Source organism: Zingiber officinale, chromosome 1B, assembly GCF_018446385.1.
Source record: "Zingiber officinale cultivar Zhangliang chromosome 1B, Zo_v1.1, whole genome shotgun sequence".
Taxonomy (NCBI): Eukaryota; Viridiplantae; Streptophyta; class Magnoliopsida; order Zingiberales; family Zingiberaceae; genus Zingiber; species Zingiber officinale.
This window is the reverse complement of record NC_055986.1, coordinates 125990389-126061463: the sequence shown is the minus strand read 5'-3', so window position 1 is coordinate 126061463 and position 71075 is coordinate 125990389. Positions and strand designations below refer to the sequence as shown.

At 42.5% G+C, this 71075-nt stretch overlaps 5 protein-coding genes and 1 pseudogene across 8 annotated transcripts; all 6 read left to right on the top strand.

Moving 5' to 3' along the window:
- The first annotated feature begins 9398 nt into the window (after positions 1-9398).
- On the top strand, positions 9399-10163 carry LOC122041875 (uncharacterized protein K02A2.6-like). The gene is made up of 2 exons (XM_042601741.1): positions 9399-9809; positions 10017-10163. Exons 1-2 carry the CDS (start codon positions 9399-9401, stop codon positions 10161-10163), a joined length of 558 nt encoding a protein of 185 aa, XP_042457675.1.
- Positions 10164-33775: 23612 nt separating this feature from the next.
- On the top strand, positions 33776-34276 carry LOC122041872 (zinc finger protein GIS3-like). The gene has a single exon (XM_042601729.1). It carries the CDS (start codon positions 33776-33778, stop codon positions 34274-34276), a length of 501 nt encoding a protein of 166 aa, XP_042457663.1.
- Positions 34277-37204: 2928 nt separating this feature from the next.
- LOC121995257 lies at positions 37205-37357 on the top strand (annotated as a pseudogene).
- A 1722-nt stretch (positions 37358-39079) lies between these two features.
- On the top strand, positions 39080-41699 carry LOC121996373 (lipid phosphate phosphatase 2-like). The gene is made up of 8 exons (XM_042550366.1): positions 39080-39257; positions 39586-39807; positions 39886-39973; positions 40058-40167; positions 40263-40356; positions 40875-41063; positions 41163-41222; positions 41312-41699. The coding sequence occupies exons 2-8, from the start codon at positions 39592-39594 to the stop codon at positions 41458-41460; spliced, it is 906 nt and encodes a 301-aa protein (XP_042406300.1). The 5' UTR covers positions 39080-39257; positions 39586-39591; the 3' UTR covers positions 41461-41699.
- A 482-nt stretch (positions 41700-42181) lies between these two features.
- On the top strand, positions 42182-57594 carry LOC121977707 (acylamino-acid-releasing enzyme 1-like). 4 transcript variants are annotated; one of them, XR_006111021.1, is made up of 18 exons: positions 42182-42344; positions 42470-42639; positions 42734-43043; positions 43176-43397; positions 43475-43711; positions 43807-43878; positions 45011-45149; positions 46684-46835; positions 46916-46998; positions 47080-47201; positions 47299-47377; positions 47815-48022; positions 48748-48808; positions 48917-49039; positions 55884-55984; positions 56377-56445; positions 57158-57234; positions 57323-57594. XR_006111021.1 is itself a non-coding variant. In XM_042530153.1 (18 exons), exons 1-18 carry the CDS (start codon positions 42205-42207, stop codon positions 57384-57386), a joined length of 2526 nt encoding a protein of 841 aa, XP_042386087.1. In that variant the 5' UTR covers positions 42183-42204; the 3' UTR covers positions 57387-57594. The 4 variants fall into 4 exon arrangements, 3 of the variants coding, with proteins under 3 accessions (XP_042386087.1, XP_042386100.1, XP_042386095.1); XM_042530153.1 differs by having other exon boundaries at positions 42183-42344; positions 55787-55984; XM_042530166.1 differs by having other exon boundaries at positions 42204-42356; positions 55787-55984.
- Positions 57595-58278: 684 nt separating this feature from the next.
- On the top strand, positions 58279-59942 carry LOC121977733 (zinc finger protein WIP6-like). The gene is made up of 2 exons (XM_042530172.1): positions 58279-58986; positions 59189-59942. The coding sequence occupies exons 1-2, from the start codon at positions 58522-58524 to the stop codon at positions 59678-59680; spliced, it is 957 nt and encodes a 318-aa protein (XP_042386106.1). The 5' UTR covers positions 58279-58521; the 3' UTR covers positions 59681-59942.
- The last annotated feature ends 11133 nt before the right edge of the window (positions 59943-71075 follow it).

The window sequence follows — 71075 nt, the reverse complement described above, 5'->3', positions numbered from 1 at the left end:
GTTATTTTGTATTCTTGTTAGTAAAATTATCTTATGGTGATATTAATTGACACAACTTGTTTATTAAATTAGGTTGGTAGCGGTGACATTGGTAGCGGTATTGGTAATTATGTTGGTGGCAGTAGTCATGGGAAAAAAAATGGTAATGTTAACCAACCTCTAACTGTAGCTCAGGTAATTATTTTGTAATTTTTGTTTTCTAAATTACATATTTGTTATAAAATAGATATGGTAGAATTAATAATTTTGTATGGTTATACAGTCAAAAATGAAGGATGTGAGTCATGGAGATATCAGGGATAATGCTAAATGTAAGCTACTTCATTGGTGTGTTGATGGAGTTGTGGCAGAAGGTCGAATCGCATCTACAGATCCAAAAGCAAAAGTGCATCACGTTCTTCTTGGTGGATCATGCTGGAAAGTTTGGGTTGATAAAGTTTTTGTAGAGAAGGTGGATCTAATTAGACCGAATGATGAAATGCTTTTTCTCGAGGATGCAATAGGAAGTACAGTTGCTTGGTTAACAAAGTTTATAGTTGTGTATGACTGATATAGATTCTATTTAGTTTAAAGTCATACTCTATTTAGTTTATAGTTGTGTATGACTGATAGGAAGTACAGTTGCTTGGTTAACTGTTTTTTGGTATAATGAAATGACTTTTATTTATTGTGTGTGGATTGGATTTGTATTTAATTTATTGTGAAATGTTTATTGATTATTTTAGCATAATAAAATTATTTTTTTTATATTCATTAGACCATCCGCGGCGCGCAATGCACGCCGCGGAAAATAATATCCGCAGCGCGCAATGCACGCCTTGGAAATTACTATCCGCAGCGTGCATTGCATGCCGCGGATATTATTTTTCGCGGTGTGCATTGCGTGCTACGGAAATTACTATCCGCGGCGTGCATTGCGTGCCGTGGATATTATTGTTTTATTTCACAGAAATTACAATCCACAGCGCGCAATGCATGCTGCGGATAGTCTTTTCCGTGACGCGCAATGCGCGCTGCGGATAGTATTTTCTGTAGCGCGCAATGCGCGCCACGGATAGTATTTTCTGCAGCGCACATTGCGCGCCGCGAATAATATAGGACTTTCAACAGCTTTCAACTACGCAGCATGCAATGTGCGCTGCGGAAAGTGAATTTGCGCGCTGTGAAAAGTGATTTTTGTTGTAGTGTTAGAAGAAAAAGATTTAAATGTCTTTCTCATCTTCCTTACCATATATGCCTCTTGATCGCTATCCATTGAGGTACTTGATTCTTCGAAGTCGAAAGATGGTGGTGATGAAGATTTCTTCTTCTTTCCCTTTCCCTTGTTTGCCACAAGGGCTACTCCTCTTGATCTATGAGCTTCTCCATCTAATCCTTCAAATCTTGTTTCATGAAGCTCCATTGTTGAGAAGAGTTCATCTAGAGAGGATTTCTCTAGGTCCTTTGATATGTAGTATGAATCTACAATGGAGCTCCAAGTTGTGGTTCTTGGGAAAGCATTTAGGGCTTTCATCATCATGTCTCGATTTGAAAGTGTCTCACCTACACTTGTTAGTCCATTAATAATTTTTTTAATTCTAGAATGTTAAATTGATATCTTTTCTCCTTTCTCAAGCTTGATATTGTTGAGTTGAGTTTGAAGGAGGTCTCTTTTTGCCAATTTTGCTTCTGATGTCCCTTCATGAAGCTCCACTAGCTTTTCCCAGAAGTCCTTGCCACTTGTATAATTTCCCATTCTTGTTACTTCTTGTTGTGGAAGAACATGTAGTAGGTGATGCATTGCCTTGGAATTTGCTAGATGTTCTTCTTGTTGCCTTTTAGTCCATCTTGTTATGTCGATTGTCTCATTGTGTTCATCATTAGGCTCTTCAAAACCACTTCTCATGATTAGCATAATGTCAAAATCGGTATTGAAAAATACCTCCATTTTCTTCTTCCACCAAGAGAAGTCCCCTTCGAATTTGGGTGGATGAATGTTTGAGCCGGCCATTTTGATGATGTGCTCTTCTTGGCGATTAGTCCGTTGAAGAGCTTCCTTGCTCTGATACCACTTATAGGGGATTGGTGGCCGGCTAGAAGGGGGGTTGGATAGCTAGGTCACCCCCAATTTCGATTCTTCTCTACAAGGTTAGTTACGCAAGCGGAATACGAAAACTAAAACAATGTAAATAAACAAGTAAGAGCAAACGCTAACACAAATCCTTTACTTGGTTCGGAGATTGCTTGCTCCTACTCCACGGCGTGTCCTTAAGGTGGACGAACCTTTGATCCTTCGGTGGATCAATCCCCGACAATCTCCGGCTAGCTCTTACTCCTTCTCGGTGGAGCAAACCTCTCACAAGACTCTCTTCCTCTTACAAGATGAACTTAGGTTTAGGAGGAAGAGAATATGGCTTAGAAGCTTTAGACAAGGACTAGGAGTTATTCAATAAGCATGAGTAACCTCCTTCAAGCCCCAAAGCTTTCCTTAAATAAGAGGAGAGAGTTGATCATCATATCAACTCATCTCGACACCAGTCGACTGGTGTTACCGTTGGAGGTAGCCAACGGCTACTTTGCATCACCAATAGTATGCCAACGGTCATTTACCAGTCGACTGCTAAAACATGCAGTCGACTGATCCACACTGACCGAATGAACAGAACCATTCTATTCGCACCCAGTCGACTGCGCGGTCGACTGCACCAGTCGACTGCTAAAACATGCAGTCGACTGCTACAGTACTGCTACAGTACGCTGCAGTAACGCTATAGTAAAACCCTAAAACTAGGATTTTACTCCGAGTACAATTTCTCATGCACTCGTACTCTCACCCCTTACGACTCATTTGACGCTTCCTTTGCAGCTTTAACCTCTTGCCTTTAAGCATACTTCCTTTGGCTCTCGTCCCTCAGATGTATTCAAGCCCGCGACTCGTCCCCAATGTCATCCTTCGCGTATGCCTCGAAGTCGCTTCCCTCAGCCCTTATCCTCGCTACCTTGTCCACGGTCCCTCGGATGCTTCATCCTTCACCGGACCCGAAGCCATCAACCTAAGTCGCATGTGTATCCTGCAAACCTGCACAACTCAAATACACATATCAAATACAAGGATAAACCTAACTTAAACTCTTTGACACACACATCAAAACTATGATCGTACCGATCAAAACCTAGGTCGATTGCACCAACATATTTGGTTTGACCCTAACCTAAGGGATCATGCATATCTATCTAGGCATTATAAGACTTATGATCATTCACCTAGAATGTCATTTGGTATAATCCCACTTATTGGGATATTTACCATTCTTAATAAATGTCTTTTGTCCTTAATTGCAAGGAAACTAACATAATGCATGATATGTTATGACATACATCAAAAAGAAAGAATTTTCAAAAAAAAAATTCCTATAGCTACATGATGTATGTATGACATGACATAATATTTTTATATTTTTCATAATAATCATGAATGCAAAAATAAATATGATGTCATGACATATGATGAGCAAACAATCATGGCATTTTAGCATAAACAAAGTGTATCTAGATAATCTATCTAAGTATCCTTAATTCTTAGTGATCTGGTGGTAAGGATCGGGGGCCCACAGAGGAAGGGGACAATGACAGGGGAGAGTCAAAGGTCCGGCTGAGCAGGGAGGAAGTCTCATGGACGACCGGCCTGAGTAGACCCCGGGCCCGCACGAAGACAGCTCGACCTCAGGTTGAGCTTCCGACGCTCACAAGCTCTTTTATAGAGGAACCGCTATGCCGAGTAGCTAAGCTGCTCTGCCGAGCTGCAAAACAACTAGTTGGTACCCTATCCGAGTATGTGGTCGGACGGCCGTCTTGCCCGGTCCGAGGTGCGTGTATTCCCGGGCGCCCTGGAGGTCGAGCGATCAGCCCGTCCGGCCCAATTAGAGTCAAAGGGCTTAGAAGAGGACAAAAGGGATAGCTAGTGATATCATTCTCGAGACGTCTATCTCCGACAAGCAGCATGGTCGGCGGCCGGGCCGTACCAAGGATCGTACGGAGGAAGTTTCCGCTGCCATGGCAGATATATGCTCGGACAATTGCGGTATGACGTCAGACATGCTTTTTTGACACAACCATTCAGAGGTATGCTTTGAGGAACGTGCATGCCTTGGGAAGTGTGCACGCACCTCTCCGGGGTCCTATATAAAGACCCCCGGACTTCGACGACGGTATGGTTTTTTCTCCCATCTACTGTAGCCATAGTCGTTATTTTGTCTCTGCTTTATCTCGTCATTGCCTGACTTGAGCGTCGGAGGGTTGTCGCCGGGAACCCCTTCCCGACCCGGCTTTGTTGCAGGTTCACCGGAGGTCCACATCATCGCGGAGATCCACCGAAGGCAGTAGGGAGCGCCACGCCCCTAGCTTTCATCGACTCAGCGCACGGACAGGATCAAATTGCCGCCGTCTGTGGGAACGCACCTGAATCTGAGCCGAAAAGATAGAAGAAGCTGGACGCCAACTCATGGTAACGCTCTCTCCCGAGGAGCCCGAAGCACTCATCCAAGCGTGAGCCACAAAAATGGTCGAGCAATAGCAGAAGGCCAAAGCAGAGAGGATAGCGCAACAGGCCGCCTCGGTTTCTGGAGGCCGAGCGGCCATGGAGGACCGACCGAAACAATATTCTACCTGGGCTAGAACAAAGGGCAGACCGGCACACCAGGAGACGCGCCGACCGCCCCCATTCCATTTCATCGGGCACTGTTCCAGACTCCGTCAGAGCTGGCCCTAGCCAACCAGGGATCGTTCGATGAAGCGCCCGTGCGAGATGCCAGAAAGGGGAAAGCACCACGTGTAGAGTCATCCCTTGAGCGGGTCAATCGCCAGTTCTCCGAGGCGATCTTACAAGACCCTCTTCCGAAGCATTACGCTCCAATATCGATCACGGAGTATAATGGCGCAACCGATCCGGACGACCATCTCGGTAAGTTCGATAACGCTGCTACTCTTCATCAATACACTGACGGAGTTAAATGCAGAGTCTTCCTCACTACATTATCTGGTTCAGCTCAACACTGGTTCCGGAGGTTGCCGGACGGATCAATTAAGAGCTTCAGAGATTTTCGAACGGCATTCCTCCATCACTTTGCCAGTAGCCGACGCTATCCGAAGACTAGCGTTAGCCTCTTTTCTATAAAGCAAGGCCTGAAAGAAACTCTCCGAGCCTACATCCAGCGCTTCAACCAAGCAGCTATGGACATCCCTGCGGTCTCGTCTGAGACAATGATGCAAGCTTTTACACAAGGCTTAGTCGATGGGAACTTCTTTCACTCGCTCATCAGGAAGTCGCCTCGTGACTACGACCAAATGCTGAAAAAAGCAAGTGAGTACATTAACGTGGAGGAAGCACAAGCGGCCCGAAAGAAGGAAGCGTCGAGCGAGCCCCCAGCCCAAACTGAACGGAGAACACATATCAACTAGCAACCGCCAAAAGGGCCACGTGCCGAGGGGATGAGGCCACCTCAAGATTTCAGATCGCTCGCTGTTCAGCACATTGCGGCCGAGCGGCCTCGACAAAAAGGCAAGGTATGGATGCCCATGTTTTGCAAAATCCATCAATCAGCCACTCATAACACTCGGGGTTGCCGGAGTCTCCCCCCGGTCAGCCAACTTGAGCCGAGGATCTATCGGCGCCGATCACCTTCACTGGACAGGCGAGCTCATCATCAGCACGCCGAGCGGCGAATAATTAGGCGTTCACCCGAGTGGCACCACCATCAGCAACAACATCACCAGCCAAGGGCCAACCCTCGAGTCTCCCATGAGCAAGCCAGACTGTCCGCTCGGGAGGAAGAAAATAGAAGCAATACCGCTCGGGGGGAAATCAACATCATCGTTGGTGGGCCAACAAGTGGTGACTCCAACCGAGCCCGCAAGTCGTATGCCCGACGACTGGAAATACATGCTGTGGGATGCAGCCAAGAGAAGGCGAGCGGGCCGGTAATCAGCTTTGGTCCTGGCGACCTCGAGGGAGTCGAAGTATCTCACGATGATGCCCTCATCATCCGAGCGGTAATAGCAAACTATACTATTCATCACATCTTTATTGACACAGGGAGTTTGGTCAACATAATCTTCAAGAAGGCGTTCAACCAGCTCCAAATCGACAGGGCGGAGCTACTACCGATGACCATCCCCTTGTTCAGATTCACGGGTAACGAGGTTCAACCAGTCGGTCAGATGAAGTTGGCCATTTCGCTCGGGGAAGAACCACTCAGGAGAATGCGGACTGCTAACTTCATCATTATGGACGCTCTCTCGGCGTACAACGTCATTCTAGGCCGACCGGCTCTCAGCGAGTTCTGGGCGATCATCTCAACTTTCCATCAGAAGATCAAATTCCCCGTGGAAGACCAAGTGGGAGAAATTAGAGGCGATCAGCTGGCAGCACAGCGTTGCTATGTGGAGATGGTGCGGGCAGAGTCGAGGTCCGCTCGGAAGGCCCCCCGTATCAAGGTAAATGCTATAACCGAAAAGCCGCCTACTTTTGTTTATGAAGATAAGGAGGAGCTACAGATTCACCCGGCTCGATCGGAGGCCATGACGTTCATAGCCTCCGACTTGGAGGCAAGCCAGAAGGAGGAGCTAACCAGATGTCTCCAACGAAACCACGACGTCTTCGCGTGGTCGATGCACGAGCTGCCAGGAATCTCGCCAAGCATCGTGCAACACGAGCTACACGTCCGGCCGGACGCTCGCCCCGTCAAGCAAAGGAAGTGGGATTATAGTGCCGAGTAGAACGTCATCATACGGGTGGAAGTCGAGAAACTTCTGGAGGCCGGCCACATACACGAGGTACAGTTCCCGAGCTGGTTAGCAAATATGGTGCTAGTCTCCAAGCCCGGCAACAAATGGAGAGTCTGCATCGACTTCCGTGACCTGAATAAAGCGTGTCCGAAGGATTTTTACCCACTGCCCCGGATTGACCAAATGGTGGACTCAACCACCGGGTGCGAACTGATATGCATGTTGGATGCATATCAAGGTTATCACCAGGTACCGCTCGCACGGGAAGATCAAGAGAAAGTCAGTTTCATCACGGCGGATGACACTTACTGCTACAACGTGATGCCGTTTGGACTGAAGAACGCAGTGACTACGTACCAGCGACTCATGAACAAGGTGTTCCGGAAGCAGATCGGGAGAAACCTAGAGGTATATGTTGATGATATACTCATTAAATCATTCTGAGCGGCCAACCTCTGTGCAGATATAGAAGAAACTTTCCGGACATTACGGGCGTACGGGGTCAAACTGAACCCGCAAAAGTGTCTGTTCGTAGCAAAAAGTGGTCATTTCCTAGGCTACATAGTCACCGAGTGAGGCATTGAGGCCAACCCTAGCAAGGTCAAAGCGTTACAGGATATGTCACCGCCCAGAAACTTGAAGGAAGTCCAACGCCTTACGGGCCGCATAAAAGCGCTATCTCGGTTCATCTCCCGGACAGTCGATCGGAGCATGCCCTTCTTTAAGATCCTGCACCGGGCGACCAAATTCCAATGGGATGAGAAATGTGACCAAGCATTCGAAGAATTGAAGGCCTATCTAAATTCATTACCTGTATTAGCTAAGCCATCTGTCGGCGAGCCCCTCCGCATTTATCTGTGTTCAACCGAGCACGCGGTCGGTTCGGCGCTAGTCCGGCAGAACGGCGAAGAACAACCAGTGTATTTCCTTAGCCACATTTTAAAGGATGCTGAGTCTCGCTACACTGGTCTTGAGAAGCTTGCCTTCGCACTTGTTCTAGCCGCTCGAAGGCTCCGACCATATTTCCTAGGGCATACAATCATTGTGATGACAAATAGCCCCTTAAGCCGAGTTCTACTAAACCCCGAGGCGTCCGGGCGGCTGATCAAATGGACTACGGAGTTTAACGAGTTCGACATCCAGTATCAGCCCCAGACAGCAATCAACGCACAGTCGTTGGCAAACTTCATAACTGAGGTACAAAATCCCGAGCCCGAAGCCATCTGGAAGGTGTACATAGATGGATCGTCCACTTGGCAGGGAAGTGGAGTAGGCGTGCTGCTGGTTTCCCCCCACGGAGAACGAATACATCTATCCGTATGGCTGGACTATAAAGCAACCAACAATGAAGCGGAGTATGAGGCGCTTATAGCAGGTTTGCAGGTTGCTCGGCATGTGGGAGCTAGTAATGTTTTAATTCATTCAGACTCACAGTTGGCCGCTCAGCAACTTTCAGGAGCATTTGAAATAAGCAACGTCAGGCTCAAGCTTTATGCGGAAGCCATCGCCAAACTAAGGGCTGGTTTCCGAGAGGTGGTGATACAGAAGATCCCCCGCGCGGCCAATCAAGCTGCTCCGTGGGGGGAAACCAGCAACACGCCTACTCTAGGGACACTTGCTCGACTGACTGGCTACTCAATGGATCGTCCACTCGGCAGGGAAGTGGAGTATCAGCCCCGGACGACAATCAAGGCACAGTCGTTGGCAGACTTCATCACTGAGGTACAAAATCTCGAGCCCGAAGCCACCTGGAAGGTGTATGTAGATGGATCGTCCACTCGGCAGGGATGTGGGGTAGGGGTGTTGCTGGTCTCCCCCCATGGAGAACGAATGCACCTATCCGTACGGCTAGACTATAAAGCAACCAACAATGAAGCGGAGTATGAGGCCCTATAGCAGGTTTGCAGGCTGCTCGGCATGTGGGAGCTAGCAATTTTTTAATTCATTCAGACTCACAGTTGGCCGCTCAGCAACTTTCGGGAGCATTTGAGATAAGCAACATTAGGCTAAAGCTTTATGCGGAAGCCTTCATCAAACTAAGGGTCGGTTTCCAAGTGGTGGTGGTACAGAAGATCCCCCGCGTGGCTAATCAGGCTGCAAATGAACTGGCTAAGCTGGCCAGTTTGATATCACCAATCATCGTTGAGCAGCCAGTTAAGCAAGTGTCCCTGGTCGCCCACATTGATAGGATGGAGGAACTCACATTTCCAAATGACTAGCGAACGGCTATAACAGAGTTTCTGAAGTAAGGAGCAACGCCGTCCGATCAGTCGGAGGCACATCTGCTCAGAAGAAGAGTTGGTCAGTTCGTCCTCATTGGTGACCATCTCTACAAAAAAGTGTTCTCCAGGCCTCTGCTTAAATACGTCGGCCCGGAGGATGTGGACTATATTTTGCAAGAAGTACACCAAGACTCATGTGGCGGGCATCCGGGCGGTCGCTCGTTGGCAAGGAAGATTCTTTTGGCCGGCTATTTTTGGCCGACTTTACAGGAGGACGCCGCCCGGACAGTCGCCACATGCTTATCTTGCCAACAGTACCACAGTTTTTCACATCGTCCCACGGAAGAATTAAAAACTTCCACGGTGTCCTGCCCGTTCGATCAATGGGGCATGGACATTGTGGGATCATTTCCAATGGCGACCGGACAGCGAAAGTTTTTGTTAGTAGCAGTGGACTATTTTTTCAAGTGGATTGAAGCCGAGCCACTAGCTAAAATAACCGAGGAAATAGTCAAGAAGTTTATATGGCAGCATATCATTTGTCGGTTCGGCATCCCGCGACGGCTCATCTCCGATAATGGGAGGCAGTTCTCGGGTCAGCATCTCAAGGAATGGTGCGAGTGGTACGGCATACAGCAAGCCTTCACCTCTGTAGCATATCTCCAAAGTAACGGGCAAGCCGAAGTCACCAATCGGGAGATCTTACGAGTGCTCCGGGCTCAGCTTGACCATGAAGGTGGATGTTGGGTGGACGAGCTGAACGAGGTATTATGGGTGCTCCGAATGACGCCCAAGGATGGACCAGGAGCGACCCCCTTTCACCTGGTATGCGGGGGATAAGCCATCGTCCCGGTAGAAGTAAGGGTAGAATCCGACCGGATTAAAGTCTACGACGAGAACAATGCCGAGCGGAGGCATTTGGAGCTGGACTTGGTGGACGAGACGCGAGCCAAGGTCGTCGTTCGGTTGATGGCGTACCGACAGAGGATTAAGCAAAGCTACAACAGACAGGTCATTCCCAGATCTTTTCAGGTCGGCGACCTCGTCTGGAAGAAAGTCAAGACGGTCGGCGACGTGAGCAAGCTGGGAGCTCCTTGGGTTGGGTCGTTCAAGATTGTAGAAAAGCTCCGTTCGGGCGCTTATTACCTCGAGGATGAAGATGGGCGGAAGCTAAAGTGACCATGGAGCTCAAATCACCTCTAGCCGTACCGAGCTGGGTGAAAGGTGTGCCATTGTAACTCATAATGTTCAATCCTGCTGTATCCCTTGATCGCAGGAGTAAAATAAAAGGAAAACCAAGGAAACGAACAATTTATGCCGAACAAAGACCGTCGAGCGGCAATGTTAAATCCCAGAGTTGAACCGGCGACTATAAACACCCCGGCTTGAAGGTCGTCGAGCGGCGACGTTAAATCCCAGAGTCGAACCAGCGACTATAAACACCCCGGCTTGAAGACCGTCGAGCGACGACGTTAAATCCCAGAGTCGAACCGGCGACTATAAACACCCCGGCTTGAAGACCGTCGAGCGGCGACGTTAAATCCCAGAGTCGAACCGGCGACTATAAACCCCCCGGCCCGAAGACCGTCGAGCGGCTACGTTAAATCCCAGAGTCGAACCGGCGACTATAAACACCCCGGCTTGAAGACCGTCGAGCGGAGACGTTAAATCCCAGAGTCGAACCGACGACTATAAACACCTCGGCTTGAAGACCGTCGAGCGGCGACGTTAAATCCCAGAGTCGAACCGGTGACTATAAACACCCCGGATTGAAGACCGTCGAGCGGCGACGTTAAATCCCAGAGTCGAACCGGTGACTATAAACACCCCGGATTGAAGACTGTCGAGCCACGACGTTAAATCCCAGAGTCGAACTGGCGACTATAAACCCCCCGGCCCGAAGACCGTCAAGCGACGACGTTAAATCCCAGAGTCGAACCGACGACTATAAACACCCCGGCTTGAAGACCGTCGAGCGGCGACATTAAATCCCAGAGTCGAACCGGCGACTATAAACCCCCTGGCCCGAAGACCGTCGAGCGGCGATGTTAAATCCCAGAGTCGGACCAGCGACTATAAACCCCCCGGCCCGAAGACCGTTGAGTGGCGATGTTAAATTCCAGAGTCGAACCGGCGACTATAAACCCCCCGGCCCGAAGACCGTCGAGCGGCGACGTTAAATCCCAGAGTCGGACCGGCGACTATAAACCCCTCGGCCCGAAGACCATCGAGCGGTGACGTTAAATCCCAGAGTCGGACCGGCGACTATAAACCCCCCAGCCCGAAGACCGTCGAGCGGCGACGTTAAATCCCAGAGTCGGGCCGGCGACTATAAACCCCCCCCCAATCCGAAGACTACCGAATGCCGCTCGGAAAGAATGCGTTCGAAGAAGTAACATCAATAGAATTAGAGTTTTATATTGACTTGTCTAAAAATACACAGACAAGTAGGCTAAAAGTCAGATTAAAGTAGATAATATTAACTCGCGGAACGGCGAGCATACAGATGAAACTTCAAAACATAGACAAAGACAAGCTAAAGACGCTCCTCACTCCAGGACATCAAAGATGGGCTCGAGGATGGTTTCTAGCAGGCTGGCCAGATCTTTGGGAGGTCGTCTCCAGGAGATGGCCGGAGACGGCCCTTAGCCTTTAGATAGACAGTTGTCACCCGGATGGCTTCCTTAAAGGCCAGGACTAGCCGATCGCTAAACTTCTCGCCAAATTCGTCCGAGCGGAAATAGTTCTGCTTCATTACTGCGAAGCGGCCTGATTCGCCATCTTGGTATTCTTTAAGTGCAACTCGGGCAGCTTCAAGAGCGTCTTGGAGATCCTTTTTATCTCCTTGAAGTTTAGCTTCAGCAGCCGATCGGCTTTCTCGCTCAGTGGATAGTAGGTCGGCCAATTTTTGGACGTGCTGCTCCAGCGCTTGGGCCTACACATTCTTTGCTTCTAAATCAGTGATGGCCCTATTCTTTCTGTTGGTCGCCAGCTTAATCTCCTGGTCGTGAGATTTGACCTGAGCTTCAAGCCCAGCTACCCTGGTTTCTAGACCAGAAGACTTGTGCCGCTCGGCCGCAAGCAGTTTTTCTATCTTGTTTAGTTCTGACCGAAGCATGGCGTACGAAGGCCCCTGAGCAGGCGCCCCTCCAGAAATCTAGAGTTTTTTCAACTCCTCCAGCGCAGCCAAACGGTTGCTGACCGCGATGTTCTCCACCCAGTTCTGCGCTCAAATGAAATAATATCAAGAACCAAGTTAAATAGCCATATAGTAGGTTGAGGAGCATACTCCGGTAGCTTGCTGCAAGTGGTTGTCGCCGAGCTAACCAGGAGTCATCAAGGCAACTCGGGCCCTCGCATCCTCCCATATTTTAGCGAGCGGTCCACGGATAGTGATCTGATGCTCCGGGGCAACTCGCCGATCAGCCGCCAGAAGAAATTCTTCTGTGGGGAGATGGAGAATGGCCTTAACCACCTGACGACCGCTCGGATCCGACTGAGCTGAGGTTGAGCGGCCGGACGACTCGCCGAGCGGAGCGGAGGTTATACCAGAGCGCCTAAGCCGCAGATGAGCTCGTGGCTGGGAACTGACATGCTGCACTCCAAGGGAAGCCACAGGCAGATCAAGCTGGGAGGAAGTTCAGTCCGAAGAGATGGCCTTGACTGAAGCGGGGGTCGGGGTGATTGCTGCAGAGGGGGCGCCGACCTGTTTTGTCACTAGTTCCACAGATGTAGCTGAGTGGGTGTGAAGGTCCATCCGGCGCCGTTTGCGTATTACCAGTGGGGAGTCCTCGGCCGAGGGCCCCGTGTCTTCCGATGCCGGATGTCCGGCAGACGAGATAGCATCGCCGACCGTTTCAGTTGTAGGGATCCGAACGACCAACTCTCCAACTGCGGGTGGAGCTTCTTCGCTTTCACCCTCATGTGAGCCGACCGGTTCGATGCCCAGATCGGCCATCTCCTTAGCTATCGCCGCCTCTACCTTGGCAGCTTTCAACCTCATCCGATCAGTAGCCTTGGCACGCCACATGATGTCAGCTACATAAAAGAAGAATAAATCAGTTAGACCAAAAGGAAGGGGGGGCGAGAAAAACGCTTACCCATGCTGCTCGGAAGCTTGGTTCGGATCGGGCTCAATCCGAATATGTATAGCACACCCTCACAAAGCAACTTGTGGATGTTGAATCTCTGCCCGGCCAGCAGATTGGCTGCGTGGAGATAATCTGGTTGACTCTTGTATTTACCAAGGTCAGGTGGGCTCGGCACGGTGGTCTGCCATTTAGTTCGGAAAGATGGTCGCTCGGGAAAATGAATGTAGAAGTAGTTCTCTTTCCAATATTTGTTCGAGGTCGGCATCTTGTCGAAGAAAACAAGACCGATCCGCGATTGAAAGAGGAAGGTGCCCCACTCGGATTGTTTGGGATAGTAGAAATAGTGGAAATTTTTGGGGACTAAGGGAATGCCGTGCAGCCAAAAGAGGACAACTACCCCGCACAGTAACCTAAAGGAGTTAGGGACGAGTTGGCCGAGCGGGAGGCGGAAGTAGTTGCACACCTCAAGGATGAAGGGATGAATAGGAAAGCGTAGATCAGCCACAAACTGGTCTCAGAAAAAGCAAACAGTGCCGATCGGGGGGGGGGGGGGCATGTGGCCGATCGGAGGGGGTGGCTAGTATTAGTTCATGGTCAGAAGGAAGTTCGAAGGTTCGGGTGAGCCTCAGCGCATCCCTCTCGTCGAACTGGCTCTCTGTGGTGGTATACCAGAGGTCAGGGGCGAGGTCGGACTGGTGAGAGGAACTGGCCATTGGTGATAAAGGCTGAAGCAAGAGATGGCAAAGGTTAAGGAGAAGAATGGTCGGAACAGTGTCTAAGGGGGGCACGAATACGGCGAGAATGTAAAGAAAAAACGCAAAAGAACTGAAAGGAGAAGGGCGAGGGAGCCTTATAGAAGATATGACCGAAGGAGGAGACGAGGGGTCACCGGAGCGCAGAGAAACGAGTTCGCCGGAACACTAAACGAGATTAAGCGGAAGCCCTCGGATGCGCACACGCGATAACGCGAAGCGGCTGGGGAAGAGGAGATGTCTTTATAAACGTTGGGCTCGATCGACCGGAGTCGTCTGATCCAGGTCACGAGATCCGAGGAGTGGATCTGACCGTCGAATTCGAAAAGCCAAAGGTCACATCAGCCCTGACAACTCGAGCGAGCGATGACGGCTGTGTGACCACGTGGTGCCCGCTCATGGGTCGCATTTAATGAGCACCATTATGCGGGCATGGTTGCGTGCTCAACCTTAATGGCGTTGATTTGCACAAATCCCGAGGAGTTTCTAGGGATACCAGCATTGACCACTACCGGAGCGGCGTGACCACCACCGGCAAACAAAATTTGCCAATTGCTCACCGGTGACGTGCCGATCGGCATCACCCGTTTGCGTAGTCTCCGATCGGATAGACACTAACATCGGTAGCCGAGTGACAGGCACACCACCAAGCCAACGGTCCAGTCAGTCGGACTTACCGCCTCCTTCGACTAGACTTGAAGAGAATGCACGTGATCCGGTGGTAAGGATCGGGGGCCCACAGAGGAAGGGGGCAATGACAAGGGAGAGTCAAAGGTCCGGCTGAGCAGGGAGGAAGTGTCCTGGCCGACCGGCCTGAGTAGACCCCGGGCCCGCACGAAGACAACTCGACCTCGAGTTGAGCTTCCGACGCTCACAAGCTCCTTTATAGAGGAACCGCTATGCCGAGTAGCTAAGCTGCTCTGCCGAGCTGCAGAACAACTAGTTGGTACCCCATCCGAGTATGTGGCCGGACGGCCGTGTCGCCCGGTCCGAGGTGCGTGTATACCCGGGCGCCCTAGAGGCTGAGCGATCAGCCCGCCCGACCCAATTAGAGACAAAGGGCTTAGAAGAGGACAAAAGGGACAGCTAGTGATATCATTCTCGAGACGTCTGTGTTAGTTGCTACTCGGAAAACCTAATTGTTCCACTGTACAAAAATTTTTGTACAAAGGTCTGAACCTTTCCTAGCTACCATGTGTTCTTTTAAATTAAATTTGGATCGCCTGCGGAACTTAACACGTTTGATCCAAAGTTTAATTTACTTGTTCTTTTAGGTTTAGACTTGGATCTCCTGCGGAACTTAACACGTTCGATCCAAATCACCTAAGTTATTAATTTCATTAAATATTAATTTCCAGAATTGGCTTCCAGGACTGCATGGCGAGGCACATGACCTTCTTGGATATGGGAACAACCACCACAGCCTAGGCAAAGCCTTTTAAGGAAAGCTAATATTTAATTTCCTTAAATAACTTTAGGTCAACCGAAAATAACAATCAAATCACAAGGAAAAGAAAAACAAAAGAACACAACATCGAAAGCAAATTTGAAATACTAGAATCGCATGCCTCTTGTATTTGGTATTTTTACATGAAGATAAAACTAGTATGATGCGGAAATTAAATACTAGTATACCTTTTCTTTTGCAAGCAAAAACCTCTAGGTCTTCTACCGTATTCCTCTTCTAACCTCGGACGTTGTATGGGCAACGATCTTCCGAGATGAGAAACCACCAAAGCACCTTCTTCTCCTTTCTTCAAGTTTCAGCCAAGCACAATGCTTCCAAAAGATGAAGATCTTTTTCCACCAACCAAGCTCCAAGAGATGCAAGCTTTCTCTCCTTCTTCTCCAAGCTAAGATCCGGCCACCACTTGATCTCCTAGAGAAAGAGGAGGTTAGACCACAACAAGGAGAAGAGAGATCTTGAAGGGGCCGGCCACACCAAGGAAGAAAAGAGGGAGAAGAATAATAAAAGTTGTGTGTCATGAAGGCACCCCAAGCCCCTTTTTTATAATCCTTAGCTTTGGCAAATAAGGAAATTTAATTACAATAAAATTTCCTTAACTTTCCTTGACATGAATTAATTAAGAAAAATTAAACAAAATTTCCTATTCCTTCATGTCATGGCCGGCCACATCATTAAGAGCAAACAAGGCTATTTTAATCAACAATTAAAATTCCTTATTTGTCTTTGAAAATTTTAAAAAATAAAATTTCCCTTTAAAATCCCTTCATGGTTGATAAAAAGAAATTTCTATAATTTTAATTTTTCAACATGTGAATAATTTACAAAGAAGAAAAATAAAATATCTTTCCAATCTACAAATAAGGAAAGAGATCTAATCTCTTTCTTTAATCTTTTGTAAATCCTTTTAAAAGAGATATTTTAATTTTTAATCTCTCCAATAAATTATATCTTTCACATAAGAAAATTTTAAAATTAAAATTCTTTTAAATTTAATGAGGGTCGGCCGCCTATGCTTGGGTTCAAGCTAGGGGCGGTCACCCATGAACCTAGGCTTGGCCGTCCCTAGCTTGATCCTCAAGCTAGCTTGGTCGGCCCCTACATCATGGGTATGAAGGTGGGTATAGGTGGGTATAGTACTCTATAAATAAGAGGCTACGATAAGGACCGAGAGGAGAAATTGGTTTTAGTCTCCCGATAAAATTAAGCATCCCGTGTTCGCCCAAACACACAACTTAATTTTATCAATAATAATTCATTCCACTAGAGAACTATTATTGAACTACCGCACCAATCCCAAATTATATTTTTGGGCTCCTTCTTATTATGAGTGTGTTAGTCTCCCTGTGTTTAAGATGTCGAATGTCCACTAATTAAGTAAGTTACTGACAACTCATTTAATTAATATCTTAGTCCAAGAATAGTACCACTCAACCTTATCATCATGTCGGACTAAATCTACCTGCAAGGTTTAACATGACAATCCTTATGAGCTCATCTTGGGGACATTATGAACCTAGATCACTAGGACACAGTTTCCTTTTATAATCAACAACACACACTATAAGTGATATCATTTCCCAACTTATCGGGCTTATTGATTTATCGAACTAAATCTCACCCATTGATAAATTAAAGAAATAAATATTAAATATATGTGTTTGTTATTATATTAGGATTAAGAGCATACACTTCCACAATAACTGAGGTCTTTGTTCCTTTATAAAGTCAGTATAAAAAAAATGACCTCTAATGGTCATACTCAATACACTCTAAGTGTACTAGTGTAATTATATAGTTAAGATAAACTAATTCCTAATTACACTACGACCTTCCAATGGTTTGTTCCCTTCCATTTTGGTCGTGAGCTACTGTTTATAATTTATAAGGTACTGATAACATCATCTTCTGTATGTGACACCACATACTATGTTATCTACAATATAAATTAATTGAACAACTACAAACAAATGTAGACAATTTGACCAAATGTGATTCTTTATTCAAAATAAATGTTTACAAAGGCTTAGGCTTTCAGTATACACTCTAACAGTCTGCCGCCGACAAGCAGCATGGTCGGCGGCAGGGCTGTACCAAGGATCGTACGGAGGAAGTTTTCGCTACCATGGCAGAGATATGCTCGGATAATTGCGGTATGGTGTCAGGCATACTTTTCTGACACAACCATTCTGAGGTATGCTTTGAGGAACGTGCACGCCTTGGGAAGCGTGCACGCGCCTCTCCGGGGTCCTATATAAAGACCCTCGGACTTCGACGGAGGTATGGTTTTTTCTCCCATCTACTGTAGCCACAGTCGTTATTTTGTCTCTGCTTCATCTCGTCGTTGCCTGACTTGAGCGTCGGAGGGTCGTCGCCGGGAACCCCTTCATGGCCCGACTTTGTTGCAGGTTCACCGGAAGTCCACATCATCACGGAGATCACCTGAAGGCAGTAGGGAGCGCCACGTCCCCAGCTTTCATCGACTCAGCGCACGGACAAGATCACTTAGCTATACCTTAAAATTAAATCCTAGATTGCCCAATTTCATCAAGAAAGTGCCAACCCCAATTTTGACATTCCTTTTTTCCTTTCTAAATTTTTCCCATTTTTAAATTAAACAAAATCCTCAAGGTATGACACATTTTACTCTTTCCAAGAGTCAATGAAATCAAATTAAGGCTTAGATTTGCCTTTAACCTTCTAACAAAATGTCAAAACCCCAACATGACATTTCTTATCCTTTTCTAAATGTGTCAATTTAACTTAAGTTCAAAACCTCAAAGTTTGACACATTTTACTCTTTCAAAGAGTAAGTAGATTGATTAAGGTTTAAATTTTCCCTTAACCCCTCAATAGAATACCAAATTCCCAACTTGGTATTTCTTTTTGCATTTGTGCCAATTTAAACTAAATCCAATTTTCTTAGGTTTTGGCACATGTTACTCTTTCCAAGGGTAACAATTTGGATTAAGGTTTACATTTCCCTTAATTCCATAAGAAAATGTTGAATTCCAAATTTGGCGTTACTTTTGCTTCTCTCAAGTATGTCCATTAAAATTAATTTCAAATCCTCAACACTTGGCATCTTTTTGCCCTTCAAGGCTTAATCACATTTGATTAAAGCATGGGCTTTCTCTTAATTCCTTAAGAAAGTATCAAGATTTTAACTCAATTTTTCTTATACTTTTCTTAAGTGTGCCAATTTAGATTAAGTTCAACTCTTCAAATTTTGGCACATATATTACTCTTTCAAAGAGTAACCATACAACCTTTTTCATTTTCAAAGGTTAACAATAACCTTGAAAATGCTCTCAAGTGTCAACTTTAACAAGGTTGGGTTAACTACCCTTCCAATTGGAGTTGACACTCTCTAAACCCATCTAGGGTGTAGAGAATATGCTCCTAGGAACCCAAAACCTATTGGTGCTCCTTGGATGCTCTAGGTACTCACTAGGGATAACTTCCCTAGATACCTTCCTAAGGACCTTTCTAGGCTTCTTAGAAGCCTTGGTCACTTCTACTAGGTCACTCCTAGGGATAACTTCCCTTGTAACCTTCTTTGTGACTCTATTAGGCCTTTTTGCAGCCTTAGTCACCTTGGTCTTGACAAATATACTCTTAGGGATGACTTCCCTAGTATTTTTGGCTTAACCACTAGACCTAGGTTTGGTTTCATAGCTATATAAAACCCTATGATAGGAAGTCATATCCTTCTTGGCTTTAGGTTTGTATCCCAAACCTCTATAGCCATTGGATGACTCTTGTCTAGCTCTCCCTGGGTAATGCTCACTTTGCCCCTTAAGCAAGTTTTCCATTCTTGCTAAGGTTCTCTCTAAGTTATCAAGTATTGACCTTAAGACTTGGTTTTCCCTTACTAAGTCCATAGATTTGGATTTTTGTTGATTCCTATGAGCATTGCTAGCCTTAGGCTTATATCTAAAATCCTTAGAATTGTTACCTAAGTAGTTATCTACCTTCCTAACCTTAGGTATGGTAGATCTAGCATGAGGAGGTATATATTTATCCTTAAAGCCATCATGCTTTCTACTTTCATGATAATTTACATTAACATGATAAGGATTATTTTTAACATGTATTTTACCATGACTAAGAGGAATTGCACTCTTAAAGGTTACCTTGGGTTTGTTTTTCAAAACTTCCTCTTAGTTTGTGCTTCCTCCTTTAACTTTGGTTGTCTTCTTCCCTTTAGGACATTGACTTCGATAATACTCATTTTGATTGCATGAGAAGCACACAATATGTGTTGGGACCGATGTGCCCGCTAGAGGGGGGTGAATAGTGTCTCACCCAAATTACTCGCTTCCTACACTTGTTAGCTAGCGCAGCGAAAATACAAAGCAATACAAACACAAATATGAAAGCTAAATACAAATACAAAGAACAAGAAAGAGTAAGCAAACCAACACACGCCGATTTACGTGGTTCGGAGATAAAGCTCCTACTCCACGGCTGTCCGTAAGGTGGACGATCCCTATCCGTCGGTGGATTACTCCCCGGAAGACCCCCGGCTAGCTCAACCTCCTTGTGGGTGGAGAAACCTCACCACAAACTCACCAAGACCTCTTGGACACAAGGGAAACCTTGAGCACTTTTGTGACTACTAATTAGGCTTTAACCAAATCTAATTTCGTCAGTCCAAACCAAGCTCCCAAGCTTTGGTTTTATAGCCCGCGGGTTGAAAACCCCGCCTACCAGTCGACTGCTAAAACATGCAGTCGACTGCCCTCTGTGGAAATTCGACCGTTACACCCCAACGGCTCGATTTCACACATTCTGTTCGCTGCCAGTCGACTGCCCCAGTCGACTGCTAAAACATGCAGTCGACTTCTACAGTACTGCTACAGTGCTGCTATAGTAACTCCTAATTCTACTATTTTACTCCGAGTACAATCTCTCAGCACTCGTCTCTGCCCGACCAACCTAGACCTAGCCTTCTAGCCTCCTCCATCAGCCTTGCGTCCCTCGGATGCCTCCCCATCCTTCACGTCTTACCTTCTGGAGCTTCCATTGGCCTTGTCATTGTTGTCGGGTCTTCCTTTGCCAAGAGGTCGCACCTCCGGGACTTCATCCATTGCCAAGTTACACTTGGACTTACGTTGCCAAGACTACATACTTGGACTTACACCGCCAAGACTCATCCTTGGACTTTCCTCCTTTGCCAAGATCACACTTGGACTTCCTTGTTGTACCTGTATCCTGCACACTCACAATGCATATCAAATATAACAATAAACCTAACTTAAACCTTTGCCCAAACATCAAAACCTAGGGTCACTAGATTGCTCCAACAATCTCCCCCTTTTTGATGTTTGGCAAACCGTTTAAGTTAGGGAAACAATATATCAATAATAATGCAAATAAACATGCAATCTACACATGCATAAATCATGGAACCTAATCCTAGGCTCCCCCTTCACCTAAGCTCCCCCTTGAGCTAGGATTTCTTGCAAAAGTAAACTTCTCCCCCTTTGCTAATAAATGAGCAATCGCTCCCTCTTCACCTAAGCTCCCCCTTGAGCTAAAATTTCTTGCAAAGTTATGTAAGTTTCCCACTTAAACCTAAACTTCTCCCCCTTTGTCATACATCAAAAAGAGCTCCAACAATATCCCAATTATTGGACTCTTTGACCTCTAATAACCATAAACATCATGTATTAATCCCCCATAAGATTACATACATGTTCACCACTCTTTTGGTCATTTTTCTAATGCTGAAAAACATTTTCAGACCGTATCAGTCGACTGCAAGAAGTACCAGTCAACTGCCCCCATGAAAACAAGTTTATAGAGACATTCTGTGCTCAAGAATAGTGTTACCAGTCGACTGGTAACTGTATCAGTCGACTGGTACACTATTCATGAAAAAATCAGCCTTTTCTGGCCAACTTCAGAAATGCGCCAGAAATTCTACAGACCTCCAAAAAATCCCAAATTTTGTGGAGAGGTCTATTATATCAATGTCTACTTGGGAAAAATATATATAAAAATATATCTATCACCAATCCCAAGATTGACACAAAATCCAAAACTATCTAAATGGTTCAATTGAACTTTGACCTAAAGTCCTAGTTTTGGCTTCCTCTTGATGTATTTGCCCATACTAACCCACAATGCATCTCTAGCATTGGTTTATATGGCATCTATACATCCAAAATCAATTATCATGCTATATGACCCCAATGTCATATTTCCAAGCATGAAACATAATCTAATTGTGCCAAATCCCTAGGTTTGAGACTCAAGTCCGTCTCCAAACCATTTGGCATAACCCATGACTTCCCTAGACTCCCAAATAAAACTCAATTGAGATCCATTGTCCATGGGTCCCAAATTGACTCTTAGAGCTCCCCCTAGAGCTCTTAGTCTTAGCCATCTCTCTAAGTGACTCATCCAAAATCGCTAGGCCACATCGGTACACCTCCGGTGACACTTGGCCTACAAATCTAACCTTCTTAACCTTGGACACCTTGTCCTTGGTTAATTTCTTCTTGTCCTTAATCTTGGACACCTCATCCTTGCTATAATAATATGCTACCCTAGCATATTCCTTCTTATTGGCCTTGGATGACTCTCCCTTGTCCTTGGTAACACCTCCCATACCAATGTCATGTGCTACCTTAACATTTGACCTCCTTTTGGTCTTTGAAAAGATTTTTATGTTTTCAAAGAGTAACTCCCCCTAAAAACATGGTCAAACTTCTATCATTGCACCAACAATGACTTGGGGTTCCTAAATAATTAGGAAAACCAAAACTTGAAGTTTTGAGGTTCAAAGTTCAATAATGAAATTAAATCTCAACCGAAACTTCACTTTGGTTTTTCTTAACCAAACCATACTTGTTTTCATCATGAAAACTCATGTAGACATTATTTAGGGTATACTTTATCAAGGAAAAATAATTTTCTATGAAAATACTTCCTATTTTCAAAGATTGACACAAATTTGAAAACTCTTGAAATTTTCAATATTTTCTCCTAGTTTGTGTCTAACTTTCCAATGATGATTACTATCAAAAGATAGTCTTCACCAAGGTTTTTCAAAAGTATTTTGAAATCTTTTTCAAAACCAATATCCAACCACGTTCTTTGGGCTCAATGCACATGACTTGTACATTAGCTTTCCCAATGATTGGAAGACACATAACTATGTGTTTTGATGAACCTAAAACTCAACAAGATGCACTAGATCAACATCTTGAGTTTAGTTCACTATCTTAACATCTCACTTGTATCTAACGTGTATTAAAACACATACAAGTCACCTTATAGTTCTTTGTGAGATGTATATTTGGTCTTGCCCTAAACTAAGGGATCATGCATCTCTATCTAGGCATTGTAAAAATCATGATCATCCATCTAGATGCCACTTGATATAATCCCTCTTGTTGGTATATTTACCATTTATAATAGATGCCATTTGTCCTTAAATAACAAGGAAATTAAAGTAATGCATGATGTTACATGGCATACATCAAAATAAGCAATTTTCAAAATGAAAAGCAAGCTATAGCTATATGATGTATGTATGACATGACATGGTATTTTTGTATTTTTCATAATGAAATATGAATGCTAAATATAAATATGATGTCATGACATATGATGGGAGAACAAAACATGGCAAGTTAGCATAAATAAAATTTAGCTAGATTACCTATCTAAGTATTCTTAATCCTAGCTAACTCAAAATTTAACCTTAGATTGCCCAATTTCATCAAGAAAATGCCAAACCCCAACTTGACATTTCTTTGATCTCTTGATTTATTTATGCCAATTAAAATTAAGCACATTCCTCAAATTTTGGCATATTTATCCTTCCAAAGAGATAATCACCTTATATTTTGAGCCCCAGATTTGCCCTTAGCTCCTTAGGAACATACCAAAATCCCAACTTGGTAGTTCATATGATTCTCCTAATTGTGCCAATTTAATTCACACATAATTCCTTAAGATTTGGCACGTGTTACTCTTTCCAAGAGTGACAATTTGGATTAAGGTTTACATTTCCCTTAATTCCATAATAAAATGTCGAATTCCAACTTTGGCATTACTTTGCTTCTCTCAAGTGTGTCAATTTAAATTAGATTCAACTCCTCAAACTTTGACACATATATTACTCTTTCAAAGAGTAACCCCATAATCCTTTTCATTTTCAAAAGTTAACAATAACCTTGAAAATGCTCTCAAGTGTCAACTTTAACAAGGTTGGGTTAACTACCCTTCCAATTGGAGTTGACACTCTCTAAACCCATTTAGGGTGTAGAGAATATGCTCCTAGGAACCCAAAACATATTGGTTCTCCTTGGATGCTCTAGGTACTCACTAGGGATGACTTTCCTAGATACCTTCCTAAGGATCTTTCTAGGCTTCTTAGAAGCCTTGGTCACTTCTACTAGGTCACTTCTAGGAATAGCTTCCCTTGTAACCTTCTTTGTGACTTTGTTAGACTTCTTAGAAGTCTTAGTCACATTGGTCTTGCCAAAAGTACTTTTAGGGATTCCTTCCCTAGTATCTTTAACTTGACCTCTAAACCTAGGGTTGGTCCCATAACTATATGGAACCCTATGAAAGGAAGTCACATCCTTCTTGGCTTTAGGTTTGTATCCCAAACCTCTATAGCCATTGGATGGCTCTTGTCTAGTTTTTCCTAGGTTATGCTCATTTTGACCCCTAAGAATATTTTCCATTCTTGCTAGGGTTTTTTCTAAATTATCAAGTCTTGACCTCAAGACTTGGTTTTCCATCATTAAATCCATAGACTTGGATTTTTCTTGACCCCTATGAGCATTTCTATATCTAGGCATATATCTATAATCCTTAAAGTTATTGCCTAAATTGTTATCTACCTTCCTAGCCTCAGGTGTGATAAATCTAGCATGAGGAGGAATATATTTACCCTTAGTGCCATCATGCTTTCTACTTTCATGATAATAAGCATTAAAATGATAAGGATTATTTCTAGCATGCTTTTTATCATATGTCAAAGGAATAGGTTCATTGAATGGTACCTTGGTTTTTACCTTGGAAGCTCCTCCTAGACTTGTGCTTCCTCCTTTGACTTTAGTTGGCTTCTTCCCTTTAGGACATTGACTTCTATAATGTCCTCTTTGATTGCATGAGAAGCACACAATATGCTCCTTATTCTTCTTCCTACAACTCACATTAGTTTCTAAATTAACTTTAGTGAGTTTAGGGTTTACCTCCTTTACCTTCTTGAGCGAAGGACACCTACTCTTGTAGTGCCTCATCTTATACACTCAAAACATTTGATGTGATCCTTTGTGCTCTTCTTGGTAGTTGAGGTAGAGGGTTGAGCTTCCAAGATCTCCTCTTCCTCGGATTTCTCTTCTTCCTCTTCACTTGAAGATGTGGATGATTCCACTTCTTCCTCCCTTGAAGATGTGGATGATACCTCCTTATCTTCCTTCTCCTCCTCGAATGTTGAACTTATGTCAACATTCGATTGGTCCTTCTCTTCTTGGACCAATAAGCCCTTCTCCTTGGGCTTCTCCTCTTCTTGGATTTGTGTAGGGTTCTCATGATGGACAATGATCTTTTTCCAAAGATCGCATGCACTTGTGTATTCACCTACACTCAAAAGGATGTTAGAAGGTAATAGATTTAACAAGATTTTTGTTACCTCCTTATCGGCCTCCGCTTGTTCCCGTTGCTCTTCGGTCCAATACCGAGGTCGGAGGCATTTACCCTTCTTGTCCGTAGGAGCTTCAAATGGGTCACTCAAGACAACCCATTGGTTCCAATCCATTTGAAACCATGTCTCCAACCGCTTCCTCCAATAATTGAAGTCTTCTTTGTCGTACGGAGGTGGAATTCGGATATCCCATCCGAGCGGTCCTTCGGACTCCATCTTCTTCTTCCTCTAGCTTCTTGCTCTCTTAGCGGTTAGTCCGTAGAAGAGCGCCCTCGCTCTGATACCACTTGTTGGGACCGATGTGCCCGCTAGAGGGGGGGTGAATAGCGTCTCACCCAAATCACTCGCTTCCTACACTTGTTAGCTAGCGCAGCGAAAATACAAAGCAATACAAACACAAATATGAAAGCTAAATACAAATACAAAGAACAAGAAAGAGTAAGCAAACCAACACACGCCGATTTACGTGGTTCGGAGATAAAGCTCCTACTCCACGGCTGTCCGTAAGGTGGACGATCCCTATCCGTCGGTGGATTACTCCCCGGAAGACCCCCGGCTAGCTCAACCTCCTTGTGGGTGGAGAAACCTCACCACAAACTCACCAAGACCTCTTGGACACAAGGGAAACCTTGAGCACTTTTGTGACTACTAATTAGGCTTTAACCAAATCTAATTTCGTCAGTCCAAACCAAGCTCCCAAGCTTTGGTTTTATAGCCCGCGGGTTGAAAACCCCGCCTACCAGTCGACTGCTAAAACATGCAGTCGACTGCCCTCTGTGGAAATTCGACCGTTACACCCCAACGGCTCGATTTCACACATTCTGTTCGCTGCCAGTCGACTGCCCCAGTCGACTGCACCAGTTGACTGCTAAAACATGCAGTCGACTGCTACAGTGCTGCTACAGTAACTCCTAATTCTAGTATTTTACTCCGAGTACAATCTCTCAGCACTCGTCTCTGCCCGACCAACCTAGACCTAGCCTTCTAGCCTCCTCCATCAGCCTTGCGTCCCTCGGATGCCTCCCCATCCTTCACGTCTTACCTTCTGGAGCTTCCATTGGCCTTGTCATTGTTGTCGGGTCTTCCTTTGCCAAGAGGTCGCGCCTCCGGGACTTCATCCATTGCCAAGTTACACTTGGACTTACGTTGCCAAGACTACAAGCTTGGACTTACACCGCCAAGACTCATCCTTGGACTTTCCTCCTTTGCCAAGATCACACTTGGACTTCTTTGTTGTACCTGTATCCTGCACACTGACAATGCATATCAAATACAACAATAAACCTAACTTAAACCTTTGCCCAAACATCAAAACCTAGGGTCACTAGATTGCTCCAATAATATGCTCCTTGCTCTTGTGTTCCGTGGGACCAACCACTTTAGGCTTCTCTTTAGCCTTAGTTGCCACTTGGCCCTTCTTCTTGGCCAATTTTGGACACTTGCTCTTATAGTGTCCATGTTCCCTACATTCAAAGTAAATGATATGGTTTTTATTATTTATAATTGAAATTTCTATACCTTTGCTTGTAGGGATGATGCTCGATTCTCCATTTGATGTAACTTGAATTGTGGAAGTGGCATCATCTTCTATTTCTTCTTCTCCTCTTGAGAGTGTGGGTGCTTCCACCTCTTCAACCCTTGAGGATGTGGACTCTTCCAATTTGTCATCTCTTGAGGATGTGGAAGATCTCTCCTCTTCCACCTCTTCCTTCTCTTCCTTTTCTTCCTCCTCTTCGTTTTCCTCAAATGTTGACCTTGTGTCAACATCGGATTGGTCCTTCTCCTCTTGGACCAAAGAGCCCTTCTCCTTGGGCTCCTCCACTCCTTAGAGTTGTATAGGGTTCTCATGATGGGCAATGATCTTTTTCCAAAGATCACTTGCACTTGTATATTCACCTACACTCATAATGGCATTAGAAGGTAATAAATTTAACAATATATTTGTTACCTCCTTATTGGCCTCCGCTAGCTCCTTTTGTTCATCGGTCCAATATCGAGCTTTGAGGCGTTTACCCTTCTTATTCGTTGGAGCTTCAAATGGGTTCTCCAAGACCACCCATTGGTTCCACTCCATTTGGAACCAAGTCTCCAACCTTGTCCTCCAAAAATTGAAGTCTTCTTTATCATATGGAGGTGAGATTCTGATATCCCATCCAAGTGGACCTCCGAAGTCTATCTCCTTCCTCTAGCTTCTTGCTCTCTTGGCGATTAGTCCGTAGAAGAGTGACCTCGCTCTAATACCAATTGTTGGGACCTTTGTGTCCGCTAGAGGGGGTGAATAGTGTTTCGTCGCGCTCCTTGCGTCGTCTGCTTTGTCTTGATAATGTGCAGCGGAATACAAAGACAAAACAAAACACAATACTCACAACGCTAACACCTAGGGTTTACTTGGTATCAACCTCAAGAAGAGGTGATAATCCAAGGATCCACACACATGACACAATCTTCACTATGCAAACCTCCTTCTCGGTCACAGCCGGAGGCGGAGAAGCCTCGTACAACCTCACACAACAACACAACACCACTACAAGAAGAGAATACAGAAATACAAGTGAAATACACTTCTTCTTGCTTACTTGTTGCTCGTTGTTGCCTCTTGAATCTTGGAGAAACACCTCCAAGTGCCTTCAAGAACTAGCAGTGAAGATCTGAAAGCTCGCGTGAAGAATTGTAGAAATGTCGCAGATGAAGCTCGCAAAGAAATGCAGAGAAAACGCTCCGCCAAGACTTTAAACAGTGCCCCCAATCGATCCAAATTAGTCTCAATCGATTGTCACGTCACATCTGCACAATCCAGCCGTCCATTGCTCGTTTCCTACTCAACGGTCACTTCCCAATCGATCGATCGATCGATTGGGATCATCTGAATCGATCGGTCAATCGATTCAGAACCATTCTGTTCTCTTGCGTCCGCGCGAGAGCTTTTCCTCCTCAATCGATCGAGCGATCAATTGGTAGCTCCCAATCGATCGGCCGATCGATTGGGATGACTTCTGTGCCCGCGAGTAATGCTCTCAATCGATCGACCTATCGATTGGAGCCATCCCACACTCGAGCACACTCCAATCGATCGACTGATCGATTGGAGCCCGGTTCAATCGATCGCCCGATCGATTGAACAGCCTGGACTTAACTCAAACTCAAGTCCAAAGTCTCCAACCCAACTCCCGGTCAACCGTGACCTGTTCGGTCTCCATGCCTAGCATTTGGCCACATCCAACCAACCTCGAACTAGCCTTCTAGCCTCCTCCATCAGCCTTGCGTCCCTCGGATATCTCCCATCCTTCACGCCTTGCCTTCAGGAGCTTCCTTCGGCCTTATTATAGTTGTCGGATTATACGCCACACTCGATCAACCTCGAACTAGCCTTCTAGCCTCCTCCATCAGCCTTGCGTCTCTCGGATATCTACCCACCCTTCACGCCTTACCTTTAGGAGCTTCCTTCAGCCTCATCCTAATTATCGAGTTTTCCTTGCCAAATCACACTAGGACTTACCTTGCCAAGACCACATGCTTGGACTTACAACCTTTGTCAAGATCACACTTAGACTTTCCAAATGCCTAGCTCCTCACCAGGACTTTCCTTTTGCCAAGATCACACTTGGACTTTCCAGTTGCTTGGCTCCTCACCAGGACTTTCCCTTTGCCTAGCTATACTAAGACTTTCCAATTGTCTGATCTCACTTATCAGGACTTTCACCACCAAGTCTAGTCAACACTGACCTACTTGGATTTTCACTCTTGCCAACCTTCCTGTTGGACTTACCTTTGCCTAATATCCAATTGGGACTTTCCCAGTCAAGTCTCCTGTCAACCTTGACCTACTTGACTTCTCTCTTGCTTAACCTCCAGTTAGGACTTTTTCATTGCTTAAACTCCAGTTATGACTTACTCGGTCAAGTCTCTGGTCAACACTGACCCACTTGACTTGTCTTCTCATCAACCTGGTCAATCCCTTGACCATCTCCACAATCGGATGATTGCTCCAGCAATCTCCATATATTGTCAACCGGACGATTGCCCTAGCAATCTCCATATATTGTCAAACATCAAAATTCAAATGTCGACTCAAGCTTGATTCAACTCAAACTTAGTCAAACTGGTCAAACTTGACCTAGGGAAATTGCCCCAACACTAAATATATGTGTTTGTTATTATATTAGGATTAAGAGCACACACTTCCATAATAACTAAGGTCTGGTTCTTTTATCAAGTCAGTATAAAAAGAACTTACCTAAAATAGTTCTACTCAATACACTTAGAGTGTACTAGTGTAATTTATTAGTCAAGATAAACTAATCTCTAATCACACTACGACTTTACCGATGGTTTGTTCATTTCCATCTTAGTCGTGAGCAACTGTTTATAATTTATAAAGAACTGATAACATGATCTTCTGTGCGTGACACCACACACCATGTTATCTACGATATAAATTAATTGAACAACTACACTTAACATAAATGTAGATATTTTTTAACCAATGTGATTCTTTATTTCAAAATAAATGTTTACAAAAGCTAGGCTTTTAGTATACATTCCAACAAGACGCCGGTGAGTAGCGAAGTGCGGCGGAGCTTCCTTCGTCAAGTCTTCTGCGGCGGACCAAGACCAACGAAGCCCCTTTTCCCCCACTGTTCCTAGTGGCGGCTCCCGACAAAGCCCCCTCCCCCTGGCGGAGACGCTGAGGAGAAGAGGAAAGCTAAGGAGGTATAAGAGAGGAGGAGGGGAGCGCCGGCGGCTTCGTCGGCGCCGACAAAGGGCCTGAGAGGGAGAAAACCCTCCTTGGCTGGCGGCGGAAAAAGCATGAACCCCCCCCCCCCCCCCCCCCCTTTTCCATTGTGAACAGTGCTTTAAGCACTAAAACCCTAAAGGCCTTAACCCATGAAAGGACGAAAATGACCCCTTCCCTCTCCTTAATTCCTCTCATGCCCTAAACTATATCCGGATCATATATATAAATACAAAAATATGAAAATATAGTAAAATATAATAGAGTTTAAATAATAATAATAATAATAATAATAATAATAATATTATTATTATTATTATTATTTATAGTTGGTTTTGTAACTAAAGATAATCTAGTAAAATATTAAAGTAGGTTATTCATTAAAACCTTCAAACAAACATATTTTTATTGTATTACTTAAATTGAACCAAATAACATTTGGTTATGTTTTATTCCCCATAATCTTGATTATGTGATTACCTGGTAATCACATAGCCAAGATTATACATGATAAAGTGAAGGTATAACACATTAAAAAAAATCTGTAGGCAGACGAGTACTTGATGGCCCCTAGTAAGTTAGGTATTTCTGTATTGGAGATTTGTTCATGTTTAATTCTTTTGTCAAGTCAATTAAATAAACATCAGTAATATCTGAAAAAGTTCCATTTGGCAAAAGCAATTTAGGGGAAGCAAAAAGAGATGTCTGGAGAGTTTCACTATGCTAGTGAAGTGAGATGGACGAAATAAGATGGAAGGCAAGCCAATCATTATTAAAGATGCCACAGTTTACAATTGGTTTGACAAGGAATTCTTCGCATCCAAGTGAGACAGAGTTATTGTAAAGAGCCTCAAAAGGTGCAAGGGGTGACACTCTCTTTTAGTTGGTACTAGGAGTTGCAAGCATGAATTGGCATGCTTACAATTTGATTCAGTTTACCACATCAAGAATGCTTCCTTGCAGCCCTAATATTGACCACTATCCCTTGAACTTAACAAGGAGATTTCTTGAGCCCTGCAACCCCAGTGATAATATTGATGTATGCATCTACGAATAAAATGAATTGTTGCTCTAGACTAGGTTACAACTGCTTATGGTAGAGCGAAGATACTTTTAAAGTTCTTGAGTTATGGAAAATTCATATGCTAACATTTGTCGTAGTTACAAAGCATGGCTATATAAGACACATGAAAATAAATTTAAAAGATAAATAATTACTTGCCTTGGGAGATCCTGGAATCCAAGTTGAACTCGAGTCTGAGGAGCACATTAATGATTTTATTGCTTGATTTAGTAGTTGGTCATAGTGATTATAAGTGAAATAGATCTATAAAGCTTAGATAATTTTTGTTTTAATATATATACAAAGTAGAGTTAAAAGCTTAATCAGTATATATTTTCCTGGTACATTTCTTTCTCTTGTTTATATCAACATGCTTATTTAACCTCAGATCTGTTTTATCCCTAATCACAAGTTTTGTTTTCATGTCATCTAAAAGTTAATTTGCAGTGTGCTAATAAAAATCAATACACCATGAAAACTTGATTCATCTATATTTACTGGTAAAATAATTTGGTCTTTGTTTACATGCTTCTTGTATTCTCATTTCCCCGGGATGTGGTTATCTGACATGAGTGTAGAGTCCTACAAAGTCGAGGACAACCACAACTGAAGCCCATGAACTCTTTAACTTGGGTGGTGTTCATCTCAGAGTTCGAGCTCTCTCTCTCCCTTGACGCCCGCTAGTCTTTCTGAAATCTGATGCCAAGGTGACCTTTACTACTGCAGTTAAAATTTGTTTGGTTGCTGAACTGTATAGTTTACAGAAAAAAGTACCAGGTTCCTGTGCATATGTTTCCTTTTCCTTTTCCTGGTAAGATATAGAGCATAGCAGAACTATAGTTATCTTTTGTCTTGCTCGAACAGTAGTGAGTTTGTGGAAAAGCTAACTAGTTGCAATGAAAGGTTGCTTTGGAGCAATTCTAGTTTGTTGTTCATGATAAGGTTTTGCCAACTGGGTGAATATTACATTCAAGGATGATGTATAATTTAGCTGGGAACAAGTGGCTTACATTTGGTTGAATTCATGGTTTGCCAGTTCATCCTGATTTTGTGAGATATAATACCATAATATATACTTAAAATACTGTTAATAATGTATATAGAACCCTCAATTCTTGCAACCTAGGGTGCATCCTAAACCAATTTCTTGATTTAGTTTACACGTCACTCTTCGTCTCAATTGTCTTCGTCAATCAGATCTTTTGGACCTTTGTCGATAGATGTAGGTTACATGTTCTGCCATTGTCAAAGTGCAACTTATTGTGTTGGAAGACTAGGGCTAATTGAAACTCAAAGGCAAGTTTGAAATAAGAAATCATTTTAGTGGCCTTTACCCATCCTCTGCTTTCTCCGTCAAAAGCCAGGATTGGTGACTTGTCTTTTGGTCGATGGACAACCAGTGCACCTAGAAGCAATGCTTTCAAGACTGGCGTATGAGTCCCTGTTTATTGGTCGAACGAACCCAAAGTCAGGTTTAATTGAGACATTAAACGTACAATTTGCTACCTTTCACTTGCTTCTTTTGGGTAAGAGATCATGTGATACGTAATGCATTTACCAAGCCTCATCCTTTTTTCCATGGCCTTCAATGATTCATCATTTTCATGCTTGCAACAAAAGCACAGGAGTCTCGACCTGTATACAAGGAATCAAGAGCCATGCACAACACTAAAGTTGAATAAGACACATGGATCATTCAATGAGTGCAGGGACCCACTAAGGGTCACTCCGATCCTCACTGTATGAGTAGAATATTTTAGTAGGTCTACTATATGTCCCTCTAGCATGGAGAATCCTAACTTGGCCATGGTGGTATATCCAAAAGGGTCACTTAAATTACTTTCTATAAAGGAGACTAGCTAGCTCAAGGGTATCCATGGTAGGAGAGACTTCAAAAAATCCTTCATTGCACATTTGCACCCTGTAGAAAGAGACTTGTAAACATTTTAGAATATTGAAATATGTGATTGACAATCATGAAAAAAACTAAACAAAAAATTTATATAAGCTAATGAGTAAGTTGGGCCCCTATAGAAATAGCAGGTGAAGCAATGAGTAGTGGTCTGCAGTAGGGTGTTTGGAGAGGACCTGAGAATTACTTGAAGCATAAAGTTGAGATGATGACGAAGGAGATGTGGCATCCAATCTCATTAAAATCTCCTTTTCTCGACTATAGTAAGATTCGGGCAGATACGGGCCGAGGACAAAGAGAAACCTAGAGCTAGAAAAAATGATACAACAAGGAACACATTACCCAGTACTATTTTTGATGTCAATCACACACCACTTTCTCCAAAGAGAAACCTTGTCACTTCATTAAAATCCTTTATTTATATATATGTATATATTTTAGTGTGCTCGATCTCGCACATAGTTTCTAAGTAGACATGATTCAAGAAGCAGATTGTCGACTACAATGCATGTCCCTAGCGGATTAATTCTGAAAAAAAATTAATAAATATGAAGCGTTTTGTGTTAATTTATCCGGACAGCACTGTGTACGTGCAGTAGTGTTGCGTCATTTCAGTACTATGCAGTTTGATCATTGTCTCTCGTCATCATTATTTGGGCTATGCACTAAATTGACAGGTGATGTAAGTCCACTTCACATCATGCATGTTGGTGCAAAGATTGCATGAGAAAAGACGCAACTCCAAGTGGTGTACTGGAACCCGTGAACTCCAATATTGAGCTGAGTACTCTGCTTTATTTTGTGCCTTCCAATTAAACTCCTTGTATCTCTCTCAGTTAGACACATAAGTACATGCGTGCCCAGTGCCTGCATGCCTTGTCATCCTCGTATTCCATTTCCTTTCCACGGCTGTATCCACCATTATTTTCTCTTAGATATTCTCCTAATCATGCATAGGATGCTGTACTTTCCCTGCCTAATTAATCAAAGACTTTCGCCATATAAGCAGGTGCTCTGTCTCAGCCCCCTGCGCTGCAACCTTCCAGCACGTCCGCTTCTTCTTGCTTTATTTCTTTCCTCCAATCAAAATTCGAAGTTACCGTATGGCGAGGGTAGTTGAGTGCCGCGCCAAGGCGTCTCCGAGCAGTGCCTCCGGCCTCAGGCTCTTCGGGTTCCACGTTTCCGACAATAATGCGGCAGCAGGTGACGCGGGAGGCGGTGGGAGGAGGTTCGAGTGCCAGTACTGCTGCCGGGAGTTTGCGAACTCGCAGGCGCTGGGCGGCCATCAAAACGCCCACAAGAAGGAGCGCCAGCAGCTGCGTCGCCGGACCCTCCTCCACCGTCCCCCGCCCACGCTGGGAAACCTGGCACTCTGTCCCCGGAGCGATCCCTTGGCCGCTGCAAATTGGGTCGTCGGATACGCACCGCCGCCGTACTACAATTGCATGGGAGCGCCGGCGTTCCGTGGTGGGCGCGCGCCTCTCATCCGGTGGTGCATAGACGAGGACCATACGGTCGCCCGTGGTGCGGTGGTGGGAGAGGATAGCGCGCAGGACATCATGGGGTTGGATCTCCAACTTAGTCTCGCTCCGGCAGGTTCCTGAGCCTTCATCGCCGCCGGAGTGATTAATATTGAGATAATTAATATAAGTTAACAATAGCGTGTGATTTTGTTAATCATTTAGTTGTGTAAATTGTTTATCTTTTCTCCCTTGATTATGGTATCCAAAATTCTCCTCTCGAGAGAGGAGAAGGGTGTATGACTTGATCCCACTCCCCTTACACCTCGTAAATCAGGGAAGCAAGTGATTCCTGAGTTGGCAGTTAGAAGTTCGATCACGGACGTTTATCCAACGGGAATCGAAGCCTCGCTTTGTGGATTCACCGTCAAACTCCCCCTCCCCATGTTGATTATATCTTATTATTTTATAAAAAAAATTAGACCTTTAAATAACTAATTTTTATAAATTCTAGAATTACATTATGTTAATATCTTTTTATTATACTCAAAATAATTTTAAAATTTATTAATAATTTTTTCTAATTATTTTATATAAAAATATGTACTCTCATAATTTTCTTTAATTAGTCTCATATTTTAGGATTTATAACACCACGAGAGGAGAAACTTTTATAAATACCTTTGATACCAACTAAAATATCCTGTGATCAATCCTTAGTTTTTTTTTTAAGAACACAAAATGCATCAACTCACTGAACATAAGCTAAACATATACTCGTAGAATGATACCAAATCAAGTGTTTTCATTTTATCATAAATAGAAACCAATATCTCACCCAAGAGTTCAACAAAAAGAACCCAACCATAAACCCTCAACACCTCCAAAAACAAAACCCTCTCAATGGAAGAATAAGCTCTGCACTCTTAATGTTCGGACAGCGTCATGCGTCCATCTCGTCTCCTCGCCTACTAGCTGACGACATTAGAAAACATTTCTTGAGTTTTTGGTTAAAATCAAGTATGATATTAAATTAATTTTTATGAGGGAGAGTCTATTACCGTACCTTACTACTGGGGTTCTTGGGCGTCGCCCTTACGTTGCATTATTGCATAGCCCTAGCACACTGATCCTGTCCGGAAATTGGGTCAGAAGGACCGCCGAACGAGGTGAATGAAATGTAGATCGAGTCGCGAGGTCCCGGAGGGGGTATGCTGAAATGACTTCTTTGTTGACCAAGTGTTCAGAAGTCTTCTGGTCAACACTACCTGCAGCCAGTGACCGGGTTGCCCCCGATCCCCAGTACCCCGAGTCTCGAGGCAAATCCAACGAATATATGAGTAACATGCTAATAATATAATAATGAAATAAATGAGGGGCGAGTATGGAAAACGTACTCTGGCCCGGGGGGGCGCTCTCGAATGGGACGCTGGTCGAGTTGTCATGACCCGGAAGCGTAGACAGATAAGCCAGATGAAGAGCTGGATCTGATGAAGCGGAGTCGGACGTGTCATGGAGCTGGAAGCGGCGGCACGAAACCAGATGTGACCTCGGCACGCAGGCCGGACTAAAACATCGGCATGCAGGCGGAGATAAGACATCGACACGTAGGCCGGGATAGGACACTAGCACACAGATCAGGATAGGATATCAGCGTGCAGACTGGGATACAAAACGGCACGAAGGCTGAGACATAAAACATCACACAAGTCTGGTCAGAACATAATAACAACGAGGGCTCGGGGGCCCGATCGACATTGGAGGCATATGACACTGCGGGTCGAGCGTCGGAGAATCGGACCGACGGATTTGAGGTGCCAGCAGGAGGGCCTACTGTTGAGGAGTGCTAGATGGATTTCAGACCGAGGCAATGGGTCCAGGGGCGAATCCAGTGGGGGGGGGGGGGGGGCACCGCCGGCCCCCCCCCCCCCCCCCCCTTGTCGGCGGTGGAACCCCTAGTATTATGGGGTTCTACCGGTGGATATGGAGGATACCACCCTTGTTTATCGTGATCGCCCCTCCATACTTGAATTCCAGGATCCACCATTGAATGGGTCGGCCAAGGCGATGGGTAGGCTGTCGCTGGAAGGTGACCACTAGAGTGCTGACAAATTTAGGAAGTGGCACCCGCCAGAGAAACAAGGGAGGTGGCCCGTGCGATGGTGGCGCACACCCATGCGGCTAGCGAAGGCAACGAGAGAGGAGGTAAGCGGCAGTGTCCGCGTGGAAAGGGAGGCGACTGCTGCTTGCCTCGCTGGTACTGTGCGGGAATGAGGGAGAGGAGGCGATGACCACTGGCGTTGCCGGCGGTATGCACGAATGGGAGATGAAACAGCAGCATCAGAGGAGGATGAGAGGTGGCTGTGACATTGCGAGAGGAAGCGGCGGCAGCGTCTGAGACGAGGGTCACGTGGGTGAGGAGAAGGCACGGCTGGAGGAAGAAAAGGAGAGGAGCAGCCGGCAACCGGCGTCGTCATGGGCGAGGAACGTGAGAGAGAGGAAATGGTGACCAAAAGCACCTGCCGACCGTAGGAGTGGAAGAGTGGAAGAGAAGGGGGGTGGCTCGCCGACGACAAAGGAGACGATGTCGATGAAGGTGGTGCCCCCTCTCCTCTGGTGGCAGCAAAGAATTTCCACGAAGAAGGAAAAAAAAACCCAATCCCCCTCTTAAGCCCTAAACAGTATAATGACCAAATTACCCTTCCTTTCTCTCTAATTCCCTCCTCTGGCCCCTCAACCATATCCACATCACACACTCTTATCAAGTTCAATTTATAGGCCTAGAGTACTAATTTATGTATATTCATGCATTATATTACACATGCAACGTGTGTGTTAGTATTTAATTAAGAATCTGGACCTTTTAATCACTAATTTTGGTGAAACTCAAAATGAAATTACATTAATATTATTTTTTTCATACTGAAATAATTTTAAGACTTATTAGTAATTTTCTTTAGTTATTTTTATATAAAAATATGTACTATCATGATTTTCTTTAGTCTCAAATCTTAAGATTGACAACACCGCGAGCGAAGAAATTTCTATAAATACTTTATGACGTTAGAAAATATATCTTTCTCGACCTTTTGGCTAACATTAAATGTAATATATATTCTTATCAGTTTAATATCTAGTATAAAAAATTAAATTATTTTTTTATTAGGAAAAATTCGTTACAGTAAATTGCTGCTGGGCTTTTTGAGCAACTCATGTGCACGATAGTTATTATATATGAAACTACATCCATTCCACAATCAATAGACTGATAGATGAAGTTTTTATTCCAAAAAATTGAAATTGTCACATTAGTGGCCTCTCTAGAGCCTGCCCCACGAATATGAAAGGAGATAAATATAGGTACACAGCTGAAAGTGCATGGTCGAGATGCTAACCCCAGATAATAATACTTCGAAGATCGAACTCTAGAGTTCTCGGCTACGAAATCATACACCCCTAGCTCTGCTACGCCCTAGGGACGATGAAGTTTTTATTCCAAGATACGGTGGATTGTTATTATCCCAATAAATGATAATTAACTTTGGGATTGCCATCTTTAGGAAAAAATGATAATTAATTCAAATTAATGAAATTGAACAAAGGAATCGGCTGCAATTAATGAGATGATAAAAAGAATTTAGTGAATTAACTCTTTCATTTTATTAAAAAAGGAGGTTCAAAAAATTGAGGCAACTTTTCTGCTTTCTAGATAGGTAATAGGTAGTCCTTAGGATTAAGATAGTTAGTAGGATATCTAGATTATCATTAAGATATTCATAATTTGATCTTTAGTTATGATGTATTTATAAAAAAAAAAAATTCAAATGGGGTATGAAATCAAAGGATGCTGGACTTCTCGGTTGCCTGCCGTGCGTTTCCTGATTTATCTTGATGGCCGCTCATTCTCAGGGCTAGTCAATGAGGCTAACTGAGTTTATCATTTTTATTTTTTTCTAGATAGATACTAGGTAGCTCACAGGTATAACACAGTTGATACACGGATGATAAATTTATCAAATTGGACATGAGTTAATTCTCAGAGACTTCATTGCCCTAGGTTATGCTCTCCCACTTAGGAGACTATTGCATATCATGATTTATCTTTTTTGTATTTTACCCAGGTGTTGGTGATATTAAGTTGCTTGGGCAAAGCAATTTCACCTTTTCCCTGATATATAGATACTAGATAGATTCATCCATGATAAATATACAAAATGATATTATTATCGAATTTAAGATGAAAATCAAATTGATATTGATATTATTTGCTTTTTTTTTTTCTCCTTTTAATTTCTAGTCATTTATTGGTCAATTATAAGTTAATTCTATAATTTATCTTTATTCATATAATCTAATAATGAATTACGAGAGAGTCGTTTGAGATAAATATAATAATCTTTTATTACAATGATTTATTTTGTTTGTTGTGCATAATTGAAGCTATTATTATTCTTAAAATCTTAAACGAAGCTATTAATTTATTTATATTTGATGATTAAGACAATCCATTTTTACAGGATTGCAAGGCAAGTTAAATGTTTTTTTTTATAGTAATACAGATGAGTAAATATTACTTTTTAAAAAAAAAAAATGGGAAAAAGAACAAGAAAAAGTTCTTCCACTACGGTAACCTCCGTCATCAACCGTTTTCCGTTTTTCAAATAGTTGGCAGCGTAGTTATTTTCAGTGCGGTTTCTCCCTTTATAGCAAAGCCAAAACAGATCGATCTAACGAAGTTCCTTGATTAAGGTTGAGTAAGCAAATTGCTTTGCTTATATCTTTTTCTTCTCCAAAAAAGGAAAAGAACTTGGTCAAATCTAACAAGAATCGTAACTAAATTTAACAAAATCCAACAAAACAGCCTACGCCAACAGGCAACAGCAAATCATATAACACAACCTTCTCCTTTAACAACGAGATAAATTCAAAGTGTACCAAAAAAGGTTGTCTCCGATAAAAGAAAGAAGTAAAATGGCCAGCTCGGCGCCTCGTCTCTCTTTTGCTTTATCGGTTCGCCCCCTTTGTTGATGCGATTTCCAAGTCTCCATTCATCTCCTCGTTTGCTCGACATCTCTGCAGCCTCCTGCCCACAACTCTCCTGCTTCTTTGAAACCGTAGGAGATTGGTAAGAAAATGAACTCAAAATCATTGCCTTTGCCCCTCTCTCTTCTCTCTCTCTCTCTCTCTCTCTCTCTCTCTCTCTCTCTCTCTCTCTCTCTCTCTACATCCCCCTCTCCTGTCGATATTTCCTTTTTGTTGGAAGATTAGTTCATGCTTTTGTGGTTTAAGAAACGGTACTTGTGCCCACATTCAAGTTAATGATGTTTAAAATGTCTTCACTATAACATCGACAATGTTTACCTTTTTTTATCTCTTCTCTCTTGACTACTTGCAGTAACCTGGCTGCATGCTGCCTGTGTTGCAGTTTAATGATTTTTATCTATGATCATCAGGTAAAAATGCCAGATATTCAGATGGGGTCCCACACACTGAGATCCCATGGAACCAAAGTCTTAAGATTTCACATGCAAGACTGGATCATACTCATACTCCTTGCTATAATAGACGGATGCTTAAATGTCATAGAGCCTTTTCACCGGTTTGTGGGAAGAGATATGATGACAGATTTGAGGTATCCAATGAAAAAGAACACGGTGCCATTTTGGGCTGTTCCGGTAAATTCTGTTTTCCATTCAAACTAGTATAAAGAGTGTTTCTTCCATTGTGGAATAGTAAGATCGTCTTCTTGGCAGATACTTGGAATTGTGTTGCCATTCTTAATTATTTTGGGCATCTACTTTAAGAGGAATAATGTTCTTGATCTGCATAACGCTGTATTAGGTAGATTTCTTGTTCTTTATGTTTACATAATTGCTACCTTTCATTTGGCTCTGTCACTGCGAGCTGATGGAAACACATAATCAGGCTTGCTTTTTTCGACATTCATCACTGGAGTTTTAACTGATGCGATCAAGGATGCAGTTGGCCGACCAAGGCCAGATTTCTTCTGGCGATGTTTTCCTGATGGAATTCCTGTGAGTCTTGGATGATTAATATATGCTCGCTCTGTTCTTCTTTCCATTTTCATTGAAGACTTTGAGAAATTACCATTACAAGTATTGATATGCAGAAATATGACAACATAACAACTGGTGTTGTATGCCATGGGGTAAAAAGTGTTATCAAAGAAGGGCACAAGAGTTTCCCAAGCGGGCATTCGTCCTGTAAGCATCGAGCAATTCGTGTTCTCTTTTTTTTAAGACTCTAACTACAGATTTTATTTTGTAGCAAGTTCTATCTTTTTAGGCTATTAAAACTAATGACTTCTGTGTGATGTCTCTTGATGCTTGACATATTTTATGACAAATTTATATGCACACTAAACTAGAAGTTTGATAAGTGGTCAGTGGTCGATCGATAATTGATTTCACCAAATAAAATTCAACAAACCGCAATCTTGTTCTTTGTGGAAGAAAGAAAAACACATCATAATTTCAAAAAGAAACAATGTATCATCCAAAGTCTCTCATTCTTATGCTAGAGTCCAAGTGTTGTAAATTTGACTCGCTTGGAATCCAAGTTTTTGCCACTTCATCATATATATATATATATATATATTCTTTTGACCTTATTTTGAGAAAAAAGAAAAAGAAGTCTTTCAGTTTCCAACTCTATGGCTTTCTGGTTGCCTTGTATCAGTGTAAAGAATGATAGTTTATTATGTATCGTGTTCCTCGATCAGGGTCTTTCGCTGGGCTAGGCTTCCTATCATGGTACCTGGCAGGAAAACTCCAGGCTTTTGACGGTAGAGGTCATGTTGCAAAACTGTGCATTGTGTTTCTTCCTTTGCTCTTAGCATCACTTGTGGCGATTTCTCGAGTTGATGACTATTGGCATCATTGGCAAGATGTATTTGCAGGAGGTTTCCTAGGTCTGTTTAGAATATTGAAATCTACATTTGGATTTCAATTGTGGAAGTATGAATACTAATTTGTGTCTGATGGTGATGAACTTGTTATTTATATTGCAGGACTGGTTGTTGCTTCATTTTGCTATCTGCAATTCTTCCCACCCCCATACGACCTCGATGGTATCAACTAGTTCAAGTGAAAGAATGCATGCGTTTCCTTCCTAGTTCATCTAAAATCTCTCATTCTTGTGCTTCTTCATCCTCCGCAGGTTGGTTGCCTCATGCATACTTGCGCGAAATGTCTGATTCTAGAAACAGTGTTCCATTGCAGCCGACTGCAATTTTCCGACAGTCAAGGTCATCAGAAGTTGAAACAAACACAATTCTAGAGTCAATTGAAGCTGGTAGGAGATATTGATGCACCATCATTCCTTCTTGGCATACATTTAGCCACCATCTTCAATTTGTTCTTATGCTGCTATATATGTTTGCATAAGGTTTGTTCTTGTTTCTTTTTTTTTTTTAACCTTTTGGTTCTATTATGAGAGCCGAATTAATGTTCATAAGATGTCAAATAAAGTTTGGATTGGGTTCCCTCTTGCCCCAAATGAATTCGATGAAGCTGAGAAGTTAACATGGCATAAGATTATAATAAAATTATTAAAGTGTTGTGATCGATATGGCAAAAGATTACTCGCTATTTTCCAAGGAATTGTTCTCCAAGAGATTTAATCTCTATTTTCATAGGACAATTTATCATTATTTACCATCCAAATACAAGTTTAGTTGTGTCTGTAGAGATATATTTATTATATAAATACTCTACGATAAAAAAATTTGAAATTTTTAAAGAAATAACTACATTTTTTTAATCAATTCTCTCTAATTTTTAAAACCATCCGTTTGCCCCATGAGATTTTAATGCCATCAACATTTTGCTCCAATCATTGTTGAAAAGCTTTTGACATTATTAGTTTTTTATTTAAAATTAGAAAATTTATACAATTTTATCAAGTTTTTAGTTAGGGGAGATTTTAAAGGGCTGTTGTTCTGTTTTTTTTTTGCTTTTTTTTTTTTAAAAAAAAAATGAAGTTGAGGTATCTTTAGATTCCTTCCGACGCAGCAGAGCTATCTCATTTTCTTACTTATCTTAACCCCATCGATGTCACCAGTCTTGGCCGCCGCTATCGCATTGGTTCGATTTCCGCTCCGCCTGCGCTGCTGCCTCCTCCGCCGTCGCTCCAACTGTCGCCCTTTGTCGTCGTCGCGGCGCTTTCCAAAACACTTCTCCACCGTCACCACGTAATCAGTCCGGTTGCTCTTAAGATCGATTTATTTCATCTCTCAGTCCTCTTTTCCCCCCTCTCCCAGCACTTGTTCGATTTCTGTTCGCTGATTCGTCTCATCCAAGATTCCATCTTGACCAGTCGGAAACTGTCTGTGTCTTCGTCTGCGCAAGCAATCTTTGCCAAGGAAATGTCCTCCGTCGCGATCGACCCGGCGAACGCTGATGAGTACGCCTCGCAGTCTAAATTGCTCCAGGAGTTCACGAACGTCCCCACCATCGACAAGGCTTGGATCTTTAAGTCTGGAAATGGTTATATTCTTCAGAATGATGATGAAGGCTTCTTCGTGTTGCCTATTTCTTTCATCTTATTGATTTTGCTCTTTGTTCCTTACTGTAAATGTAGCAAATACCTCGCGGGCGATGTTCATTGTCCGGCAAGTGGATCTTTTGACTAACAAGAAGAGGATGATGGTTTTGTCTTCTCATATCTCGAAGGCTAGTGAAGACTCTGTCGAGTTTCAATGGTCGCCATTTCCCGTGGAGATGAACGGGGCGTCTGCAGTTGTCCCATCGCCATCAGGCTCGAAGCTTCTGGTGGTTCGTAATAAAGAGAACGATTCACCAACGGTGCTCGAAATTTGGGGGCCGGCGCTATTGGAAAAGGAAATTCACGTTCCCCAATCAGTTCATGGTTCAGTATACACCGACGGATGGTAAGAAGAATTGATGATGTAAATTATTATTTTTCCTGCTACAAAATGCGCTTGATAAATTATACCCTCATTGTGGTTACTTCATCTGCATTTTGTTCTTTTTTTGAAATGATTATATTGGCTTTGTTATAGGTTTGAGGGGATTTCCTGGAACCATGATGAGTCAATGATCGCCTATGTTGCTGAGGAACCACCTTTAGAAAAACCAGTGTTTAATTATTTAGGCTTCAAGAAAGAAGGTTCTTCTGAGAAAGATTTTAATAGCTGGAAAGGGCAAGGGGACTGGGAAGAGGGCTGGGGTGAAACATATTCTAATAAAAGGAACCCTTCACTCTTCGTTGTCAGCATCAATAGGTCTGACCTAGTCCATTTACTGTTGTAAACACTGGAAAATTATACAAATAACGACATTGTTTTCATGTTTTTTCCAGTGGAGAAGTACGGTCTGTTAAAGGCATTCCCAGGAGCTTAAGTGTGGGCCAAGTTGTTTGGGCTCCATCAACTTCTAAGGCAAATAATTCATTGGTTTTTGTTGGGTGGTCAATTGAAAATGGACCTCAAAAAACTCCAAGAAAGCTTGGAATCAAGTATTGTTACAATAGGCCATGTGCCCTATATGGAATTGGTGATCCTTTTCAGGATCAAAGTTCCAGTGAGTCGTCAAATGGGTGAGTCTGCCATCTTTTTCTATTACCTACAATTATCTTAGTTTGGAGATGTTTGCTGTGGCAATTACCTCATATTGCTGGCCACCATTCATCAGGAATGAAGATGTTGTCAATTCTGCAATCAATTTAACTCAAGACTTAGGTAGCGCATTCTGTCCCCGTTTCAGGTAACATTGGCTCTCTCCTTAATTTATATTTTTAGGATTTTATTTCTGGTAATAGGTAATGTACATCGAATAAGTTAGATGTTTTGGTACTTTAAATAATGAAGGTAGAAATTATGTATTTTTTCATTATTTTTTCCAGAAATATGTTTGATTTTTTATGATATAACTATTTGAAAGACACACATTCAAATGTTTCTTGAGGGCACATTAGTTGGTGGCGGGGCCAACAAGATGGAAATGGGAAGTTGTTTGTATTATGACCTCTTCTTCCAAGTGATTATACATAAATAGTCTTTGTACGTAGCAAGAAGATAGTAATGATATATGAAACTTCTCTTAGCAATTTGTTCAGCATTACTTATTAGGGCTCTGTCTATAATGAACAGGAAGATATTAATGGCTTATCAAACTTCTCTTAGGATTTGTTTAACATTATTTATTAGGTCCTAATCTATAATCTGATTTGCTCTTTAATTGGAATTTTGTGGCAAATGACAGATTTCAGTATAATAGTCATTAGTGAAAAAAGAGTACTTGTAGAAACAAATGAGATCATTTCAACTTCTAAAAATTTCATATATGCCTTCCATTGTCTCTAGGCATTTCATAACTGAACGTGAATTGTATATTTTTTAACTTTTATCACCAGTTACAAAATGCAATGTTTAAAATTTTCTTTTTTACCAATTATTTATTACTTTTCATCAGAAAAAAAATATGTAGGAAGATGCTCGCTCAGAGTTGTGTTGATTTAGGGAGTGATATCCATCTTTAATGCGCTTGAATGAGCATGACACTAATAATTGTTGCACCTCAAGTTGGGTTCTTAGGTTGGACATTTTCGAGCTATATGATAATGATATCAAGTTCATTAGAAAGAACTTCCTTCTATTAGATTGTTATGCAAAAACCAAAAGCCTTATGGGCATACATGCATCCTTTTTAACACTATTATTTATTTATTTATTTATTTATTTTCCTTACAGTACTTTGTTCCATATCTCAGTCCACATTGTCTTATTGTTTTTTGTCATTTTTCTTTTTAAATTTTGATATGATGTATGTAATTTGTGTGAATTAGCTATCACAATCCGGTGTGGTACTTCATTCAAATCTGACTATATTATTGCAGTCCAAATGGGAAGTATTTGGTTTTTGTATCTGCAAGGAACGCTGTTGAAAGTGGTGCTCATATTGCAACAGATTCACTTCACAGAATTGTTTGGCCTTCTGATGGACTGCTTCATCATTCCCTGGATATCATTGATGTGGTATCTCTTCATCTCACGGGCACACTTTTGTTGGCCAGGACATATTTCTGCTGTATCAATGCACATGCATTCTATAACCAACATTCTATTCTTAATTGATAGTGACTTGTATGTTACCTATAAAAAGCAAACAGTCCACCTTGTGCATGTTGATCTCTAGTTTCGCTGCTGTATATGGACAGACATTTCAGTCGGATGATCTTTTCTTGAAATACAATGGCAGATTATTTTAACTTTTCTTTCCAGTCTACATATGTACACCAACATCTTATTATGGATTATTTTAGGTTTCATAAAGAAAATTGAAGGTTGAAAAATCTCATTATGAGCCCTGATTTCGTTCCCTGGATGGAACAAAACAGATTTGTGCCATTTTAGCCATGCTGACAAATGGCAGCAATGGCAGCAGGCATTCCAAAGAGAAGAGTAATAAAGGAGGGAGCATTGCTGATGTTGGAAACCTCGCGAGTCATGACATGCCTTGGGTATATGCAGAAGTCATGCATAGCAGTGCTAGGAGCTCATGAATCACTTCCAATCCTTGCGGAAGGAGTTTGTGACAGTCCTAGAAGACTCTAGAAATGGTGATGGTTCTTGTACAAGATGTTGGAACTCACTACAGAGTTCATGATGATCCTTGTAGAAGACATTGGAAATCATGAATCCGCATCATCCACATGGAATATGCTAAAAATTGCAAAGCCACTACATGTCCTCATTGCTGGAACCCCTTCTATTGGTTTGGTCAAATACCGAATGTATTAGAGCTCTTCACATGCTGATCAATAGACAAAACGAAAAATTCCGCTTGCATTGATTAGCATTGAATGAAATTTGAAATGTTGAGAAATTACTACCCTAGGTTTTCCTTTATGTCATCTCACCTTTATAGTTCGCCGAGTATCAATATTGGGATCCATTCAGTCCTAATATGTCAGGGCCTCATCAATTTGGGCTAGTGTGATTGGGATTGACCGAACTTGAGTGATTATCTCTTGATTTTTGTGGGTTGACGAATTTTCACTTATTATCTTTCAGTTTCGGATAGTTTACTTTGTAATTTAATAATAGCTGCTAAATAATTCATGACATTCCTGCTTACATGAACAAAAAACTATGTTCCTTTTCTTGGTTGCAGATACATTTTTATAAAATGTAAAGGTCAAGATTGATGGGTATTAGATGCAATCCTCCTATTACTAGGAATAAGCAGGAAAGGATCCCCCTTTCTGTTTATTGAACCATGAACTTTTTAGTTCTTGTATGTGTAAACTACAGATATTCGTATGTGGAAACTTAAATCAAAATAGTCATTATGAGGGATTACACGCCATTGCCCTATATGTGTATGCTGTATTGAGGTTTAATGAATGTGATAAAATTTTGGAATACAGTTTAAGTTAACATAGTCAAATGATTTTGTAAGTTGGCCATGGCCATGTACTTTTAGTTCCATATCTATTTTACGTTGATACTGGGTATGATGGCTTCCCTTCATTTGTTACCATTCTGATTATAGACCTGTGCCTTTCAGGTCCCTGTTATCATGTGTCCTGAGGATGATTGCTTTCCTGGACTTTATAATTCCGAATTTCTACCATATCCATGGCTTTCTGATGGCTCTACCATGATTGTTTCATCTGTATGGTGCAGCACCCAAGTAATTCTTTCAGTAAATATTATCAGGTACTTCCTATCGCAGATAAAAACTCTGAAGTCAATACTGCATTATTCTTGCCTGTAATGCACAAAAATAATTTCCACAGTGGCAAAGTTTTACGTATCAGTCCACATGAATCAAATTTCTCATGGGGTGTTCTTGCGCTACATGGAGATGATATTCTTGCTGGTAAGCTAACTTTAGTTTGCAAAATAAAAGGAAATTAACTAACTCGTTGTCACGTTGCACATGTTTTCCTTGTATTCCAAGTTTACAGCAGTCCCATTAACCCACCACAAATCCAGTATGGATGCCATACTTCCCAGAAGGACCAATTGAGTACATGGACTTGGTTAGGTGTGCCTACTCCCACTTTAAGATACTCTGATAAGGTAGGTATACTCAGTCATATTCTTCTCAGTTAAGTATATTTTAGCTATTCCAACTTTAGATTATCTTATGATAAAGCATTTTACTTATGTTTCTCAGGTCAGCTCTTTGTTGTCATCACTTAAGTTTAGTATATTGAAGATTCCTGTCAGAAATCCTTCTGCAGAACTTTCTAAAGGTAAATGTACAGGCTAGGTCTGTTTTTAGTTGAATTACAGAAGCCTCTAGGGGTGTGTGTTTATTTGCCTAAAAATGGTCTGCAAGCTGCAATTCCATTTCCATTGTCATAGAAGGCATTTTTTACTTGTAGTCTGAAACAATTCGCATTTAAGTTATTTAACACTATTTTGCACAAATTTTACCAATATGTAAATTATTATATATATTTAGATATTATAGTATTTATAAATATATATAATATATATTATGTTGAAGTTTATTTCTTTGTACTTTAACCATTAGTGACTTACTACAATTAATTCATCATATATTTGATTTTGTGATCTGGTACTTATTGGCTTATCTTTTAGAACAATTACCATCCCTTGCATTTATGTTTGTTATACTATCCAATGAATAATTTTATGGAACAATTTGGTTATTGTCAAAATGCAGGTGCTAAAAAACCATTTGAGGCTATCTTTGTGTCTCATCCACCTTTTGCTTCTGGTGAATCATGCAAGCAGACTCAAGAGGATGGCTTATGTGCTCCATTAATTCTTGTCCTTCATGGTGGACCACATGCAGTTTCATTGACAAACTACTCAAAGTCATTGGCATATCTTTCTTCACTAGGCTATAACTTGCTTGTGGTGAACTACAGGTGAGTCTTCCACATTTCGGTAGACTGAGTTAGTCAAGTTTCTATTCTATCTATTGGGACCTACGTGTTCATGTATTATTTTACTGTAATGAGAAGATTCTCAGTTCTCATCCTGTTGTAGTGATGCAAGTGTTGTAGACTTTTTTTTTCATATATTGGTACCCTGCAGTTGGTAACTTTTAAAAAATTTCTTTTACTGGGTGTAACTTGACTTCCAAGGTTTAGTGTGGTGATTTTGCAAATTGGTTTCTTAGTTTACATGACATAAGGATGCTATGCAGTTTCTTTTATCCCCTAGTTCAGGTAAAGATCCTTTTCTCTTGGTGGATTACAAGATCTCAGTGGATACTGAGTTTTTTCTCTAGCTACTTGATTCCAGCTTGCTGTCGTTGAACTCTGTAAACTTATATCTCCCTCTTGAAATATCTCATGATTTATAAGAGGATTCCTCTTGTTTTTCAGTGTTTATGGTTTTTCCAGTTTGCACCCTGAGAACTTCCTTGACTATTGGTATTCCCCATATTTTACTGCACTCCGCAATTTAACCCAAACATAAAAAGCAATAGAAATATCGATAAAATGTCCATTTCTCCTTATCTTCATCAAAACTGATGAACATTTCTTTCGATAACTATTTTACTTTCTTTAGCTTGGTCTTCTTCCTCATGTTAGAGCTTCTCTGTTTCCATTATCTTCTTATGATTTTGTTTGGCAACTGTTAACAGGGGTTCACTGGGATTTGGTGAAGAAGCATTGCAGTCTCTCCCAGGAAGAATTGGTTGCCAGGTGCTTGCTTTGCCATGCTTTTGAAACGGTTTCTGATTATGTTCAATAGTCTGTGGTAAGGATTTTTCTGCAGTTTCTGACATGGAACATAACTTTTATTGTGGTCAGGATGTAGATGACGTACTTACAGCTTTAGACTATGTCATTCATAAAGGGCTTGCAAGCTCATCTAAGGTAGCTGTTGTTGGAGGCTCGCATGGAGGCTTCTTAACTACTCATTTAGTGGGCCAGGTTAGATCTCTTAAATTTCATTCATGTTTGTGGTTCTTCCGATGTGCTTTCACTATCATTCTTTTAATTTGATACAATGATGCAAGTTGCTCCATACATAAACCGATCAAGCAAATTGGGTTGCATAATGTGTTTTATCCAAATATTTGATTTTTAGTGCCTTCGGTGGAAGCTTTATTTACATATGATGTGTAATATGGATCACTATTATGTCATGACCAAACATTGTATGTGTTGGAATCATACAAGATTCTGTGATGAGGTAGTTGCTTCATGAACTTGGTCATTTTGTTTTCCTCTGCTTGTATTTTTCCTCATGTTTAGTTAGGAAGTGTTCCTGCTCAGCTCTTATGGATATTGTATCATCCGTTAGAATGTTCTTTTCAGTATCACACAAAATTATATGCCATCTAGCATACACAGCTCATGAGGAATAATAATTGTATATGTTGAAATCATACAAGATTATACCACCAGTTATATTCTTTCTCCATTTGCATCATGAACATGAGTGATTCTGTCCGAGAGTCAAGGTGACGGACGCTGGGGATGTGGCGCTCCTGTTGATCGTGCGTGAACCTCCGATGAAACTAGCCTGCAAGCACAAAAGCGTCAGTGCCGAGCCAGGGAATGGTTCTCCGGCGATGGCCCTCTGACGCTCAAGTTAGATCTCCGGCGAAAACAGCAAGTAAGCAAAGAAACGAAAGTGGTTACGTAGTTACAGTAGAATGAGCATACCTTCGTCGAAGCTTGGGGTCCTTTATATAGGGCTCCCAGGGGTGCGTGTGCACGCTCCTCGAGGCATGCACGCATCTCAAAGCTTTCCCTGATAGGACGTGTCAGAAAAGTGTACCTGACACCATACCTCAACAACCCGAGCATATCCTAACAAGACAATGGAAGCTTCCGTCGTACGATTCTCTGCCTGATCATGCCGCCGACCATGCTATCTGTCTGTGGCACAGGTCTCGAGGAGGATATCAGTTGATCCTGCCTTTGTCTGCTAGTGGGCCGAGCGGGTGGGCCGTTCGGCCAGCTTTTGTCTACTAGTGGGCCGAGCGGGTGGCCGCTTGGCTAATTCTGCTATCTGGGCCGAGCGGGGAGGCCGCTCGGCTACTTCCGCTGTCTAGGCTTGATGGGTCGTGTTTTCGCTTCGCTGGCCGTGATTTGATCTGTGGCCGATCCGGATGTCCGCCCGGCACATGCCTAGTCGCTCGGCACATGACTTGCTGGTCGGCGCCTGCTTTGGTGATAGTCTTTGAGTGTCGGAAGCTCGGTACGAGACCAAGCTGTAATAACGTCGGACTGACCATTCTTTAGTCCGACCGGCTGATGGGGTCGCCCGGTCGGACGCTAGCCTGGAGGTATTGACCGCCTTGATTTTGACGTTCCACGTGGCGCTGACCTCCTGCGGGGTGGGGCCCTACCTTACCACCAGATCACGTGCCTCCTCCTCAAGTCTAGTTGAAGGAGGTTGTAAGTCCGACTGACTAGACAAGTAGTTTGGAGATCGGTTAGCCGATCGGCCATGAGGCTAGTTGGACCTCGATCGGTCCGTGCAGGACTGATCTTTTGGGCCGCTCGACATTCTAAAGGTTTGCACTTGGGAGATTCTTCCTTCGGCGTCTTTGGGTGAGTGTGAACCGCGTGGTCAATGTTGATGTAATCCGAATTTCTTCGGAATTCGTGCAAATCACCCCCATTAAGGCCGAGCGCGCGCCACATCTAATAATGGCACCCATTAAATGTCGCCCTGTGAGAGCGTGCCACGTGTCGTCGTTGCAGTCGCCGCACGCCCGAGGCGGCAGACGCTGATGTGACGTTTGGCCGTTTGAATTCAACGGCTGGATTCTGCGCTCCGATTCCCGTGACCTAGATCGGACGACTCCGATCAGCCGAGCCCAACCTTTATAAGATCGTCGCGTCCTCCTTCTTCCCACTTTGTGTCTTCTTCTCCGATAGCTGCCGATGATTTTGTGTGTGCGACCAGTGCTCTGGCATCTTTGGGCTCCTCTCCCGCGTCAACTTTTCCTTTTCGTAAGCTCCTTCAACCCTTCCCGTCGTCAAGTTCTCGCCGTCCTTTTCTCCCAGCACTACTGTTCAGGTGTGTGTTTTGCGTTTTTACTTTTCGTCCCTCGAGCTTTCTGCCTTTCCCAATTCCTTTGGCAATGGCCAGTTCATCGCTGCCGTCGGACATTGCTCCCGGACTCCGGTACACCACTATGGAGACCAGGTTTGACGCAGGCGACCCTGCGAGCCTCATGAATGCCTTTGACCTTCCCTTTGACCACGAGATAATCCTGGCCTCCCCGTCCGATCGGCCCCATGACCCACCGACCAGCACTGTCTATTTTTTCCGAGACCAATTCGTGGTTGGTCTTCGATTCCCCATCCATCCTTTCATAGTTGAGGTCTGTAACTACTTTCGTGTCCCTTTAGCACAGCTCACCCCCAATTCCTTTCGCCTCTTATGCAGTGTGGTCGTTCTCTTCCAGTCTCGGGTCGGTTTGGTCTTTTTCGACAAAATGTCATCTTCCAATAAACATTGGAAAAATTACTTTTTCTACATGCGACTCCCCGAGCGACCGATCTTCCGCACTAAGTGGCAGGTCGGACTTCCGCCTCAATCATACCTGAAAAAGTATTGGGGCTGGCCGGATTACCTTCACTGGCCGATCTGCCGCTGGACCCGTTGCTGCCCAGCCGATCACGTCTCTCCCTCCAGCTCGGTGCAGGATTCTGCGATCCGGCATTCTTCAGGCCCCGACCTCCCAAGCCTTTGGCCCAGCGGCGTCCTCCCAATCAGCTCCGAGCGGCCGCCGATTCGTGACGGCCATCCTTCACCCCCAACGGAGGAGTTTTTGGCGGCCGGCGATCAACCGCTAACTTCGGAACATCAGGTACTCATCCGTGGGCCGCTCGCCAAGGTTTGGGAGGAGGCCCGAGCACGTGCCGCAACCATGCCTCCAGGGTTGCTCGCCAACAGCCACCTGCAAATGTCCACTGGGATATGTATGCAATGATCCATTCGTGATTTTACCTCCGCTCGTCATTAACATTCTTCGATTCCGCGGCAGTACTGGGTGGAGAGTGTGACAATGTGTCGGCGTCTTGCCTTCGTGGAGGATGAGCTGAAGAAGCTCAAAATCTTTGGTGGTGCATCCTCCTCTCAGGGGCCATGCCTTACCCAATTGCAGGTCGACCTGGAGAAGGCTAATAAACTCCTGGAGGTCGAGCGGAAGAAGTCTACCGATCAGGCCATCATGCTGGGTCGGTTCGAGACTCAGGTGATAGCTGACCTGGAGTTGAAGAACCAGAAGGTTCAGGAGTTAGCCGAGAAGCTCAAGGAGGCGGAGAACTTGCTGATCGTTGAACGGGGCAACTGCTTGGCTAGGGGGGCAAGTGAGGACCCTTGAAGGTGCTCTGGAGTCCTCCCGCGATGCCCTGAAGCGGGGTCAGCGCTTCTCCTATGGGGCTGCTGTGGTGATCTCCTTGCGTCCTCTCGTCGTTCGGCACCGTGGTGCCCGTGTCGTCGGTCAAGAGAGGGACACCGGTGGCGATAACTTCTGGGCGCCGGTTGGGCGACTGAGTTGAATCCGCGACAGACGCGGGTATTGTGGGTTGCGAACTGATGGAAGGAACAGAACATGGGGGCCCATACCTTCCCTTTTGGTTTCAGATGCCGTGAGGCCACGTGCTGAACTGCATGAGGCCTTGCTTCCTAGTGTAGTCGTGTCCCTTCGGCTCAGGGTCCTCGTGGTGGCTGATTGGCGGCCTCCTTTCAGTCGGCACCGATGGTTCGGATGGCGTTTCCTTCCTCCTCGCCGCCTGGGCCTCTTCCACGTTTATGTATTCGTTGGCCTTCTTCAACATGTGGTCGTAGTCCCGAGGTGACTTTCGGATGAGAGACTGGAAGAAATCTCCATCCACGAGCCCTTGGGTGAACGCATTCATCATGATCTCAGACGAGACCGATGGGATGTCCGTGGCCACCTGATTGAAGTGTTGGATGTACGCTCGGAGGGACTCTCTAGGGCCTTGCTTCATGGAGAACAAGCTGACGCTCGTCTTCTAGTATCGTCTGTTGCTTGCGAAGTGGTGTAAGAAGGTCGTTCGGAACTCTTTGAAGCTCCTTATTGATCCGTCCGGCAGCCTTCTGAACCACCGCTGAGCCGAACCGGAGAGTGCCGTGAGGAAGACTCGACACTTCACCCCATCTGTATATCGGTGGAGGGTGACAGCGTTGTCGAATTTTCCCAAATGGTCGTCCGGGTCAGTTGACCCGTTGTATTCCCCGATCGCCAAGGGAGTGTAATGCCTTGGCAGTGGATCTTGCAGTATCGCCTCGGAGAACTGGCGATTGATCCGCTCGGGAGACAAGTCAGCTTGGGGCGCTTTTCCTTTCCTTGCATCCCGAATGAGCGCTTCATCTGAAGAACTCCTTTCCTGATTAGCTTGAGCGATCTCCTAGGGCATTTGAAACAAGGCTCGGTGGAATGGAATAGGCGTGGGTGGAGCCTCCCCGTGAGTGCCGGTCGATCCTTTATTCTGCCCCCAGATGGACAGTTGCTCTGGTCGGTCTTCATGGGCCGCTCGGCCTCCCGAAGCCGATGTTGCTTCTTGAGCCAGCCGATCGGCTAGCGCTCTTTGCTGCTGCTGCTCGACTAATTTTGCCGCTCGCGATTGTACAAGTACGTCGAGCTCCTTTTGAGTGAGCGCCACCGTGTGAAGTCGTCCAGCTTCTTCCATCCTCTCGGCTCGGATGCAGGTGCATTCTCACAGACGGCGCCAAATTTGATCCTATCCAAGAGTCGAGGTGACGGACGCTGGGGATGTGACGCTCCTGTTGACCGTGCGTGGACCTCCGATGAGACTAGCTTGCAAGCAGAAAAGCATCAGTGCCAAGCCAGGGAGTGGTTCCCTGGCGATGATCCTCCGACGCTCAAGTCAGATCTCCGGCGAAAGCAACAAGCAAGCAAAGAAACGAAAGTGGCAGCGTAACTGTAGCTACAGTAGAATGTGCATACCTTCGTCGAAGTTTAGGGTCCTTTATATAGGGCTCCCAGGGTGCGCGTGCACGCTCCTTGAGGCGTGCACGCATCTCAAAGCTTTTCCTGATAGGACGTGTCAGAAAAGTGTACCTGACACCATACCTCAACAGCCCGAGCATATCCTGACAAGACAATGGAAGCTTTCGTCGTACGATTCTCTGCCTGATCATGCCATCGATCATGCTGTCTGTCTGCGGCACGGGTCTCAAGGAGGATATCAGTCGATCCTGCCTTTGTCTGCTAGTGGACCGAGCGGGTGGGCCGCTCGGCCAGCTTTTGTCTACTAGTGGGCCGAGCGGGTGGCCGCTTGGCTAATTCTGCTGTCTGGATCGAGCGGGGAGGCCGCTCGGCTACTTCTGCTGTCTAGGCTTGATGGATTGTGTTTTCGCTTCACTGGCCGTGATCTGATCTGTGGTCGATCTGGATGTCCGCCCGGCACATGCCCAGCCGCTCAGCACATGACTTGCCGGTCGGCGCCTGCTTTGGTGATAGTTTTTGAGCGTCGGAAGCTCGGTACGAGACCAAGCTGTAATAACGTCGGATCGACCATTCTTTAGTCCGACCGGCTGATGGGGTCGCCCGGTCGGACGCTAGCCTGGGGGCATTGACCGCCTTGACTTTGATCTTCCACGCGGCGCTGACCTCCTGCGGGGCAGGGCCCTATCTTACCACCGGATCAATGAGCATTTGTTGTTCTTCCATTGTAGCTTTTGTATGGAGAGGAGCTTGTGTGATCTTCATGGTGTCCCTTAGACTTAAAGAAAAATTTTATAAGGCAGCGGTATCACTCTCCACACTATATGAACCAGTTTCGCCAAGGAGACATTAATGTACCTGAGGTGAAATGATAAGGTGGATGTGTGAGATTATTGGAAAAGATAAAAAAATAAAACATCAGTACTCGTGAGCAATCCTTTGAAGTTCCGATTCCAATAGATAAAATAAACTAAAATGGGTTAAAATGCTATGAATATGTTCAAAGTCAACCAATAAATTTTTTTAGTTACACGAGTTGAAGTAGAGTTGCAAAATAAGTGCCTTGGGCGACCAAAGAAAAGTAGTTAATGTAATAAAAGTGATTTAATTAGGTCAAATACTGGAAGTGGCTTAGAGTTCAATAGGGGGGATAACATCCTTGCTGCTAGATCAGGTTGATTATGATGATAAATTGCGTATGCACACGACTGCTCATTTAGATTGAGTCCACGATTGTTATCGTATGTACTCATTCCAGTTTTTATGGAAACCGGAACTGGACCAGTAGTTCAAAGTTCAAACCTGTTGTTTAAGCCTCATGCTCAGATTTTTATCTATGGACTAGTCAGTTTGAAATATATTTCTTCGCTACAATGTGCTTAGAAGACAAGACAATATACTATTATCATGACCGGCAAAGAAAGCTAATCCATTTATACAGTTTGCTAGTGTCTTTTTTTCATCGATATTAAGCATAGATTCAACTAGCTTATTGGTGAAGAAAGTAAGCCATGTTTCTTCTCCCTCCAACTTCTTTGCTGGATATCATGCGTATTAAGTGTTTGTGTTTATTATTTAGCCATTTGAAAACAGCCAACATGTGCTGATTTCTGTTTATTCAGGAAACATTTTTTGTTCAAAGAACTATGAACAGCTCTTTAACCAAATATGAGCCAGTCCAATTAATAGAGAATGTGAAAAATGTTTGTCTTTGTACCAGGCTCCAGACAGATTTGTTGCAGCAGTTGCTCGCAACCCTGTCTGTAACTTGTCAATAATGGTGGGCACCACTGATATACCTGATTGGTGCTATACAGAGACCTTCGGAAAGGAAGGGAAGACTTTTTTCTCAGAAGTTCCTACGGTTGAAAATCTTCAGATTTTTTATGAGAAATCTCCTATCTCACATCTTCCAAAGGTATGAATTGTGAATATTTTTCTTGCAAGTAAGTTTTACTTATGCTTGTACTGTTGTACCAAACCCTGAGCTATGATTGTTACCCTGCTCATGAAGTTGGTCATAGGTACTGTCTTTGATGATGCACTGTGTTATTATTATTTTTCATCATGCTCTAGTAGTTATGTCGGTCTACCTGCCTAACAGCCACTGATCAAATCCCAGAGACGCTTCACCGGTCCATTTAATATGTCTAAAATGTTGATGTTCATAGAATTTGCTTCAATTCAGAACATGTTCAGTAAGAGTAGAATTCCTAGCATAAATGGGCACAATCTAGACAATATTTGTTTCAATTCCCTAGCATGAACAAGCAGAGTCTCAGGAAAACATTGCCAATCTTGTAATTTCAGGTCAAAACGCCAATGCTTTTCCTCTTTGGAGCACAAGATCTTCGTGTTCCTATATCAAATGGACTTCAGGTAAGCTAGAGTTTTCTGGTTAGTTTGACATCTATTGCAGTTCATTCCGATTTTTTTGTTTGTTTTATAAATATTGCGTCTATGCTTATGAAGTGAAAAAAAAATCATTTATACGCTGGATATTATTTGTATCTAGGTTTGAGTTCTTGTTCAAGAGAAAAACAATTATTATTTACTACTAAGGCTCGGTTTCACAGAAACTACAGCTTTTCTCTCTCTCTTTTTTTATATTGAAAAAACTTATACTGGGGGAGTATGATTCCCAAGTTACATGCTTGCTTCAATGCGTGTTTTATATCCAGGTTTTGTTTTTTATCCAGTAGAACAAAATCTACTACTAGGGTTCATCTCGGTGTTTCTTAGCACTGAAAAAGTTAAAACTAGCAGAATATGGTTTCTGCTTTTAAAGATGAAATCATTTTCCTAAACAAGAGTCATCATTCTTGGATTATGCTACATCAGCTGCCATTACACCATTTGGATGTGTAGTCGATATGATCTCAAACTCACAAACATGCTTCTGGTTCAGATATGAGCAACACACCATGAGAAATTTTGCATAATATCATCAGGCAGTGCTGATGCCATCGCCTCTGACTTCATTATTAACCGACTATTTTAACTTGTCCAGTGCTAATCTTTTATTCTGCTCTCAATTTTTCCCCCCTTCTTATCCTTTTCCATTTCATACCTATATTGCTTTAATTTTCAGTATGCCCGTGCTCTGAGAGAGAAAGGAGTTGAAGTCAAAATCATTGTATTTCCAGAGGATGTACATGCAATTGACAGGTATCTCCAAATTAGTCATAAAGCTTTCATTCTGAATAAATTCAAGACTTGCTTTCTCCTCGATGCTAAGTTTATCTATTGATTGTAGGCCGCAATCTGATTTCGAAAGCTTCCTCAACATTGGCGTATGGTTTAAGAAGCATTTAGGTTGAATTGCCGATATGGGAATAAAAAATATGAGAAAAGGGGAAATAATTTATCATTAGCAATCATCTGGACTTTCACATCCTAAAATGTGGATGCAATTCTAAAGGAAAGGAAAAAAAAATTGATCAGGACAACCAATTGTAATGGCTTTTGAATTGTAGATTATTATTATTCACTAAACTTAAGGCGTGTAACCATGTTGTTCTCAGGAAATTATCTGTCTTGTTTCAAAGAAAATAGGAAAAAACAGCGGAAGCATACAAGCCTTTTGGGCACCGCCAGCAACAGAAACACACGAAGAACAAAACATGTTTAAAAACGAAACATGTGATGTACAGGAGAAAAGAATTATACTTTTATGATATAAGAAATTATATTGATATATATTCAACGCTAAATACATTACTTCTTCGAGATTAGATGATGCATCGTAGCAATAGTTTTCAGATGCATTTGTTTGTTAATATTAGAGGCAATGACAGAGATGGAATACTGGAACAAAAGGAACGGATCGAAAAGGATGTGAGAGACCATCACCCACATGAAGAACAAGAAGATGAAGGGAAAAGAAAAGTAAAAAAAGACACTGTAAAAGACACTTGAGAAGATGGAATAGTGCAATGCTCGGTAATCGCGCTGCCAATCTCTCCACTTTACTGCCCTGATGTGTTACTGAACTGAACAGCAAGCATAAGCATGTTCATGAATGAATGCATGCATGCATGTATACTGATCATACATACAATCCATGCTTGGTGGTCCCACCCCAATCCCTATCTAGCCAATCTAAAACACATGCTGGTCCCACCCATGCCATGCATGCATCCCTCTCCCTCCCTCTCTCTCGTCTTGGATGCCTCATCCTTACCTTTGCCGGTGCCTTGTCCCCCTTACGACCTAAACCAGCCAAAACAACCTCAGGCCTCCACTCTCATCCACTTGAGCCTTCTCTATCAATCACTCACTCGCCCTCCCTCGAATGCCATTTAAATCCTCCATGCCTTTAACTTATTTTAAATATTACTCCGATCTCCTTCCTTCCTTCCTTCCTTCCTTCCTTCCCTACCTACGTCTAGCCTTTCTTCCTTCATTCACCTTAATTCCCATCAATCAATTTCTGACTAGCTAGCTACGTTCTCCATGTTTTCCCACGGAGACAACGACGCCTTGCCCAACGACCATAATGCCAAACCTCCTCGCCAAGAAGTCGATGACTCCATTCTGTTGCTCTCTCTTTGGCCCCCCGGAGCCCATCCCACCACCACCCCTACGCTCACTTCCTCCCCGGCTTCCTTCTCCACTTGTTGCTCCTCCAATTGGCTCCAATACTCCAGCTCCAACCAATGCCAAGCCGATCGCGCCGACGTGACGATTGCACTCTCCATCGGCATGCCGAATTCAAGCGGCATTGGCGGTGGTAGCAGTGCTATTGGTGCAACAGTGACGACCGCAGCTGCTGCTACCACCGGTGTTGGTGGCTCAGGGTTTAACCCAGCCCTGCCCAGCCAGTACTGGATCCCCTCCGCCGCCGAAATCCTCATTGGCAACACCCAGTTCTCCTGCACCGTCTGCAATAAAACCTTCAATCGTTTCAACAACATGCAGGTTCATGTGTTCATTGATTAATTACTCGCGTTCTCCCGTCTGGAATTTACCCATATAATTTAAACTCAAGATACGGAGACTTAATCATCCTTATATACGTTAGTTAGTGATTTCGATTTCCAAATTAAATTGGGAAAATGCAGGTTCATTAAATTTGCTCCGTTGCATGTTTTCTTAATTTTATGACATGGATGCGGTGCAGATGCACATGTGGGGGCACGGATCGCAGTACCGGCGGGGATCTGAGTCGCTGCGTGGGGCTACGCGTCCGATGCCGTCGCCGGCGCTGCTGAAGCTTCCGTGCTACTGCTGTGTGGAGGGGTGCAAGAACCACATCGAGCACCCGCGAGCGCGGCCGCTCAAGGACTTCCGCACGCTGCAGACGCACTACAAGCGCAAGCACGGGGCTCGGCCCTTCGCGTGCCGACGCTGCGGCAAGGCCTTCGCGGTCCGCGGCGACTGGCGCACCCACGAGAAGAACTGCGGCAAACTCTGGTTCTGCATCTGCGGCTCCGACTTCAAGCACAAGCGATCCCTCAAGGACCACGTCCGCTCCTTCGGCACCGGCCACGCCCCCCATATCCTCGACACCGCCGCCGCCACCGTCGCCGCCATGAGCGTCGACGAGGAGGAAGACGACGAGGAGGAAGAGGACCTGCAGGATCAGACCGATGAGGTGGAGCTAGCCAACTAATCGATCGATCCAGCCAGCCAGCCATCCATCCATCCATCCATCCATCAATCAATCTCACTAGCTAGCTTAATTATTAATTATACGATGATCGATCTGATGTTTCCATGCACATAGATTTGGTCTTTACTTTTTCCCTTTAGGTTACTGTCCAGTACTGTCATAGTGTCTCGTGCATGAGAGGCTGAATCGTTTTAATTATATCCTAGGGGAGACTAGCTAGCTACATGTTTTCTTTTCTAGCTCTTTCAATTCAGTGCGTACGTCAAGTTTATGCTCCTTCCGATCCATCCAGTCTTTCTCTCTCTCTCTCTCTATGATATCATATTATATTATATATAATATGATAGTAAACTCTAAGTAATTCAATCTTTCAAGTTAGTATATCCATAGATCTGAATGATAGTACTTAGAAATAAACTCTTTTACTATTGATTAATTATGTATATGTTATTGAATCATCTGTGAGACGCAGATGATGAGTGGGTGGGAGAGCTTGAAATAGGCAATGTTAGCCTCTTCTGTTTTAGTTTGCACATTTAAAGCAACTCTTCTACTAGTGATGCGAGAGAAAGGATGTGCGATTTTAGTGGTAGAGGCCAGGACCTGTCTGTTAGCTGCAGCAGCCATCGATGCGATTTATAAAAACAGGGACCCTCTGAATTGACAAATGAACACGTTACCTTTCTCTGTTTCTACATATCTAAGTCTCGAGAGTACTTGCACTTGCACTTACTCTGTGGTTGTTTTTCTCTCTTGATGCGTACGTCTTCCACGATTACCACTGTTGGAGCAGTGGCTTTATGCAGCGCAGGGTGGTGTCAGCACTACTGTTACGTACGTAGCACTGGTAGCTGCTGGGCGATGGATGGGAGATCAGTGTGTGCGTAGTCGAGTGAATGAGCAAGCAAGGATTGGGCAGAAGCAGTAGTCGCACTGTAGCGGGTTTCCTTTGTGAGCCAGTGAGGAACAGAGGCAACAGACGAAAGCGAGGTTTTGCATGCCTGCTCGTTCGCTCGGGTTCCATCACGTCTCATTATATTGCACGGAAAGTGAAACCCAGATCACTACGTGCCCGCCGGGCGCTGCACCGTTTGTACGTCTTATTGTATGCATATGACTAGAGTTTACACCGACACCCCAATCCCCATAATATATCAACAGATCGAATTTTATTAATCCCTCCTAAATCTAAATCTCATTGCATACAATTATTTCTCCCCTATTTAATTACATACAATATTAGTATTTAACAATCAACACCATCTCATTACTAGTTTGTAGATGCTGATTTTTACAAATTAATACCAAGATTTAATACTAATTTCCAGCCTTGGTACTCGTTTCTACGAACCAACCTTCGTGCTTATTTATAGAACCTTGGTACTAGTTTATAGCTTTAATGCTGATTTATATAAATCAGCATCAATTTCTACAAACGAATGCGCTACGGACTTGAAAGTTGGGGCTTTGAAAGTGATCCGGACACCTTGACTCTGACGTGCCCAGATCACTTCCGGACGTCCTGACTCACCCAGTCCATAACATAGGTACGGAAGCCTAGTTTGTACTGTGTGTATATATATATATGCACACAGTGTGTATTTTTTTTTATTTTTAATTTACGGTTAAGTCATTTAGGATTTCGTCTTTAATATTTAGGGGTTATATATATATATATGATTAAAAATCTAAATCTTTTAATAACTGATTTTATAGAAGTTCAAAATGATATTATGTTAATATCCTTTTTCTTTGTATACTGAAAATAATTTTAAAACTTATTAGTAATTTTTTTCTGGTTGTTTTATATAAAAAAATACATAAGCATAGTTCTCTTTAATCTCATATCTTAGAATTGCCAATACCACGAGCGAAGAGACTTTTATAAATACCTTAGGCTTTCGACGTTAGAAAGCATATTTATCTTTTTGGCTAAAATCAAGTGTGATATTAGATTAATTTTTTATGAGGTATAGTCCATTATAGTAGCTTGCTACTAGGATTCTCGAGTGTCGTCCTTGCATTGCATGGGCACCCACCCTACCAAGTCCAATTTATGGGCTATCAAGTGTAGTATCTATTTTTATCAGTTTAATATATAATATAAAAATTAAATTAAAATTTTATGAGGGAGAGTTCATTACAATAGCTTGCTGGGGGTTCTCGACTATCAAGGGCGCGTTAGACTCATGCAGTAACGCAAGAGTGACACTCAAGAACCTAAATAGTTTGGATTCTCATCCAATTATATTACACATGCAACATGTGTGCACGTTCGCTTATATATATTTGTGTATGATTTTTTTTTTTATCTTGCACACCCATCGTGGATGATCATGGCGAGCAACTCTCTAGTGTTCGGGCGCTCTGACCACATCGGAGCGCCCTGATATGATCCGGGTGGCCTGGACCTGTGAGTACTCATATAATTAACAGGAGTAGAGAGAAATTAAATGGTTTAAGAATGATCTCTCACTCTGGTAAGTGGTAAGCCTGAGCCTTTGTAAACAACTGAGATGAGATTACGACAATTATAATATAAACACAACTCCCCTAGAATATATGTATATGTTTTCATGGTAAATTGCTTACAGGTTTCATATAGCTGTGATGAAGACGAAACGGAGGTAGAAATATCATAGTGACCGACTAATTCATGACTCGGTAGCTAGCGGCTAGCCACACTAGTAATTAAGTGCACCAACAACACGTACGTGCATTATGAAAATAATCTTCTACTTCAATCCCAAGCAAGCAATATTCAATTCATCATCGGAATCAAGGAAATGAGGAAGCTACTTGAATGCATTATGAAAAGTTGCATTCATGATTGTTTTCTGATCATCAGGCTGCACGCAGATGAGCAATTTGCTTAATTGCATCTTTGAAATCATGATTATTCTTTGAGATTAAGCGGAAAACTACGTGGGCTTTTGGGTAAGCATCTAACAAAAATTAACTGTCCAATAATCATGGTAGACTGAGCATATTTAAATGTTGGCTTAGTCCAAGGTAATTGATTTTCCAACCAAGTTTATGACAAAACATCAAAATATTATATTTATTTGGTGTTCTATCCAAGGTCAGAATTAGTCTTCACTAGTACGTATCACCAAATTAATTTTATAGTCACTTGGCTACTACTCCATTCTTGAATTAAATGATCGCTAATAGGTAGACTAAAACTTGGGTGAAGACTGATACCTATACTCTGAAAATCTTCAAACCATGCATGATATATATTAGCTCGTAATTTCACATTGTATATAAGTTTACAAAATTACTACACATACATATCAACTTAGATTAGTATTTAATGCAAACTTAGTGCAACTACAATTAACCTTGATGGCATATTCATGTTTTGCATGGCCAATAAAGTACTTAATTATTTTTTTTAATTGACATCGTGTATTCAATTTAGGTGAGTGATTACATTGATCTTATAAAAAATTTTTATCGACAGTAATAATATGTTAGGACTGTTGATCCTGTTTAAAATTGGGAGAGATGATGCACTGGGTATGTGACTTTGATATTGACTGAGAAAAGAATCTGAGCTGGAAGATAGTGTTGGGCGATCCTATCTGCACACACCAAAGAGAGAGCAAAGGGGAACTTAGAGCGAGAACCAAGAAGGGGGTCCCTAGTACAGACGCTCCGATGCTCAAGTCAGAATAGTAGCCGAGCGAGAAATGGAAAAGAAGGTGAACAGTAGATGTGTGTGTGTGTAAAGTTTGGCGAACCATTCATCAAACATTAGAAATGTATCTGGCTAATGGAGAGGACCCCTTTTTATACCGTCTCTCATAATCTTCTTAATAATGAAGCGACAGAGAATCTTTAGTATCAGAATATATCAGGTAATGGAAGATTTACATTCATCCTCCGAAGAAGCTCACGTTGGATGTATATGAATGATCTTTTATAACCTTCGCAATAATGAGGCGGTTGAAAAATACCTGATGCCAGGTAATGGAAGATGTACAACACCCACATAAGAAGATTCCATTGTACGTATATGTCAGAGTATCAGAATATTCCTTGGTGGGTAGTCGTTATTCTTTGATAGGTTGAGATTCCCTGACAATGTTGTCCTTTGGTGGTAGTCCAACCGACCCTGCATCTGACTAGCTGTATGATGTGATACTTGGTCATGAGAAGTGCGAAATTGAGCCCCGAAGGTCCGACTGACTCCATTACCGGCCGGTCATATGCTAAGTGCCTTGGCGTTGAGAAATGGAGAGGTACACCCCGTAAGTTCAACCGGCTCTTAGGCTGACCAACTATATACTGAGAGTTATATTGTAAAAGTGGGGAGTTGGGTCCCGTATGCCCAACCGGTGTTGGGGCCGACCAGGTTTATTTTGTGTATCTTGGCACTAAGGAGTGGAGCGCTAAGTCCTAGGGCTGACCGACCGTATACTGAAAGACTTATTCTCAAAGAATGAGGATCTAGGTCCTTTAAGTTCGACCGACTCTAGGCCGACTAACTTCATACTGAATGCCTTAGCATTAAGGAGTGGGGAGCTGAGTCCCAATGAGAGTGACTCGTTCAACTGCATATATCCTCACTTTAACCGTCACCTCACCTTGATTTTAACTATTACATCATCTTGAGTCCCCGTAAGAGTGACTCGCTCAACTACATATACCCTGACTTTGAATGTCACCTCATCTTGACTTTGACTACCACATCATTGTTGGAAGCAATCTTGACGGTCCAGTGTGACCATGAGTGTTGATGTTTCAGCAAAGGATTTAAGTTAGATTTATCCTTGTATTTGATATGTGTATGTGGGTTGTGTAGGTTTGCAGAATACACATATGACTTAGCTTGATGACTTCGAATCTGGTGAAGGATGGAGCATCTGAGGGACCATGGACAAGGCAGCCAGGACAAGTGGAGGGAAGTACACTTCGAGGTATAGGTGAATGATGACATTGAAACAAACCGCGGGCTTGAATGTATCTGAGGGACGAGAGCCAAAGGAAGAAGGCTTGAAGACAAGAGATTAAGACTACGAGGAAGAGTCAAGTGAGTCATGAGGATCCGGGTGCGAGAGAAATGTACTCAGAAAGGGAAACTCTAGGTTTAGGGTTTTACTAGATGACTGGTGATGGGAGCAGCCAACTGGGGTAGGACACAAATATTTTTATGTCTGACGGATGAAAGGATCAGTCGATTGGTAGTGGCATTAATCAACTGGTAAAGAGATGTTGGTGGAATCACGAGTTCTGTGGAGTACCGTTGGCCAGCACCAATCGACTGGTGCAAATATCAGTCAACTGGTAACGATAAAATCAACTTGCTCTATATAATAGAGCTTGAGGTGGCTAGCCTTGGTTGATGAAATTAGTGGTAGTTAACCTTAATTAGAAGTCTCCAAGTTCTCCAAGTGCTAGGAGACTTGAGCTAGCCGAAAGTTTTCTGGGGACTAATCCATCGACGGATAGGGATCGTCTACCTTACGAACAGTCGTGAAGTAGGAGCAAGTTATCTCTTAACCACATAAATCGACGTGTATTGATTTGCTTTCTTTTTCTTATCTTTTAGTTTATCTTTCTACTTATGTTTTGTATTTCCATTACGCTAACATTGTAGGAAGTGATAGATTTAGGGTCAACGTCTATTCAACCCCCTTCTAGCCGGCCAAAGATCCTCAATAATCGTCTTGACTATCAATTCTACATTACCTCTGGGTTTGTTCACAACATACAGTATCACTAGTTTCCCCTTCAAGTTTAGTTGAAGGATGATTGATTGAATAGATTCAAGTCTTATTTCCGCTCGATCGGCTAGTTCAAATGGCTGGCCATGCTTCTGATCGTCCATTTATGTTACAATCAACTTTATCTTTCTTAAAAAAAAAAAATACATGTAAGACATTTGATATCAGGCCCGGCTCAAGGCATAGGCCATTAAGGCCTATGCATAGGGCCCCAATATTACTGGGGCCCATTGATTAAATAATTAAGTAGGCATTAAAAAAATTAAATTGGGTCATTAATATTAATTAATGATAGCATACACATTAATAAATATCATGCTAACTTATTAATTGTATCTTATCAATTAATTCATTATTCCTATTTATACTTTACACGTATCCTTATTTCCTATCATTACAATTAGCTAAGATTTTATTTTATTTAATCTTATTTCCTCATAATTGCACTTAGCCAAGATTTTATTCTATTTAATTATATATCTTATAAAACTAATAAACTCTTTCCTTCTCAATATCTCTAAAAAATCCTAATTATTCTCTCACCAGTGTTTTGTGCCTATTTCTTTTCTGATAATTAATTTTGTACATTTATGCTCTCGTTGGTATCTTTTTTCTTTTATTATCAGTAATTCTGTATGTTTATGCTCTCTCACTGGTGATACTCTCAGAGAACGCTCTTCTCCTCCCTCGCCGATAATATTTCTTTCTCACTCTTTTTTTTCCTTGATAATAACATTCATCAGAGATTTTTTTTATCCAGATAATGTAAAGTAAAATGCTTCATCAGAAAAAAAATTCAAAATTAAAATTAATAAAGTTTTATTTACGTTCAACAATGTCTCAAAAAGATTAAATAATTTAACAATGTTAAAAAAATTATCTAAATATTAGCGAGAAAACTAAATTTTATATAAAAATAATATTTATTTTTAAAAAATAAATTATTTTTTTTAACCGGTCATTCTTAATCCCAAATTCAAATGGAAAAAACTTGAGTAAAAATTTTAAAATATATTAAAGGACTTTTATTATTATTATTATTATTATTATTATTATTATTATTATTACCTAGGGCCTCGGGGAATCTTGAGACGACCCTGTTTGATATGCTAAGCAATGCACTAATGATACGTGGGAGGGTATTTTTTTTTTAGAGAAATGATCTAGTTATCTTATCCATCATAAATGTCATTTCCTGGCAAGCGCCACGTGCCCCAAGAACTCTTCATTCTTTGATATGACAACTGATACATGCCTCTTTGTATGGACAGGTTGCACTCCCTCCTCTTTGATCCGACGATTATAACTGATCAAGCCATTTTAATCAGATTGTTGAGCTTAAACAATCTCTTACATCTTATATTTTTAAAACCCTAAGTGCCTCAGAGGTAAACCACTCATGCTTCATCTTCTTCAGTTTTCTCCTCTAGCGATGTTTAACAACTACGCTCCCTTTCTCATGACTTGTGTTAGTAAGTGTCTTCTCTGATCTTCCTTTATTCATCCATGGCCCAAGAAACCTTTGCCCGTTGGTATACTTTCACTAGATCATATTTTAACAACTACAATCTTGAGATGATTTGTCTATCTCTAAAAATCCCTAAGAACTTCTGTATCCATATTCTGAGTCCTCAAGATCATCCCCATCATCCTCCACTGGGCTATGTTACTTTCTTCAAGGATTAGCTATATGCATGTTTTCACTTTCCAATCCCCTATTTTATGTTCGGCTATATAAGTCGCTACTTTAATATTCCTCTCCAGTAACTCGCACCCAATGTCTTCTGCTCCATGTGTGGAATGACCATTTTATTCCGCCTATATGGTATCCCCTTGACCCCGCATAACTTTCACTACTTTTCCTATCTTATGAAATTGAAACCTGGGTCTTCCTTGTTGGTGCAATTATCTCTGGGTCAAAGTTGATTAGTTTGACTCAAGCTTGAGTTTAGATATTTGATAATATATAAAGATTATAGGTGCAATTTGTTGGAACCCCAAGGTTATTTTGGTGTGATCAACAAGTTAAGTTAGGTCCTGTCGATTTTTAACCTTGTGTCTAAGTGTGCAGGAGCTTAGGAGCACAGGGAGTCGGGCAGAAGACGCAGCTACAAATCGAACAACCTCAAATGGTCCTGCTCAATACACACATAGTGAACTAGTGTAATTTTATAGTCAAGACAGACTAATACCAAATTACACTATAACCATTCCAATGGTTTGTCCTAATCCATCTTGGTTGTGAGCTACTATTTATAATTTATAAGGAACTGATAATATGATCTTTTGTGTGGCACCATACACCATGTTATCTACAATATAAATTAAATGGACAACTGTATTAACATATATATAAATATAAAATGCAAACATTTGATCAAAGTGATTCTCATTTCAAAATATTTCAAAACAGATGTTCATACAAAAGCTAGGCTTATAGTATACATCCCAACAGTTAGGTGGTGAGAATCTTGGTGAGTGAAGCCGGGTAGTTAGGAAACTTCTAGTGAGTGAAGTCAGGTAGATGGAAAGTTCTAGTGAGTGAAGCTAGGTGGTTGAGAAGTCTTGGTGAGTGAAGCCGGACAGTAGGAAGTCCTGGTGAGTGAAGTCAGGCAGTGTGAAAAGTCCTGGTGAGTAAAGTTAACTATTGGAAAATCTAAGTGGGTCAAAGGTTGACTAGACACATAGTGTTTGAAAGTCTAAGTAGGTCATGATGAACCAGACACTTGACATGAGGAGAAAAGTCCAAGTGGGTCAAAGGATTGACAGGACACTTGGTGCAGAAGTCCCAATAGGTCAATGGTGATCGGATGCTAGGCAATAAGGAGTCCCAACAGGGCACGATTAATCGGATGTTAGGAAAAGGGTGTTGGTTGCTACTCGAAATACCGTTCTAGTTCTCTTGTATAAAAATTTGTATAAGCATAGAACTATCCTAGCTACCCATGTGCTCTACTGAAGTTAAATTTGGATTGCAAACGATGCTTAACATTATTAATCCAAATTGTCCTTCAGAAGTTAAACTTGGATTGGAAACGATACTTAACATTTTTACTCCAAGTTTAACTGATGTATTCTTCATAAGTTAAACCATATTAAAGAAGTTAATTAAATATCTATTTCAAAGATCGACTTCCAGGTTAAACATGGTGAGACACTAGGCCTTCTTGGGTATGTGATCATCCACCACTTCCTAGACAAAGCCTTTCAAAGAAAATGGATATTTAACTTCTTGCAGTAAACTAGGTTTAACTATAGAGACCTTAATAGAAGTACAATATCGAAACACAAAATCGATAACAAAAACAATAGCCTAAAATCTATAGCCTCTTGTGTTTGGTTTTTCAAGATCTATACAAAGAAGATGAACTAGTTATGATGCGGAAACAAATAACTAGTTATACCTTTTTTTGTAGCTTATAGACCTCTTGATCTTCTGTTGTATTCCTCTCCTTCTTTTGGACGTCGTGTGGGCGACGATCTACCAAGATGAATCCACCCAAGCTTTCTTCTCCTCCAAGACTTTCGAGCCACCAAGGGATGCCAAAATAGGAAAATTTCTTTCTCTTCTTCTTCTCTTCCAAGTAGCCGGCCGCCAAGGAAAAGGAACTTCTTGATGTGCCGCCGGCCTTGAGAGAAAGAAATAAGGAGTAAGGGAAGAAGCAAGGGCCGACCACACAAGGATCAAGAGAGGAGACTAAGGTTATCGTTCTCATGAAGACTCCCTCTTCCTCTCTTTTATAATCCTGGCTCAAGGCAAAAAAGGAAAGTTTTAAAACAAAATTAAAACTTCCTTTTAATCCTTGCTAATGACTAAAAAGGAAAGTTTTAAAACAAAAATTAAAACTTCCTCTTAAACAATACATGGCAGACCACACAAAAGCAAAAGAGGAAAGATTTAAAACAATTAAAATCTCTTTTTTTTTTAAATTTCCTATTGTACATGGCAATAAAGGAAAGTTTTAAAAATTAATCTCTCTATTTTAAAACATGTAGACAACTACAAAAAAGGAAAGACTAATTAAAACCTCTTTTTTAAAATCATGATTACAAAAAAAAAAGTTTTATCAAAAATTAAAATATCTCTTTTAAACATTATAGATAACTACAAATAAGGAAATATTTTAACAAAATTAAAATCTCTCTTTAATCTTTTGTAGAAAATTATAAAAGGAAAGATTTTAAAATTTTAAAACTCTCTTTTAAAACCATGAGGATAGCTATAAAAGGAAATTAAAATCTTTCTTTTAACCATTGTAGATAACTACAAAAAAGGAAAGATTTTAACAAAATAAAATCTCTCTTTTAACCATTGTAGATAAATACAAATAAGGAAAGATTTAATAAAATTTTGTTTTAAAACAAAACTTCCTTTTCCTTTTCTAGTGGTTGACCCCTAGCTTGGGCACTAAGCTTAGCCGACCACCTCTTGGCTTCCAAGCCCATGCTTGGTCGACCCCTTTGCACCAAGCAAGGATGTGACCGACTCATTACTTGGGTAAGAAGTGGACTTTGTGGATATAAGGCTTTATAGAGGCTACAACAAGGACCGAGAGGAGGAATTGGTTTTGGTCTCCCGATGAGCTTGAGCATCCCGTGTTCGCCCCGAACACCCAACTCAAGTTCATCAATAATAACTCATACCACTAAAGAGTTATTATTGTACTACTGCACCAATCCCATATTACAATATAGTCTCCTTCTTATCATGAGTGCATTAGTCTTTCTGTGTTTAAGATATCGAATGCCACTAATTAAATGAGTTACTGACAACTCACTTAATTAATATTTAGCTCCAAGAGTAGTACCACTCAACCTTATTGTCATGCCGGACTAAGTCCACCTGCAGGGTTTACATGACAATCCTTATGAGCTCCTCAAGGGGACATCATCAACTTAGATTACTAGGACACATTTTCCTTCTATAATCAACAACACACCATATAAATAATATTATTTACCAACTTATCGGGTCTCTTGATTCAACGAGCTAAATCTCACCCATTGATAAATTAAAAAAATAAATACTAAGTATATGTGCTTGTTATTATATCAGGATTAAGAGCACACACTTCCATAATAACAGAGGTCCTGTTCTTTTATGCAGTCGGTATAAAAGAACAACCTCAAATGGTCCTGCTCAATACACTCATAGTGTACTAGTATAATTTTATAGTCAAGATAAACTAATACCAAATTACACTACAATCATTCCAATGAATTGTCCCATTTCATCTTGGTTGTGAGCAACTATTTATAATTTATAAAGAACTGATAACATGATCTTCTGTGTCACACCAAGCACTATGTTATATACAATATAAATTAAATGGACAACTGCATTTAACTAAATACAGACATGACCAATGTGATTATCATTTCAAAATAAATGTTTTATACCAAAAGCTAGACTTTTAGTATACATCCCAACAAAGGGAATCCTAGGCTTATGTTAAGCAAGTTAGGGTATCAGAATCGCTTAGGCTAAACGATTCTCACTAAGCTTAAGAGAGTTGTTGACTCGAGGGAACATACAGCTGCTGAATTACTTAGGGTAAGCAATTCAATAAGCCTTAAGCAATTAGAGTGATCTCCTTAAGGTCCTTTCTGTGAAGAAACAGAAAGGTGATGAAGCGATTACCTTAATCGCTTCAGTTGTGATA

What these genes read in the sequence shown, in the direction of transcription:
- LOC122041872 (XM_042601729.1), top strand. Translation starts at nt 33,776, where the DNA reads ATGGCGAGGGTAGTTGAGTGCCGCGCCAAGGCGTCTCCGAGCAGTGCC.
- LOC121996373 (XM_042550366.1), top strand. Translation starts at nt 39,592, where the DNA reads ATGCCAGATATTCAGATGGGGTCCCACACACTGAGATCCCATGGAACC. An exon ending in TCTGCATAACGCTGTATTAG is followed by an intron (nt 39,974 to 40,057) that starts GTAGATTTCTTG and finishes ACACATAATCAG; the next exon opens with GCTTGCTTTTTTCGACATTC. An exon ending in CCCAAGCGGGCATTCGTCCT is followed by an intron (nt 40,357 to 40,874) that starts GTAAGCATCGAG and finishes TTCCTCGATCAG; the next exon opens with GGTCTTTCGCTGGGCTAGGC.
- LOC121977707 (XM_042530153.1), top strand. Translation starts at nt 42,205, where the DNA reads ATGTCACCAGTCTTGGCCGCCGCTATCGCATTGGTTCGATTTCCGCTC. An exon ending in CTTTAAGATACTCTGATAAG is followed by an intron (nt 47,202 to 47,298) that starts GTAGGTATACTC and finishes TATGTTTCTCAG; the next exon opens with GTCAGCTCTTTGTTGTCATC. An exon ending in CTACTCATTTAGTGGGCCAG is followed by an intron (nt 49,040 to 55,786) that starts GTTAGATCTCTT and finishes TCTTTGTACCAG; the next exon opens with GCTCCAGACAGATTTGTTGC.
- LOC121977733 (XM_042530172.1), top strand. Translation starts at nt 58,522, where the DNA reads ATGTTTTCCCACGGAGACAACGACGCCTTGCCCAACGACCATAATGCC. An exon ending in ATCGTTTCAACAACATGCAG is followed by an intron (nt 58,987 to 59,188) that starts GTTCATGTGTTC and finishes GATGCGGTGCAG; the next exon opens with ATGCACATGTGGGGGCACGG.
- LOC122041875 (XM_042601741.1), top strand. Translation starts at nt 9,399, where the DNA reads ATGGCGACCGGACAGCGAAAGTTTTTGTTAGTAGCAGTGGACTATTTT. An exon ending in GAGCGACCCCCTTTCACCTG is followed by an intron (nt 9,810 to 10,016) that starts GTATGCGGGGGA and finishes AGATCTTTTCAG; the next exon opens with GTCGGCGACCTCGTCTGGAA.